The 68,345-nt window shown below is 59.3% G+C and overlaps 3 protein-coding genes across 8 annotated transcripts in view; 1 reads left to right on the forward strand and 2 right to left on the reverse strand.

The window, feature by feature from the left end:
• Nucleotides 1-2,589, reverse strand: part of TRMT44 (tRNA methyltransferase 44 homolog) — a 21,174-nt gene extending 18,585 nt beyond the window's left edge. The window contains exon 1 of the mRNA XM_081118635.1: nt 1,994-2,589. Coding sequence (XP_080974761.1) covers nt 1,994-2,582 — 589 coding nt within the window. The 5' untranslated portion in view covers nt 2,583-2,589. The remainder of the gene's footprint in view (nt 1-1,993) is intronic.
• A 2,408-nt stretch (nt 2,590-4,997) lies between these two features.
• Nucleotides 4,998-36,059, forward strand: ACOX3 (acyl-CoA oxidase 3, pristanoyl). 5 transcript variants are annotated; one of them, XM_081157746.1, is made up of 18 exons: nt 4,998-5,556; nt 6,613-6,770; nt 7,186-7,419; nt 8,475-8,549; nt 9,170-9,259; nt 10,109-10,252; nt 12,287-12,375; nt 16,073-16,169; nt 17,495-17,680; nt 19,220-19,342; nt 20,940-21,060; nt 23,156-23,278; nt 24,131-24,244; nt 27,339-27,454; nt 30,006-30,180; nt 30,771-30,838; nt 32,443-32,529; nt 35,418-36,059. In XM_081157746.1, exons 2-18 carry the CDS (start codon nt 6,627-6,629, stop codon nt 35,535-35,537), a joined length of 2,106 nt encoding a protein of 701 aa, XP_081013872.1. In that variant the 5' UTR covers nt 4,998-5,556; nt 6,613-6,626; the 3' UTR covers nt 35,538-36,059. The 5 variants fall into 5 exon arrangements, with proteins under 5 accessions (XP_081013872.1, XP_081013873.1, XP_081013871.1 ...); XM_081157747.1 differs by having other exon boundaries at nt 5,025-5,206; XM_081157745.1 differs by having other exon boundaries at nt 5,031-5,623.
• Nucleotides 36,060-51,084: 15,025 nt separating this feature from the next.
• The window catches only part of HTRA3 (HtrA serine peptidase 3), a gene marked incomplete at its 5' end in the record, with an annotated part of 28,411 nt that continues 11,150 nt past the window's right edge, over nt 51,085-68,345 (reverse strand). The window contains 8 exons of one of the 2 annotated variants that reach the window (XM_081115528.1): nt 51,085-52,127; nt 54,519-54,614; nt 55,985-56,033; nt 59,672-59,786; nt 61,469-61,501; nt 62,142-62,336; nt 63,768-63,990; nt 67,057-67,156. In XM_081115528.1, coding sequence (XP_080971654.1) covers nt 51,962-52,127; nt 54,519-54,614; nt 55,985-56,033; nt 59,672-59,786; nt 61,469-61,501; nt 62,142-62,336; nt 63,768-63,990; nt 67,057-67,156 — 977 coding nt within the window. In that variant the 3' untranslated portion in view covers nt 51,085-51,961. Of the gene's footprint in view, nt 52,128-54,518; nt 54,615-55,984; nt 56,034-58,374; nt 58,596-59,671; nt 59,787-61,468; nt 61,502-62,141; nt 62,337-63,767; nt 63,991-67,056; nt 67,157-68,345 lie in introns of those variants that run through there. The other variant, XM_081115529.1, reaches the window with a different exon arrangement.

A 68,345-nucleotide genomic window follows, 5' to 3' on the forward strand; every position in this document is an offset into this window, starting at 1 on the left:
CACAGTTGCCCTTTCTGCCCAGGCAGGAGCACACAGCCTCTGGGAAAAACGGAAAGTGCTTCCAAGGCTGAGGGCAGCTGGTTTATATGGACACCTCAGGTCCCTGATTGGCCTTTCCTCATGCAAATAAGGGCTCCAAAGCATCACAGTTTGACTGGTTGAAAAGGCACTATCCTGATTGGTCAGAACACAGTCCCTCTAATTAATTGGTCGGAGCAGCACAGCTCCCACTGGATAGGGAAACCCTCAGTCCTGCTGGTTGAAATGATTCCAGGAACTCCTTTACAAGGGCCGGCTCAGGTGGCAGGAACACACCGCTGGTAGTTCCATGCCAGTGTCTCCCTGAAGTGCAGTTTGCATGAGAGGCACCTGTGTATAAATGGCTGTTTGTTGTTCACAGGGTCCACACTCACCAAGAGAAGGAAGTGTAGCCCTGCTTCTCCTCAGGAAGCCAATCTAGGAACACAGAGGTCTCATGTGACGGCCTCACGGGCACTGATTCACTAACCCTCTCAGTTTAGCAGAGATGACATGTAAAAGGTGATCACACACAGCTGACAACTACTACCTCCTATACCGCCTGGGCACGGCGGGGTCAGGTTTGAGAGGGCTTCCTGGAGGAGGGGACACCTGGAAGTGTCCTACAGGGGCACAGAGGCAGACAGTATTGAGGGGGAGGGGAGGGATTTAGCATTGCTGCTTGTGTACACAGAACCACCTCCTGAAGGTGTCAACACTCTAATGCCCAGAACCTGTGCCTATGTTGTTACATGCAAAAAGGGACTTCGCAGATGTGGTTCAGGTTACAGACCTTGGGCGAGGGAGAGTACAGGTGGGCTCCATCTAGTCATATGAGCCGTGAAAGCTGTTAAACTTCTCCAGCTGGAGGCAGAAGCAGTGCAGCAGAAGAGGAAGTCAGAGAGATTCGAAGCATGAGAAGGGCCAACACTGCCAACTCTGAGATGCAGAGAGCTATGTTCAAGAGCCAGAGGACGGCCTCTGCGAGCACCCCCAGGAGCAGCCTTTTCGTGCATCTCTTTACCTAGCTAAACTCCCATCTGTCATTCCATGTCCACTGCGCCTTGCCCTTCTCCCCCAAGCCTTCCAGACGCCACCCAATCAATGACCCCATCCTCTGTACTGAAGAAGCACATTTCTACGAGTCCCCTCCAAGAACAACAAAAATCTACAAACCACCTCCCTAGGACACCGCAAGGAATTGGCACAGTAGGTACCTTTTGTGCCTTTTCAATGACCGGAGGTTCAACTGATGCTTTTTAATCTAACTGCGTCCTCTGACAAAGATTCTCTTCTTGACCAAACTCAAGCCAGGCTCCTCTGATGAGCCCTTTCTCCATTAGGCCTCAAGGCTGGCCCACAGGCACTTGAACCAACACTAACATGGTTTCCAACAGCTCAAGGCTGCATCCCTAGGACGACCCTAGGTCCCCTTAAAGTGCCTGCCTGAGAAAATTCAAGACGCCCGGCCAGGCGTGGCTCAGCGGTTGAGCGTCTACCTGGGATCCAGGTGATCGGGGTTGGATCCCGGGTCAGGGCACATGCCCAGGTTGCGGGCTCAATCAATCACTCTCTCATCATTGATGTTTCTCTCTCTCTCTCCTTTCCTCTCTCTGAAATCAATAAAGATATATTTAAAAAAAAGAAAAAGAAAATTCAAGACTGACATAAAGAACCGACTCTTCCAGCCCACACCTGAAGAAGGGACCCATCTCCTGCCTGTGGGTGGGTAGGAGCTGAACTTCCACGTGCACCAGGTAACAAACCCAGATGAGTTTCACGTGCGTCAACGCCCCCCTCGCCCCCGCATCAATTCTCCCTTTAAAACGCTCAGTCACAAATCAAGAGTTCGGGGCAATCTGGACTCGTCTCCCTAACGCAGGTAATATTACTAATTACAAACCTATCCTCGCCCCCTGAACTAGCGTCCGGCTTTGTTTATCTGGCCCCCTCCCACCACCCCAACTACTCTTACCTTGCACGACTATCTCCCTCCTCGGAGCAGCGAGCGGGCAATGCGGGCTCCTTTTCGGGATGATGGTTCTGAGAACCACGTCGAGCTCGTGCTGAGCCTCTGGCTGCAACCCTGCCCCTGAGCCTGTGAGGAAAGCCAGCATCTCCCGATGGTCGCCGACGAGGCTTCGCGAGAAATCGTCCCAGAGAGAGTCCAGGTCCAAGGCCGGCAAGTCGTCCTCGCCGGGCTGGCCCGGGGCCCCTGAGAGCAGAGGTGCTGCGGCTGCTTCCCTCTCGCTCTCCCCTTGCCGCCGTGGGCCCTGCGGCTCCTCGGGGCCTGCGCCCTCCGGGGAACGCTGACCTGGTCCCGGTCCCTCCTCGGACCCGCATCCCGCCGCGGCCGGCTCCTCCCGCTCGGGGCCCGAGCTCGGCCTGGGGCCGCGGGCCTCGGTGCCGGGCAGGGCAGCGGTCCGCCGGGCCTCCAGGCGGACGCCACACAGCCGCTTGTTGACCACCTGCGGCCGCTCCAGCCACACGGCCACCGCCGCCCAGAAGCCGCCCGGGAGCAGCGCCCCAGGGTCGCGCACGACGACCCGGCCCACCTCCGCCATGTTCTCCCGCGCCCGGAGACCGGCAGCAGCGCGCGGCGATGACGCAGGGCGGCGCCGACTGATGGCGTCAGCCCGGGACCGGAAGTAGCGGGGCGGGGACTGACCCCCCGGCCGTTTCCGGCTGGGCCGCCCGGGCCGGGTTCCCCGGCGGAGTGACGGGTTGCGGCGTCGAACCCCTGCCTGGCTCTGCGGCACCGCCCCAGGCGGGCCGGCCAGGCCTGAGCCCGGGGAGTCCTGGGCGGTGCATTTATGAAATAAGGCTCGGCCCCGCTTCCGGCCTGTCTCCAGCGCGGCTGACTCGATCGCGGTCCGGGAGTCGGAGCCTGTGCGTGTCAAGATCACGCCCCCGGTGGCGGCGCGCTCCCCTCCATTTTCGTTCCGGGGCGCTGTCTTGCGTGGGAGAGCCCCGGGGGCGCGCCCCTGCGCCCCAGCACAGCCCTGGGGGCGCCTCACGTCCGCCGTCGCCTGCGAGTCCCCCGGAGGAGCCGGGAAGGGCGCGCGCGGCCCGCCGAGGCCGACGTCGCCGGGAGGGTGCGGACCCCGGCGACGAAGCAGCAGCAGCCGAGACTCCCCCCATTCCCTCCGCGCGGCAGCCCCGCGGCGGGGTCTGGCTGTTCCCCGGAGGGTCTGCGCCGGAATCGAAGAGAAGCAGAAACTGTCTGAAGTCATGTGACTTATCACAGCGCAGAGCAGACCCAATGCCTGGAATTAAGTATAAGATAAGTGAGGTACAGACCCGGGGAGACCACCTGCTGCCTTTGGTCACGTGGTGGACTTTTACTCTGTCTGTGAATTCTCCAGAGCTGCCGTAAATGACCGCAGACTGGGGCCTTCAAACAACAAAGTGATTCTCTTGCGTCTATTCCTTGCCTCTGAGCTTCTGGTTGCCATCAGTCATTTTAACTTCCCTTGTGGCCACCACAGTCACAGGGCCTTTTCCTTGTTTTCTTTGTCTCGTCTCCTGCCAAGACCCTACCTGCAAAGGAGGTCCTAGGTACAGTGGGTAAGAGCTTTGACATGGCTCGTTGGGAGGGGGCAGAGGCATAATTCAACCCCCAGGACTGTCCAAATAGGTTTAGCCTGGTTGGGGCAGCCCAAAGGTTAATAATTACAAATTTTACTGGGATCGGCGCTGAGGATGCAGAGCCAAATTAGCTCCTGCCCTCGGGAAACCTTCAGGCCAATAGTGGAGCCAGACAGGGAAACCAGACAGCGATTATGGAACATGAAGAGTCAACAGTGAAGACAGGTCCAGAGTTCAAAAACGGGGAAATTTTTCACTCTTCTATCTCAAAAGAAAGGTGTTGTGAGAGGAGGGCTCAGTGACAACTGAGTTCAACAGAACTGAAAATGTAAAAAACACAACCCTGCTGGTCCTGAAAGCTCAGTAGGGCGCATTCAGAGCCCAAGTTTGTCCATCAGTCTGTCCCTTCTGCTTTTGCAACAGGAAGGCTGCACCGATAGCCCTAACGATACGTCTGCTTGGAGTGAGAGTCACAACTGTGAAGGAAAATGTTGTCATGGAATGAAAGAGAAGGCATTTCAGAGTGGAATAGGAGTGGAGCAAGAATTTCCAAATACCTGCTGAACGTCTCCATTCAGATATCCTACCAGCATCTTAAACTTGAAGTGTCTCACCCTAGCCAGTTCGCTCAGTGGTTAGAGCGTCAGCCCTCGGACTGAAGGGTCCCAGTTTTGATTCTGGCCAAGAGCACGTACCTCGGTTGCAGGCTCGATCCATGCGCAGCAACCAATCCATGTGTCTCACATGGATGTTTCTTCCCCCCCCCCCCTTCCACTCTCTGAAAAAGCAATGGAAAAAAAATATGCTCAGGTTCAATTACCTTTCGCCCCCTACCCCTTCCCCACTGCACTGCCCCTCTTCCAGGCCCTGTAAATGTAAACCTTTTGACCTCTCCGTCTTTATATGACCAATTGCCAAGTCCGGCTGATTCTCTGGGCGCACTTAACATGGTGCGCCTGCCTTAATTTGGATTCCCCCAGAGAGAGACTGAGACAAGGCATCGGGCGCATGTGTTTGGACATGGAGCTGACCCCAAACTCAGGAAGAAGTGGGAAGTGTGAGACAGAAACGCTAACAAAGGATGGGTTATCGAATTGTTGGCTGCTCCGGGCCGCCGGGGCTCGGTTCCACTGGAGACCCTCTCAGGAGCAGGGGAGCACCGCCCAGGGTTCTCTAACTCCAGGGAGCACCCGGGCGTGCTTATTAACTTGAAGGTGCCCCAGCCTAAGGGTGCTGATCCCGTTCCCTGGAACCCGCCTATTACACAAACATCCCCGGGATTCCTGCGCAGGGGGCGCCCGGGAGCGTCCAGGGAAGGTTCCCCTTGCAGCCGCTGGGGCCAGGCGCTCGGAGGCGTCCTGCGTTTCCCGGACGACCGGGGAGGGCGGGGCGGCGCGGTGACGTCAGGGTCGGACGTCGGCCGCGGGGCGGGGCGGGGCGGCTCCGAGGCCTGCGCGCCACAAGGACACTTGTTGGGACCCGCTGTGGGTGCTGCGCGCTCCCAGGGCCTGCGCGCCGCCAGGACACCTGCTGGGACCCTGCTGTGGGTGCCGAGCGGCGCGAGGGCCCGGCGACCAGGAGGGACCCCCGAGATCCGAAGGTCGAGCCCGCGTCTGCGTCGCGGTGAGGGGCCGAGGGTAGCGCAGGTGCAAAGGTCCGGGGGCACCGGGCGGCGCGCACCCGGCCATCGCGGAATTGCGGGGCGCACCGGAGGCAAGGCCCGGCGGCCGGGAGGGTGAACCTGCGAGACGTTTCGGACAATAGTCCCCTGAGGTCGCGGGACAGCTGTCACCTAGAGGAAGAATGGTCAGATCCGCAGTGTAGAGTTACCTCTCCCACTGCAGAGAGGAAAGGTGGCTGCAGGAGACTGTTGGCACAGTGAGGGTACAGCAGCCCCAGCAACACCCTGGGAGCTGTTCCAAGTGCCCCCTGCCCGTTGCAACAGCCCAGGTACTAGACACAGTGAGTCCTCACTTAAGGTCGCTGATGGTCGCTCGTTTGATAGGCTCTGCCCCAGGTAGGTGGATGTATAAGGAAACCGGTTTTGCCACAGGCTAATTGATTAAACCAGAGTTTCCTTTCTCCGCATCTCCTCAACCTTATAACGAAACAGCCTTGAAGGAAGCGAGTTACTCGGGGACTTGGTGTGCTAGACGCTAGGCCGTGGTTGCTGTGTTGTCGTCAGGCCCGAGGGACGGGGAGGCGAGGTGACTTACTGACTGAACAAGCAACGTCACCCAGCTCGGAAGTTACCACCGTGGGGTCTGACGCCAGGCAGTCTGGATTCGGTGATGTCGGTGACCTCGGGTGGCGTGGGGCCATAGGGGACTTACTGATTGCTCAGGATTACGGGACCTGGGGTCGGATGTGCCCGACAGCAGCTGGATGGCCTTGGGCAACAGATTTAACTCTAACGGGCTCCAGTTTCGTCAGCTGAAACGGGTTGCCACACCACTGGTGCAGGGATTGCTCAATCATCGGAGGTTATTATGCTGGATTTAACAGGATCGGAGAGAAATGAAAGGCTCAGCAGGCATTAAAGAGGGGAGTGGTGGCTTTGGGGCTCCAGGGAGAGGGGAATTCCAGGGTGGCACCTGGGTTTATAGAACAGGTCCTGCAGGATAGGCTGGTCAGGGGGCCCAGGCGAGTTCAGTGTTGACATTCAGAGTTCAAGGACCTGCAGGACGGGAGGGTGGTGGGGCCAGGAACCTGCCAAGTGAGCGCATGGATTCAGGAGCCCTCCAGGGCCTGTTGACCTCGGTGCTGCCCAGCCCCAGGGCTGCCCTTTGCTCCCTCTGCCTTCTCACCACCTTTGTTCAAGGAAATCTCCCACCCCTTCTGTTTGGGGGGAAATGAACGTTAGCTCTAAATGTGGCCCTTCTCTTTTGCTGTCCCCCCCTTGGAGTTTTTCTCTCATTTGTAACACGTTACACTTATACAGCTGTTCAAGGATGGTGTGAACAGATAGACTGAAGCATGTTGCCTCGTGCCATATATTTTCTGCAGGTTGACATCAAGCCATGGCACCCAATTTGGAAGGAAGTGAAGATGCTCTGCTCCCCGATTTCCCCAGAGGGCCCCTGCATGCATACCGCTCACGCGCCTCCTTCAGCTGGAAGGAGCTGGCGCTGTTCCTGGAGGGCGAGGACATGCTGCGCTTTAAGGTGAGGTGGCGGCTCTGCAGCGTTGGCCGTGCTGACCCATGGGGACGCTGGTGGGCGTCTCAGTTCATTGGCGAAGGTAGGGCTTTGTGCCCTTACAGCCACGCGGCCCCCCTGGGCCTCACGTCCGCTTCCATAGGGTGCGGCTGTTCCTGGGCACAGCACAGGCCTCACTCCTCTTTGCACCCAGGATGGCGGAGCCTCTGGGAATTGCCAAGGGGGTCCAGAAATGAACACAGACTTTTTAAGCTTCCTAAGCCTCCCCTGGGAAGGACTTCCCTCCCTGCCCCGACGTTTCTGGATCAGACTATGTGTTCCACGTAGCCGGCGGCCTCGAGAAAACCTGTATGAGTAAGAGCATAGTGAGATTGCACCCTTTGCCTCCAAATCGCCGGCGTCCTGTCTCCTGCATTTCCAGAAAACCATCTTCTCAGCTTTGGAGAACGACCCCCTCTTCGCCCGTCCTGGTGGACACGACCTCTCCATGGAGACGTACCGTGAGCTGAACTTCCTGCGCTGCAAGCGGCTCTTGGAGTACGACATCTTCCGCATGGATGACCTGCTCCAGAGCCCTCTCAAATGCCTGGCGCTGGTCAACTGTCTGGGCATGTACGACTGGTCCCTGGCCACCAAGGTCTTCCTGCACACTTTTGTGAGTAGGCGGCAGGGGAGAGGAACGTCAGGGTCCACTTTCAGCCTCCGTGTGAGGCCGTGAGGCTGCCTGGTGCCAGGGCCAAGCTGGGGTCAGGGACGCTCACACCGCAGGAGCTCCTTACAGAAAACACACGCAGCCTGTGGGGTTTAGAGTCTAAATTTTAGACACTCACCTCGGTGGCTTGGGGGTTGTTAGTGTTTACTTGCTTTTAAAGTTTTCTGGGGATTTATGCATTTGGGGAAATGCTTGTTTCAAGAGATTTCTAAAAATGTAGGAAACAAGCAGAGATTAGAATGTGTGGGCCGATCTTGTGTTTTTTAGTGAGAAGTCCAATTTAAAAAAAATATATGTTTTTTATTGATTTCAAAGAAAAGAAGGGAGAAGGAGAGAGAGAAACATTGATCAGCTGCCTCCTGCATGCCCCCTGCTGGGGATCAAGCCTGCAACCCTGGCATGCGCCCTCACTGGGATTCAAACTGTGACCTCCTGGTTTATGGGTCAAGGCTCAACCACTGAGCCACACCAGCCAGGCAGAAGTCCAATTTTTTTTTTTACCTTTATACACAAATTTGCACACGTGATTCCTGGAGAAAGTACAGTGCCGTGGAAGTCAAAACCCACAAATGGAGCTTTGGGACTTTTTTGCTTTATGCTGAAAAAACAAAAACAAAACCTTGGCACAACATGTGGTCCGCCGGCTGTTGTCTGACAGAAAGTGGTCCCACTTTGCCCTCACGCATCCTTCCTCCCTCCTGCCCTGTCCCTTGTTCTCACAGACCCTCAGGATGGCTTTCAGGCATCTGAAGTCCTAGGTGATTATATTGAACTTACATAAACTGCCTGGGGCGGGGACCCAGGTCTCCCCACCCAGGAGCCTGGCACGCTCATGCATAGTAAGCCTCTCATGGCTGGGCGTTGCTGTCGGGACCACCCAGTGGTGCGCAGCCGGGTGAGGGTGGGATGGGGGTGTTAACGGCCTGTCACTGGTGAGATCCCAGGATAGCAGTACTCATTCACTTCCGCCGGTTCATGGGATGATATTATATTTTCAGGTTTTTGGATCAGCGATTTACAACTCTGGTTCTGAAAGACATTTAAAATACATTCCAAAGATCTTGAATATGGAGGTAAGTTGAGGTTGGTGGTGGGTCTTGATCCCACAATCTCTCACCTGTTCTGAGAGTTGTGGGGTCTCACCTTGTTGAATGGTGTTCTTAGGCTTCTCAACAAGTAGTTGATGTTTTTGTTGACTTTTTAGAGAGAGAGAGGAAGGGAGAGGGAGAGAGATAGAAACACTGATGAGAGAGAAACATCGATTGGCTGCCTCCTGCACTCCCCCCACTTGGGATTGAGCCCACAACCTGGGCATGTGCCCCAACTGGAAATTGAACCGATGAGCTCTAGGTGCAGGGAATGACGCTCAGCCACTGAGCCACACCGGCCAGGCTGAATTTAGCTTTTTCTTATCGAAGTGAAGGCCTCCCGTTTTCCTGTGCTGTCCGGGAGCAGTTCTGGCCACCAGGCTGACTTAGTGGGGCTGCTGGCAGCATGTCTGGGCGGTGTGGCATCTGGCACAGCAGAGGGACGCAGACGCAGTGAGATCACTCGTCGGTCAGATAGGAGGAGATTTGGGGCTTTAATTGTGGTTAAAGGGATCTTAGTCCTTACGGGAAGGGTGGGGCAGGGTCCCTTAGGGAACGTGAGAAAGAGCCGTTCCCACCTGACCTCGTGCTTGCTTCTGTGTTAGATCTTTGGATGCTTTGCTCTGACCGAAGTGAGTCACGGGAGTAACACCAAGGCCGTGCGAACGACCGCGCACTACGACCCCACCACCCAGGTAGGTGCGCCCGTCCCCTTGCCCTCTGGGCTTCGGGCACATGGGACATGGCGCGGTCAGGAGTGAGACAGTAATGAGACCCCGAGAGCCGTCTTCGCACACGGGAGCTTGCAGAGTGCGGGGTGGGGGGTGGGGGGTGGGGGTGTCCGTCGCTGACAGGTGGAGGCTCAGGAGGCAGAGGCTGAGGACCTGTCCCACCTGGAGATCTCGCTGCCTGGAGGTCAGTGAGGGACAAAGCAGGAGAAACGGGGTTGGTGGGAATAACACCTGCCGGGGGGTCAGGGGAGGCCTGGCCGACAGATCGCACGGCCCGGGCGTGGCCAGCTGCCGAGGGTTTGCAGTTATATCGTTTGACAGGTTAGATTCCATTTCCTTTTCCTAAAACTTATCTTTATTGCTGAAAGCATTACAGATGTCCCCCTCTCCCCCGCATTGATCCCCCCCGCCCGGCGTCCTATTCTTGTTTTAATTCTCAACTGAAGATGTTTTTACTGATTTTTTTAGAGAGAAAGAGGTGGGGGGGAACATCGATGTGAGAGAGACACATCGATTGGTTGCCTCCTGTATGAACCCCGACTGGGGATCAAACCCGCTACCCAGGTATGTGCCTTGACCAGGAGACGACCCTCCAGCCACCTGGGCCACCTGGCCGGGGCTCGGGCGTCGTTTTCCACAGGAAGGTTCTTTAAGTTATAGGCCCAGGAACATGCTCTGTGTAAAAACAGGGCTGCGGTGGTGTCCAGGAGCTAAAACCTTCCGTCTCGCCTCCAAGATATGAAGAGAAGGCCTCAGAGGAAAAGGAATCCTAGGTCCTTTGAGTTGCTGACCCTGACTTTTTTCCTCGTGCAGGAATTCATCATACATTCCCCCGATTTTGAAGCCGCCAAATTTTGGGTCGGCAACATGGGCAAGACAGCGACACACGCGGTGGTGTTTGCTCAGCTGTACATGCCGGGGGGCCAGTGCCACGGCCTCCACCCCTTCATCGTGCAGGTGGGCCGCTGCCCTGGGGACAGCGTCGGGGACACGGTCATCCACTGGGGACAGGGGTGCGTCCGGCTTCTAGAGTTGACAAGGATGCAGCTGAACATCCCGCAGCACCCAGGACATCCCCACCTGTCAAGAAGGGATTGTGCCCCCAACGCCCCCCTGAGTGTTGGTGTCGCTGCTGAGGGGCCCCGAGCCTTGGGCCCCGGGGTCGTCTGGTGGGGGATCCCTCCGTCCTAGCAGCCATGTGGGTATTGCCTCAGACACTTGACACAGGTCTGGACGGCCCTGCCAGGTCTGGGGGTGCCCCTGGAGTTCTGGGTCACAAACAGGAAGGCTTCTGCCCAAGGGGGTGGTGCTTGGGACTGGTGGCCAGGCAGGGGTTCCTGCCTCCCTGGGGGGCCCGTTTCCCAGCGCCCAGGGCTGCTGCGGTGTCTTCCTGTCTGGGCCGACTGATTCCCAGTGAAGCCCCATTTTCCCCACCCCAGCCCTGTTCTGGCAATTTTTAGACATTGAATTGAAATTCATATAACATACAATTCAGAGAAAGTGAGTGATCCCGTGGTGTTTAGTGCCTCAGGGTCCTGCAGCCCCCCTGTCTAGTTCAGACACGTCCTCTCCAGAGCACCCCTTCCCGTTGGCACTCACACCCCCCCCCCCCAGGTTTTCTAGAAGGAAACTCCGTATCCTGAGCGTAGAGCTCACAGAGCTATACAGGAAACCCTTGATTTAACGGACTCATTCAGGCGAGGGGGTGTCCGCTAGGTTTTCCCAGTGCGTATGTTAAAAAATTCACCAATTAGTTTTTACTCGTGTAGACACGTCTGTGTAATTAGAATTAAGTATGTATGAAAAGTTTAATTTCACAGGAAAGTTTTCTACATGTATTACTGTGATTTTAAATTTACACTGAATAGGTTTAGTAAACGCATTTACCGGTCACTGAGAGTAAACAAATGCACACGGCGGGGGCGTGGCTTAGCTCGCGTGGGAACATCCACCGGCCCCTGTTAAAACGGCCGCAGAAAGTCACACCGCTGGACGACAGAACAGTGACTGCCCGAGGTGCGGTGTGATCGTGTGCTAATCATTCGCCCAACATGGTGCGCAGCAGCGGCTCCTGGATTTAAATACACAGACTGCAGCTGTAGACATGTAATATTTACTTACGTCGGCAAAATTACTAGTGCTTTTTCCAACACGCGACCTAGTCGCTAAAATTTGTTAAAAACAACAGTGAATTAATAGCAGGAGACCACCTGTTAATTTAATTATAAGCAAATCTTGGCTAAAAGCGTTTTAAAATGAACAGGGCATTAACTTTCACGGTGACATACAGACGGGAAATTGTCTGTTAAATCGAGGTCCGCAGAGTCGAGGGCTTCCTGTACCTGCCCTTTGCTCCGTAAGCCTGTTGGACGCTCACGTCGGGGAGCAGAGGTTCACAGAGACAACGCCAGGCTGTCTGTCCCCCAGCAATGTGTGCCCAGCCTCTCACCTTATTAAAACTGGACGTCCTGGACCCGGGCAGGAGTGCGGGATCCCTGCAGCCCTGCAGGCAGCCTGTACTGACCAGCTCCTGGCTTAGTTTTCCTGCGGCTGCTGTAGCAAAACAAACACTACAGTGGGAAGCGGGGCCGGGCGCAGAGAGCAGGAGGGCATCACCCCAGTGTGGAGGCCGGGAACCCAGGCCCAGGTGCGGGCAGGGCCGTGCCCCGCTGGGGGCTCTCGGGGAGCCTCCCTCCCACCCGGTCCAGCCGCCGGCTCCTGCTGGAGTTCCTGGGCTGCGGCCACATAGCTCCAGTCCCTGCTCCCGTCTTCTCTCCACGTCCTGTCCCCTCTGGCTCTCCTAGGACACTCGTCATGGGATCCGGGGCCTGCCTAGGTGATCCAGGGTGGTCTCATCTCCAAACAGGCCTGTTTGGAGGGTGCGGTTTGCCCCCTGCAGCCGCACTGGAGGGAGCCCGCGCTTGGCCACTGGGGTTTGAACAAGTTCACTCTGAGTTCCGTGCGCTCAGTTGTGTTCTGTGGTTTGTACAGATTCGGGACCTGAAGACCCTTCTCCCCATGCCTGGGGTGATGGTGGGCGACATAGGGAGGAAGCTCGGGCAGAATGGTCTGGACAACGGGTAAGTGTGCCCCGAGCTTGCTGTCCTGGCGCGCTCCTCCGTGGGCCGTCCTCGAGGCTGCTTGCTCGGGGCTTAGACTCCTAACGGGTCGGAGGCTGCATGGCTGCCCGCCTGTGATCCCGCGGGTACCCTCAGCACTGTCCCCGCGCCCTCCTGCACTCCCCCGGAGCTGGGGGAGACGTGGTGGGGACACACGTGTACACCTCCACACTCGGGAGCCACGTCACAGAGGGCCGTCTCCTGCGTCAGCGCCAAAGCCAGGAGGGATAAAGGACCCGAGTTCTAAACAGTGAACTTGTCCTCAGGCCCAGCCAGGCGGCTGCAGTCCGGTGGGGCCTCAGCCTGGGCAGGGCTGAGCTGTGACCTGGGCCTGCCCCCCCCAGACGAGGTCCCCGCCAGCGACCTGGAGCTGCAGCACCCGGCATGTGTCCTCTGATCTCGGGGGTGGGGCAGCGTAGTGTAGACGCCAGGGTCGGAGAGGGTGAGGAGCCCAGCAGTGGGCAGGGTGGGCGGCAGAGCCTGTCACAGGGGCCATGATAGCCTCCCGAGCTGGTGTTAGAGCCCAGGATCGTCAACAGCACGAGCTTAGGAACCAGACGGCTCCAGATTCAGATCCTGCGCCTCCCTCAAACTCCTCCTTGGCCTGTTTCCTCATCAGTGACATGGGCATGATGACAGTCCCCGTGCCGGGCCTGTGACAGTCCCACCTGCACGTGGTGGTGCTCCGGGCGGGCTACTGTGTGTCTGCTTCCCCGCGAGCATGTGGGTGCCACACACTGTACCCGAAAGCCTGGCTGAGGGGTTTGCACCTCTCTCCCCAGGAGCGAGTCTAACTGGGGAGGGGGCAAGGCCGGGAGGGCCCCTTCGCCTGTGTCTTCATCAGTGTGGAGAATATTTATACACCTGCTGCTTCGTAGCAAAGAGCATAGAGGAAGCCGCAGGGACAGTTTGAACTCACTGGGTGACCTACCCCAGTCATTAAAGCAGGAGGCAGGTCGTCTCCGGAGAGAAAAGCTGCACCAGGTGGTCTCCAGGGCCCCTGAGCATGGAGAAACCTCCTTTCAGCTGTCCTCACGAAGTAGGGGTGCTGGGGCAGTGTCTCAGGTCTCCGCCCGGACCCTCAGAACAGGTGGGACCCCAGGCTGCGCCACATGGGGAGCCGTTGGTTTTATAGTTAGTTTGAGGAGAAAACGGGAAGCTGTTAAAAACCAAGAGCAAACACGCAGGACCCGTCGAACTCCACACTCGGCATCCGCGCGCCTCCCACGGGCCTGTGCGGAGAGCCTGGTGCCGTGGGAGCCGGATCGGCACCGTCGGTCCCCTTAGATCTCCGGCTGGTGCAGGTGCGTGGGGGCCTGGCGTGGACAAGCCGCATGCTTTTGTCGTCAGCACTGGGCCGGGCAGCGATGCCACTCGGTCTGACTGAGAGGTCGCCCCGGCCGTGGGCAGCAGGCGCCAGGGCGACTGCACAGGAAGCGGGGCGGCGGGTACTGCCTTGTCCTGGACTTCGAAAAGCGCGTCCCCTCATTAGGCGTGTGCGTCCCGGTGTGGGACTCGGAAAGTACGCACCCTCGCAGGGTCTGCGGGCACAGCGAGGCCTGGCCGGGTTCAGCCTCGGCGTCTGGTGGTGGCGACGGACCCTCCAGCTGTGCACGCGTGGGGCCAGCTCACACCCAGCGGGCAGTGTCTCTGGTCGCTGTTCACTTGGTTTTACAACCAGAATGTTTACCGTTGTCCTGGAGCATCACCGAGACCCTCCCGTAGATGCATGTTTCTGAGACTGATCCGGGGGCCGTCACCGAGCACACTCATGCCGCTGTGGCCCAGGCTCGTCCGAGGCCCCGGTGTCACCATGAGCACCCCGAGGACTTTGAGAGCAGGTCGAGGAGCTGCATCAGGCCAGTGGGACGCTGGGAGCGGCCGTACTTGGTCCCTGAGCCTTCCAAGGTGCAGTGGTCTGTCCAGGGTCCCGGGCCCCCTCCCCCGAGAACACCCTCCCGGCCGGGTGCGCATGCCCAGCAGAGGGCGCCGGGTTTCCAGGATGGGAAGTCCCCGCCGGGGTCTCCTCTTGCCTGCCCTTTGCATCCAACTCTACTCTCAGTGTTAGAATTGATTTTTTTTTTCAGTCTGAGGTTATTTATCTTGAAAGTCAAGGTTAGAGTTTGTCATTTCACAAGAATTTCGGAGGATGTGGGACTACTGTAGAAATCAGAGGCAAACAAGTTTTATGGGTCGATTTAGGCAGATAACTCTAAAAGCAAAATAAAGACCCTCTCGAGTGAGGTTTTGGCCCCTCACCCTGTCCTGGGCTGCAGGATGTTCTCGTGCACTGGCTCTGAGGTGAGGCGGGACCCACGGCCTCGGGGATCCTATCAGAATTGGCCGGGTTCCTCGAGGAGCCGGGTGCGCTTGGTCCCAGGAGGGAGGGAGGGTGTGTGCAGCACCCTCCCCGTACCACCCCATGTCACACACACACACCCCTGTGCCCTTTGGGGACACTGGGAGTTCTGGCTGCAGGCTGGTCCCCCGGTCTGGCCACCAGCTGACTGTTCCTGCCACAGCTTTTGTACTCAAAAGAGTGTGTGCAAAATTGTGCTTTCAGTAACCTCATGTGAGGGCTTTTTTTCCCTTCGATATGTCTTTATTGATTTCAGAGAGAGGAAGGGAGAGGGAGAGAGATAGAAACATCAATGATGAGAGTCATTGATCGACTGCCTCCTGCACCCCCGTCCCCCCCCCGGGGATCAAGCCCACAACCTGGGCATGTACCCTGACCGGGGATGGAACCGTGATCTGGATCATCAACATTGATGCTCAACTGCTGAGCCGTGCTGGCCGGGTGAGAATTTTTAAAAAAAAAAAATGTTTTCATTGACTTTTGGTGAGAGAGGAACGTTGATGTGAGAGAAGCATTGATCGGCTGCCTGCTGCACAACCCCTGCTGGGGATCGAGCCCCAAACCCCGGCATGGCCCCTGAACCGGGAATTGAACTGGCAACCCCTTGGCGCTTGGGATGACACTCAGCCAACTGAGCCACACGGCCGGGCCTCGCGAGAGGACTTCTGCAGGCATGAGGATATTCAGACTGTGCCATCCCTGTGTGGCCACAAAGTGACTTCCACTCCTGACAGCGGGCACTTGAGTTTACAGAATCCTCCTTGAAAACACACCCCTCGGCTTCTAGTGAGCGTCGAGGGGGAGGCCACGGGGAGGTTGGCGCCGAGTCTGCTCTTTTCAACCGAGGTATCAGATCAGATGCCCCGATAGGCCTGCTGGGGCCTCTGGCCTTCCATCGGCCGATCAGAGCGCCCCATAAGGCCCTGATGCTGCGGCTCGCCCCCAGATAGGGCCCCAAGGCACTGGGCTGAGCTTTGTCCCCGTGGAGTGGCCTTTGTCCCTGGGGTGCCACCTTTGTCGTAGGAGCTCACGAAGCCCCAAGACCTAGTTTCATGAATACCAGTGTACGGCCGTTTTGTTTTTACACGGAACCTGCCACACATGCCCGCTTTTTAAAAAAAACTTTTTTGTATAGAAATATGTTGAAATTTCCTGTCTGCTGGTGTCTTCTCTCCCTTTTTCTGGCTTTGGGGACTCTGTCACCTTCTAAGCTGTCCTTCCTTTCACTTGACTGGGTGTCGGGAGGAGAGGAGAGGAGCCGGGCCAGCCCTGCCTGACCCGAGGTCCACGCCCCCATAGGTTTGCCATGTTCCACAAGGTCAGGATTCCTCGCCAGGACCTCCTGAATCGGACTGGAGACGTCACCCCTGAGGGCACCTATGTCACCCGCTTCAAGGTACAGGTTTCGGCCCTAGGAGCCAGGTTGGGGTGGCAGACCTTGCTGGGTTTGGGTTCTGGTGCCACCAACAGGGAAGGGGGTGCTTGGGTCAGCCACACCTCCAGGGGTCCAGGCAGGATGTCAGACGCTGGCCGCCAGCTGCCCACTAGCCTCCACTCCCCCGCGCCACCCCTGCCAGCCCTCAGGGTTCGTTAGGGAGCCCCCCGTCACTGCTGTTCCCCGCAGAGGGTTCAAAGATGGAAGGTTGCTTGGCCCACAAATGGGGGTGACAGCGTCCTCTGGTGTCCAGGGCTCAGCGCCCCCTAAATCCACTGGGTGGCACACACAGTGGTGTGGCCTGGGGCCCGCTGCAGTCACAGCCCCCATCGGAGGAGCCGACCACTCTCCCGTGGGGGTCACAGCTCACGGCCTAGACGGCTGTGTCCCCAGAGCACAGGCCCGGACAGCGGGCCTCACCCCCGGCGCTGAGACAGTGTCACGTGCGCTCGGCGATCAGGAGAGAAACAGCATGAGGCAGGTGCCTTAACGGGAGACGGTCATGGAGAAATAACCGAGTTATACGTGAATAGGAGAGTCAGCCATCGTTGGCGTCCATGGAGGACGAGATCAAGCCAGTGGCAGGGAAACCCCGGGGGCGGGGAATGGAAAAGAGAGGGTTTGGGGAAATAGTGACGATAACGGTGTAAGTTAGAGAAGGAGGGAGAGCGGGCGGGAGAGCGCACACCCAGCACTCGGGGGGCTTCACAGCGTCAGAGAGGACCCCGAGGTCCCGGGGGGGGGCTCAGGTCTGCCGCTGAGCAGTAACCCGCAGGGTGCAGGAGCTCAGGCGAGGGCTTAGACTGTGGCGGGCAGTGAGTTTAAATGTGCATTTTTAAATTTTTTTTTCTTTATTAATATATCTTTATTGATTTCAGAGAGAGGAAAGGAGAGGGAGTGAGAGAGAAACATCAGTGATGAGAGTCATTGATGGAGCCCGCAACCTGGGCATGCGCCCTGACCGGGAATCGAACCCCGATCGCCTGGATCCCAGGTGGACGCTCAGCCGCTGAGTCACACCTGGCCCGGCTGGGCTAAATGTGCATTTTTTTAAAAACATTTTTTTATTGATTTCAGAGAGGGAGAGAGAGAGAAACAGTGAGAGAGAGTCACTGATCGGCTGCCTCCTGCAGGCCCCCTGCTGGGGGTCGACCCGTGACCGCCTGGTCCGTGGTCAGTGCACAACCACTGGGCCACGCGCCCGGCCCATCTCTGCGTCTCTCTCCCTGACCGGCCACGGCAGCTGTGGCCGCCCTGCTGACGCTTCTGGTCACCCTTCCCCGCAGGACAGCCGGCAGCGCTTGGGAGCGTCCCTGGGCGGCCTGTCCGCGGGCCGGGTCTGCATCGTGAGCATGTCCGTCGTGAACCTGAAGCTGGCCGTGTGCATCGCCCTGCGTTTCTCAGCCACACGGCGACAATTTGGGCCCACTGACGACGGGGAGGAGATACCGGTCCTCGAGTACCAGCTGCAGGTCGGCCTCCCGAGTGTAATTCCGTTTTCTTTCCGGTGCACATGCACATACACCCTATTTCCAGGTAGCTGCTGTTTGGTTACAAGGAGTTGAGCAAACCTGTTTGGACAAATTCCAGAGCAGTGGACAGCAGTCACCAGGGAGGCAGCAGCCTCTGGGCAGGGAGGCTTTTAGTTAATGGTCTTTAACTAAAAGCAGTCTGTGGGACGCCCCAAATAAGGAAGCCGGAGACGCCCTTTGGGGAAACAGGTGTGTGCTTCTTACCTGAGGGCCCCGCAGGCTTTGGCAGGTGGCCTTGCGCACCCAGGGCACTGACTCATCCATCCCATCCTAGGAAACAACCCGAGTGTGCAGGACTGTCCGCTGGGATGTCACTCAGAGTAGGAGGGACAGGCCCTCGTCCTGCAGGTCCCCAGAGCTGGGACAGCCGATAGTCCCCTGGGGAGGGGGCTGTGCATGTTATCACGGCCAACAGCCATCCACACACACCACGGTTCCCAGCTTGCAGGTGGGGGACTGATCCGGTAGGTGACTCCTGTCAGAGATCGCTGGCTAGGTCTGGCCCAGGCCTTGGGCCAAGCTACACGTAGGCAGAGGTGCATTTGAGTTTAAGCTTCAAGAAGTTGTGACCTTCACAGTTGGTTGTTTTAATGCTTCTTGTACTACAGCAGTGAACCTGCTTTAGCAACCGGTCAGGAGATGCAGAGTGCCCTGCCTCATGCCCGTGGCATGCATTTCCCACCACCGCTAGTCCCGGGGCTTCCCGAGGTCACCATGCATCTGGCCACCTGGGCATCGGGGTGGCTCAACAGTTCCGAGAGCCCACTTGAGCCACAGTGCTGGGGCTCTAACCCCAAATCGCCCCGTCTGCCGTGTGCCCCTGGGCCAGGCACTGACCTCTCTGTGCACTAGTTTCCTCTAGCTTCTCTTCTTGGGTGGTTACGATTAAATACGTTACTATGGGAGAAGCAGCGGCCCAACGTCAGGCACTTAACATTCGGTAAGGACCCGTGATGGTGGTGACTGTTTCCCGGGTCTTTTCAGGCTCCTCCCCCTCTCGCCCCCCTCCATCCACTCGACCTTGGCTGAGACACGCTCCTGCCTCTGAGGAACTTCTGGTTCTCCGTGATCCTCAGTTTCCCCATTTCCCCCCTAGGCTCACAAAACACCAGGTGTCACCGGTTAGTCCCACTGTCTGGCATAACAGGCCAGTTTTGCTAGTTCCCAGGGGGACTGACATGCACTGTGCCATTCGTCACTTTGGGGGAGACTGCGGCGAGAGCCGGGCACGCAGGGCTGCATGTGGCTCGGTTGTGCCTTGGAGTAAGGTGGTCGGGGGTGGGAGATGGAACTGGCTGAATTTCGTGGAAGTGCCCGAGATGAGTAGGGCCTTGCGTGTTTGGTGGGATAGTGGCTGGTGACTTCCCATCACTCCTGACCTGTGGCCTCGCTCCCAGGTTCCGATCTCAGGGCCACCGCGAGGCACCGTCTCCCTGAGCACGGGGGTGTGCTCATGCCCGGTTGTCCTGTTTCCTTTAGCAGTGGCGCCTGCTCCCGTACCTGGCGGCTGCCTACGCCTTAGACCACTTTTCCAAGACGCTCTTCCTGGACCTGGTGGCGCTTCAACGAGGCCTTCAGAGGGACGACCGGAGCCCCAGACAGGTGAGTGGCCCTTAAACCAGCCTTTCTTTCAAAACAGTGATAGCCCCTGGCCTTGGGGGCGAAGGCTCCCAGGCGTTCCCTGGCTGTGTCACCTCCTCGGAGCCCGGATCTGAAGGCTGGGCCTGTGCCCCATCCCTGTTCCCTGAGGGCGTGCTGACGCAGCCCCTGACCCGGCTGTGAGTTCAGCTGTCGTCCCGAGAACATGCTTTACACTATCCCCGTGAGCACCCTCAGCAGATTTCAGGGCTCTGATCCTTCCATAAACAACCCACAGAGGTCTGGATCCCACTGATGGGATGGGAATTGACAGCCAAGGACTTGAGCCAGAAACGGGCCTGCAAATCCGCCGAGGTCAGCCTTCTGAATGTCTGCACGGATGGGGTACGAATTGCCCCTCCGTCGCCACCTCACCGCCTGTGGGGCAGGCGGAACCTGTGAGCCACAAGCAGTGTGTTTGCAAACAGATTAGAGGTGCCGTGGGTGGGGTGTGTACAGCCCCCCGAAAGGCCTGTATCCCGTTGGTGCATCCTGGGGCGCTGCCGGAGGCCAGGCCTGGAGGCGCAGGGTGGCCAGCAGGGGGTGCCCGGAGCAGGGCCCGGCTCTGCAGGCCTTCTCCCCAGGAAGGCGGGGGTTAAGCCTGGTTCTCTCCCAGCGTGAGTCACCCAAACCCTTTGCCAGCAGACACGGGAATCGCCTCCTGTTAATAACGTTATAAAGTGTAATCACGGTTTATTCTTCCTGAAACTGGTTTAACCCGGCTCCGCAGGACCTCGGCGTCAGAAACACTTGCTTAGCAGGCCTGCATGCCTCTCTCCCCCAGTTGTTTCTATTAAACACCAAGTAGAAGCAAAGGGTGTTTATAGGACGCGGGAGGCCCAGGCGTGCTGGCCAGGGCACCCTGCAGAGTCAGCGGGATGGCCATCGCCACATGGGGGCCCGGTCCCCCCGGCCCCCTCGCCTCAGAGGAACACCCTCTAACATTGTGTGCGATCCCTGCTTTCAGCAGAGGTGGTTGGGACCTTCCACAGCTGCTGCTGTGTCACGTGCATGTCATAGAAATGAGTCGTCAGGCGTAGTCCCCGCAGTTGGCCTCTGCCCTCAGTTCTCCCCTGGGACCCGTTTGCTGAGCAGAGCGGTGGTTCCTGTGTCTCACCACAGTGTACCCATTCTTAAGTGAATCCCCCCTTTTTAAGTACTCACCCGAGGATATTTTATTCATTGATTTTTTAGAGAGAGTGGAAGGGAAGGAGGGAGGGGGAGAGAGCGAGAAACATCGATGTGAGGCATACACATCCACTGGTTGCCTCCCGCACGCGCCCTGACTGGGGCTGGGGATTGAGCCTGCAACCGAGGCACATGCCATTGGCCAGACTTGAACCCAGGACCCTTCAGTCCGCAGGCCGTCACTCTAACCACGGAGCACACCGGCCAGGGCTGAATCCCGTTTTTTAAGCTAAAAGTGGGTTTCCTCCTTCTGTTGTTGGGTGTGTTGGATTGGACAGGAAGGGGCTTGTGCCTTTGACGCCACGGTTGACCCAGCCCCTCCCTCTGGTGTGGGAGCCTCCTTTCACCTGTTTTTGGGTTTATCTCTCCCAAGGCAGAGCTCGGATGTGAGATCCACGCCCTGGCGTCGGCCAGCAAGCCCCTGGCCTCATGGACTGCCCAGCAGGGAATCCAGGAATGCCGGGAGGCATGCGGAGGACACGGCTACCTGGCCAGTAGGTTTTGGAGACGCATGTGGCGATTTCCTGTCCTTACCCCTATCACCTGACTCCAGACCAGGGGTCAGCAAACTATAGCCTGGGGGCCAAACCAGCGGCCGCCCGTTTTTATGGGCAAAGTTTAATTGGGGCACAGCCACGCCCATTCATTCACGCGCTTTCTGTGGTCAGGTTCACACTACAACCTTGGGGGTTTAGTGGTCTCAACAGAGCCTGAAGGTGCTCACTGTGAGCCCCTCTTCAGAACAAGTTTGCCATCCCCCGGCCTGGACAGGCCCCCAGGTTCCGATGCCCAATGTTCCGGGAAACATGGAACCCGGAGTAATGAGCGTGGAGGACCCCGGAGAGCGCCTGAAAACCAGAGCGGGAGGGAGGTTCTCTCTTCACCTGGATCCTAACTTTCTGGTTAACGACTTGGCAGTAAACTGGCACCTGCTTTTGTTCTGATGAAAAATTCTTGAACTTAGGAGAGTGCGTTTTTAGGGGCCTTGGCCCTTGTTGGGGAAGCTGGCGTGTGGATAGGAGAGGGGGTAACTGATAGCCTGGGACCCAGTCCTGGCTCTGCCGCCCACTAGCGATGTAACTGGGCAAGCTGTCTGACCCCACTGGGCCTCAGCGTTTTTATCTGTGAAATGGGGCCGGGGATTGAGCCTGCAACCGAGGTACGTGCCATTGGCCAGACTTGAACCCAGGACCCATACTCTCCCACAGCCGAGGTCCTTGCAACGATTGAGTTAATACGATAAAAGTGTTTAGCGCAGTGCCGGGCAGCTAGGACGTGCTCAGTGACTTTTATCGGCTGTTGCTACTTGAGTTGTCAGTATTACAGCCATCATTGTTTGCAGCTTACCTGCCAAACTTCCTGTGTCCCGATCTTAAGTAACTGATCGGTAAGATCTCGCCCACTCTGAGGAGGCCACATGCACACTCCAGACCACGGACTGGGCGGAGCCCGTCCTGACAGTTCATGCCTTTCACGCCGCCCAGCGCATCTCAGCTTCCTGCCCAGCTGAGCGTCCCGGTGGCGGCCTGTGGATATTTGCCCCCTTCCGGTGAGGGTGCGTCCCAGTTACCTCTCGAGTGGGGTTGCCTGCGGGGTGGCCCTGAGCACCCCACGCTCCTCCGCTCCTCCCCGTTACTCACTGACATGCTGGCAATCGCCGGCTCCGCGCCAGCTACTCACTTACGTGCTTTGTTCTCCGAGAAATGCGCTTTGTAGTTCTTGTTTGTTGTTGTAGCTCCTGGAGACGCTATAAATAGCTTAGAGTGAGGAAACTGGACCCCGCAGCCCTGCAGACAGCAGGAACGCCCGACTCGTGTCCTTACGTAGACAAACGCCGGGCTCGGGCCGGAGGGGCCCACGGCAGCAAGCAGGCACGACCAGCCTTCATCCTGGCTTAGGTGTCAGTTGCAAATTCTCTCTCTAAGGTCGCTCCCCGCTCTCCACCTTCAGTGGTCCAACCCTGGGAACATCAGGGTGTGACAGGTGACCACAGCCCAGCAGTGTGGGCCTGAGGAGTGAGGGTCCCACCTCTCCCCGCCCCTCCCAGCCCAGCCTCACATTCCAGCAACATTCTCGCCAGGGAAAGGCGACCCGACAACAGTGAGGGTCCAGAAAGCACAGCTTGTAAAATACGCGAGAGAATCGGGTTACTTCCCTAGCGGGGGAGACAACAGAAGCGAGAGTGCTCTCAGGTACTTGGACTTGCTTGTGTGAAGGGTTCACTCAGCTGTGGGCGGTGGCCCAGCTCCCCGAGCGCCCGTCACTGACCCCCACGCTGCAGGCAGCTCCGCCAGGCGACCCCGCGCGTGGGGGTGCTGATAACGTCACGCTCCTGAGCACTTACTGCCGCCCAGCTCGGCTGGGAGCACCCGGTTCCCCACCGATCCCCCACTGGGCGTCCCTGTGCGTCCCCACAGAGGCGCTGCTGCGGACAGCGGTGGGGGCCCTGCCGGTCGGGGAGGGCGGGTGGGGTGTGGAGCAAGGTGGGAAGTCCTGTCCCGGCCGCGGGGCCCAGGACCCGTGTTCCCAGGCAGTGACGGGCGTGCCTCCCGCGGGCACCTGACGCGGAGGCCTGTGCGCTCGTTGCAGTGAACCGCCTGGGCAGCCTCAGGGACGACAACGACCCCAACTGCACCTACGAGGGCGACAACAACGTGCTGCTGCAGCAGACCAGCGGCTACCTGCTCGGGCTGCTCGGGCGCTCGGGCCCAGGTGAGCACCGCCCGCCGGGACCTGGGCCAGGCAACCCTGACGCGCTGGGCCTGCCGGCTCGTGGGGCCCAGGCGAGCACTATCTGCCGGGCACATGGGTTCCCAGGCAAGCACTCTGCCCAGCACGTGGGGGCCAGGTGAGCGCTCTCTGCCGGGCACGTGGGGGCCCAGGCAAGCACTCTCTGCCCGGCACGTGGGGGCCCAGGCGAGCACTATCTGCCGGGCACGTGGGGCCCAGGTGAGCACTATCTGCCGGGCACGTGGGGGCCAGGCGAGCACTATCTGCCGGGCACGTGGGGCCCAGGCGAGCACTATCTGCCGGGCACGTGGGGCCCAGGCGAGCACTATCTGCCGGGCACGTGGGGGCCCAGGCGAGCACTATCTGCCGGGCACGTGGGGCCCAGGTGAGCACTATCTGCCGGGCACGTGGGGCCCAGGTGAGCACTATCTGCCGGGCACGTGGGGACCCAGGTGAGCACTATCTGCTCAGCACATGGGGGCCCAGGTGAGCACTATCTGCTCAGCACATGGGGGCCCAGGTGAGCACTATCTGCTCAGCACATGGGGGCCCAGGTGAGCACTATCTGCCCAGCCTGCTGGCACGTGGGGGCCCAGGTGAGGCTCCTCTGAGCTCTCGAGCAGCCTCTGAACTCACACAGCTGGGTTCTCAGGCCCCAGAGTTAGCTCTTCTCTCAAGATAGACCCCGTGTTTGCAGGAAGGGAGGTGTCATTACACTTTGATTGACCAACTTCCCAAGTCATTGCTGAGGCGGGTGGGGGAGGACCCCTCCCCTAGGCATGCCCTGTGCCTGGATTCCCCCGGCCTTCCCCAGCGAGACTTGTGTACTCCTAGGTGGTACTCGTTTCGAGAGCCCGCTGAAGAGTGTGGACTTTCTGGAAGCCTACCCCGCCATCCTTGGCCAGAGGTTCGAGGTGGCCAGCCTCCAGGACTGCTTGGACTCCTCAGGTAAACACCCTTCCTGCCTGCTCCGTCCTGACCGGCGCAGGTGCCGTGTGTGGGGTGACAGTGGCCGTGGAGAGCCCTGGACGTTAGTTCGCCCTCACTCTTCCATCCAGCACCTCCTGTGCTGACGCTGAGCAGGCGCTGACTCTACAGGCGGCCTGGAGGCAGGCCCTCAGCCTGGGAGCTGGGCCCGCGCCCTTGACCTCCCTCTAGGGAGGGCTCATGGTTCACTGTGCAGATGTGTTTTGAGCACCTGTCTGCGCAGCCTACTGGGTGCATGAGTGGCTGAGACCCCGGTCCCTGCTCTCACGGGCTTCAGTCTAGCGTGGGGATGGCCACACAGGCACATCAGAGGCCTGGTCACAGAAGCGGGAGGCCTGCCAGGCAGTGTCCCGCATAGGCTGGGCCGGCCAGCCAGTCTCCTGAGGCAGTCGCCCTGCAGCTGAGGTCTCAGTGGAAAGAACAGGCCGGCTGTGGGGGCCTGAGGGACAGACGTCCTTCCAGGGCCGTGGGAACCACTAGGTGATTCTGAGCCAGAGTGCAGCTGACCGGTCAGGGTTTGTGTCGTCTGCTTTGAAATGCTGTTGTGGGGAAAAAGGCAACCAGTGGAGGGGAGAGAAGGTGGTGGCCTGGGCAGGATGGTGGTGGGGTCAGACGGTGGTGGTGATGGAGAGGGGCACAGACCGGAGCCGCCGGGACTTGCACGGAGTGGCCGGGGCCCGGGGGGGGCGAGGTGCTGTTTGTGCCCCACGTGCCCCCTTAGCTCAGGGGCGCCCAGCGGCTTGTCCGAGGAGGGACAAGAGCCAGGTCAGAACAGAGCCCATACGCTCCAAAGCTCCGGATCACCCATCCCAGCTTCCAGAGGCTCTGACGGGCCATCCGGCTGAGATGTCACAGACAGGCCAGGTCGGAGCTTCTGCCCTCTTCCCTGCAGTCTCAGCCCCGGCAGGGGCTTTGAGGGAAGTGCCGTCCCCACACCCACTCTGTTGTCGAATCCCGTGTGAAAAATAGCAGCTTTCAGCTGGAGTGGAGACGTCACCCGTCGGTATCTGTCCGTTGGAGCTCGGCGAGCCTGCTCCGGTCACTGCCCACACCTGTTCCCAGGCGCTCGCTCAGAGACGTGCTCTGTGGGCTGGGGCTGGGTCATGGAGCCGGTGTCCCAGCCACTGGGCAGCGCTAACCTTTCCCGTGAGACCCCAAGAAACTGGACCAGCAGCCTTCCTGCCACGAGGGGGTCGTGGGGCTCCCCCAGGCCGCCCGGCTCTGCTCCTGGCCCCTCCACCCCCTGCCTCGCTTTCCTCGCCTGCGCCCAGGGTCACAGCCCTTCCTATTGAGTCGGCTTCCGTGGGGATGGAGGAGCCAATGCATGGAAAGCGCTCAGCACGGCGCTGGGCACCCTGCGGTCAATCACTACCCAGGACTACAGACACCCAACCTTGTTACAGCTGTTCAATCACAGAATTGCCCTCCAGATGACATTTATTCCACTGGATACCGTACGCAGAGCGCCTTCGGCGTGGGAGGAGGGCCCCTGCCTGGCGGTCAGGAGACCCCAGTGTGAGTGTCCCCCGGGGGCCTTGCTGGGTCCGCTGGGTGAAGGAGCGGCCACCCTCCCTCACCAAAGGACAGAGAGCGCTTGACATCATAGCACCAGTAGCTGCAAGCTCTTCCGAAGAGGTGACAACGACAGAGAGCGGGACACTGTCATCGTCACCATTGTCGTCATGGTCACAGTCATCGGCGTCATCATCAGGAAACTTCTCGAGAGTTTCTCCCTGGGGGCCAGCTTTTGGGACAGCTTCTCTGACCCTCGCTAACCTGACCGCTCGCCTGCCTGGGGCGCAGCGGACACTCCGGAAGGCGTTTCTGATGGTTGCTGACCCCGCCCACCCCACTGTCACCAGGGCCCTGGAGCACGACCTCACCCTTCCAGCGACGTCACCCCGCTCAGGACATTCTCTTCCCTGAAACCGCCACCGGCCGTGAAACAGAAAGCAAACCCGGCCGCCAGCCTCTCAGCGCGCCCGCCGGTCCCTCCCGACACCCGACCAGAGGCAGTGTCTGCCCCAGCCTCGGGTCAGGCTCCAGGGCAGCGTCATCTGTTTTTCCTCCGAGTGCCCTAATTTTTGCAGGATCCAACCAAGTGAAAACATTTTCTGGAGGGAAAAAAAAAACAACTAAAAGTTATTTGGCGAGAGTGGCTTGGCACCGCACCCTGGCACTCTCCTCGGAGCACAGAAAAGGGAGCGCAGCCACGGCCGGCCCCGTCTCCAGGGCATTCGGTCATCCAGCCCCACAGCTTGGGGCTGGCCTCGTTTTTAAAAACTGCATAAGAGATTTATGACCCTGGAGCTCAGTGGGACTGGAGGCCCTAGGCCTTTGCAGCATCGAGCGAGGCCCGTTCGGAAGGGCAGGAGGTTTTCCTGCAGGGAGTAAGACGGTTGTTTGGAGAGGGAGGGGCAAGCGCGGCTCCGTCCGGGCCCGATGTAGGCAGATGCTCGCGCGGGAGCCGGGAGGATGGGCTTCACCCGCCGACCTGCGCCGTCGCTTAGTGATGTGAGCCCATCTCTTCTGTAGTTGGCTGTTTGCAAAAACACTAAGTAATCACAGCTCCGTGTGTTTGTTGCTGTGACAACTGTGTGTATGTGTGTGCAGGGGGGCGGGGTCCACGCTGCCCCGGGGTGCGGCTCGGGCTGGGTCCCTAACCCCACGGTGCCTCAGTGTCCCTTGTCATGGGCGGGGAGGAGATGAAGTCAGCCCCACGCTGCTCCTGGCAGGGGCCTGGCCACGTGGCGGGGCCACTGTCCCGAGCCCTCCCTGGGGCACGAGAGATGCCGGGTGAGCTCTGCCGTGCGCTTGCGGTTTCCCAGGAAGCCGGCTCCAAGCTGGGTCTCGGAGGTCGGGAGGAGCACGTCTGGGTAGCAGGCGGCCATACAGGAGCGCCTGTGGGGCCCTCTGTTGGGACCCGAGTCCTGGGCACCGGTCAGATGCTCTGTTACTCAAGCACTCCGCACCCGTGGGGCGCTCCGTCGTTACCCGCGTACTGGACGCCCGCTGGCTGCTCCTTCCTCAGTTTCTCCTGTCTCCGGTCTTGCAGTGCCCCTGGCGGCCTATGAGTGGTTGGTCTGTTACCTGCTCCGAGAGAGTCACCAGAAACTCAGTCAAGAGAAGGGATCGGGAAGCAGTGACTTTGAAGCAAAGAACAACTCTCAGGTACGTGCTTGCTTGAAAAATTGCTCCGTTTATTATTTTCCCCTAATTTTTGTGCTGCGGGGTCCTGACGAAAGTGACCCCAGTCCTTCAGCTCCCGTGACCTTGGGCCCTGGCCTGACACCTGCACCTGGGTTTGCTGTGGGGATGGGGGTGCCCCCCCAAGCCGTGCTGGGTTGTGGAAAAGATTGTGAGCGTCATATTTGAAGTGCCCGATGGTGCCCGGCCCATCCGCCCAAGCTGGGGTTACGGGAGGGGGGCCCTCGGGCTGCAGGAACCTCAGACACGCCCAGGGGCTGGGACACCAGCCAGGCCCTGACCTACCGACCCAGCGATGGCTCAGCGGCTCACATGAGGTTGCACCAGTGCTCTGCCTGTGGTTTTTCTTTGTTTTTTGTTCTTTCTTACCGGAGGATATTTTTTCCATTGCTTTTTAGAGTGGAAGGGACGGAGGGAGGGGGGAGAGAGAAAAACATCGATGTGAGAGACATGGATTGATTGCCGCCTGCACGTACCCCGACCAGAGCCAGGGATTGAACCTGCAGCCGAGGTTACATGCCCTTGACTGGGATTTGAACCTGTGGCCCTTCAGTGTGCAGGCGGACACTCTAACCACTGGGCAACGCCACCAGGGCTGCCTTTGGTTTTTCAAAGTCATTATCACCCTTCCCCTGGAGCCTCGGTGGGCGTGGTCCCGGGTCCTCACACTGGGCAGGGCTGTCTGGTGTCCTTGTGTCCTGGGAACCTGGGTGCAGGAGCAGGGCCCTGGGACACAGGGTCTGGGCTGCTGTGACCTGCATCCCACGAACCTGCAGTGATGGTATCGTGGGGAGGCTGTGGGCGTCATCCCTTCCCCTTGGTATTGCTCAGCGAGGCTCCGTATCCCCCCGAGAACCCTGCCTTCCTGACCCCACCTCCACATCAAGGGGCAGCTTCACCCTCGGGCCCACACAGCAGGGGTGTCTCTAGGAACCTGCGGAGCCCCCCTGCCTTTCGGGTGGGGGGAGGTGGGAATTGGGATGGGGTCTCGATTGGAAAGTCCGGCCAAGGGTGACTGCACCAAGGTCGAACCTGTGGCTTAAAAGCAGTGAACTCAGCAATGCCAGGGTCGGGGAGCTGCGGTTCAGCCACTGCGGCTGGGACAGGAGTCGTGAGACGGTCCCCCTGGGATGGGTTGGGACCACCGCGGGCTTAGTCGCTCGGAAAGAGAAATGAAGACCCTTCCCTGAGTCCTGCCAGGGCATCGGGGTTGTCCTGGATCTGACCCCGGAGCATTTTAAGAGTGCACACCGGGCCATTGCTAATGGCCAAGGGCGCTCGGAGCCCTGGGCTGGGCTTTCAGGATCTTGAGAGGAGTAGTCCCCTCCCGCGTGGGACTCGGGCGGCGACGGCCACGGAGGAACACTGCAGGCGATGTCAGTGTGCGCTGCCCTGTGTGAGAGGAAACACAAGCTGTGGAGAAGAGAGGACTCGGTTCACGGTTCCTGAACAGCAGTGAGGCGATAAACGCAGTCACGGCAGGCCGAGGACCGGGCGGCGGGCATCCCCAGCGGGCTGGAGGGGCAGCCGTGAGGCCTGACCGAGAACCCGTGCCAGGGACGCGCAGGCTGACGGACAGTCCCCGGTGGATGGACGGCAGGAACTGCCATCTTTGGAGAACTTACTGTTTAGTTAAAATGTGAAACGTGCCTCCTCTTTGACCCCAGGGGCACGGTTATTTTTTTCATCTACTTGCTCCCACCAGTAGCGACTGCCACTTACTGTTGACCCAAGCGAGCCGGACGTGCCCAGGAGATTCTTTAAATAAAACAAAGATGTGTTTGTCACATCTCTTGGCTGGTGACCCTGTCATGTGTTCAGAGTGAGAAATATAACAAGGTCGGCATGGGGTGTCCCCGCCTTGAATTCCAGCCTCACCACTCCTGCCTGGCACCCGCCTGACCCGAGCTCCTGGGGACACTGTCCAGGGTCACCTGTGCCTCCGAAGACGGCCTAGAATGTTTTCCCCACACGGGACACTTCACACCGTTGTCTCGGATGGATGAGATCAGAGCCAATGCCCCAGGTTCCCCGCGTACCTGCACCGGGGCCGGCCTTGACCCCGAGCCCCGTGAGCCTGGGGCCCAGCTCTTCTCCCTGGACTGCACAGCTCACCTCTGGACTTGGACAAATTGGAGTTTATTGCTTTGAGTCTCCCTTGTTAAAATACCCTCTGAGTAGAGTAGGGCAGAACCGATACCTGGATCCCGGCTGGCTCATCGCTCCACTCGCGAGGCTGCAGGCTTACTGGGGGGGAGGGGGGTTCATGAGGAGGGGGCTGGCGCTGGGACCCGCAGGGACCGGGCTGGGAGGGCCGCCCCTGACTTGAGACTGCGACGGCCTCACTGGGTGGTCTCCCCAGACATCAGCTCCAAGGTGGCAGCTGCTCTGCTCCAGCTCTGGCTGGCGGTCTGGGAGGTCCCCCTGCGGCTCACCGATGGCCCGGGGGCCCCCTGCGGCTCACCGATGGGCCCGGGAGGCCCCCCGCGGCTCACCAGTGCGTGGCCGTTTGCAGGTGTATTGCTGCCGCTCCCTGGCCTTGGCGTTCCTGGAGCTCACTGTGGTGCGCAGGTTCCACGAGCACACGCACCGGCCCGGCGTCCCGCCCCAGCTGCGGGCCGTGCTCCGTCGGCTCAGTGCCCTCTACGGCCTGTGGTCCCTGAACCAGCACAGCGCCCTGCTCTACCGAGGTGAGGCCTCTGGCTGCAGCGCCCCGCCCTGCCCCGCCCCGGTGTGACACTGCAGGTGCTGAGCGAGCCTGGGACCGAAAAGGAGCCCAGGTGCCACAGCGAGGAAGCGGGAGGGCAAAGCAGCCTCAGGCTGGCGCCAGCCCATGGACAGAGATAGGAGCTGGGCGGCTGGGGGCACCCCCAGGAATACCCGGGCTGGGGACCCAGAGGGCTTCCTGGAGGAGGTGTTGCTGGGAAGACTGGTGGGGATGGAGCTAAGCCTGGGTTTCTCAGCTGTTTTCCATCATCGCCTCCCTTGAGCCCCTTCCCCCAGGCGCCTGCAGACCACCCCTCCTCAGGCCCTGGGCTTTGCCTGCCTCGTGCCGGCCTTTGCTCCACAGCCCCAGCTCCTGGCCATGACCTCCTGGCGTGAGCTCAGTGAGGCAGCGGGTCCCCGCCCGGGGCTGCAGCTCGGCTGGCTGGGGCAGCAGTGACGCATCTTCACGCAAAGTGGGCCGATCGGAGGAGCTGCTTGAGGACGGTGGGGCTGCTTGTGGGTGATTCTGGACTTCGGGTCACAGACCCCGGGGTTACCAGCACTGTGCTTACAGGTGGCTACTTTTCTGGCGAGCAGGCAGGAAAAATGGTAGAGCGCGCCATCCTGGAGCTGTGTTCGCAGGTGAGTCGCGGGCCCCTCTGCGCGTTCGCAGTGCACCTGTGCTGCCTGTGACCGCGGTCACCCCGCTCCCACGCGCTCGTGTGCTCTCAGCCGAGAGCGGAGCAGGGAGGTCACCGGAAAACGCGCTCGTGCCTGAAACTTCAGGAAAAGGGCAACTTTGGGGGAATAGCTCAGAATCTATACACACACGGCCCTAATGCCCTTTTTACAGCCAGTTGGTGACACTCCCGAGCACATCAGGTTCCTCAGCCTCCAGTCTAAGTTCATTTCACGGTATCTCACGTTTCACGTTTTTCTTTCACCTTTTTCCACCCGGAAAACTCAGGCGGCCCTGATCCCCACGGTGGCCTCGTGACGCTCTGTCCAGTAGAAGGTTCCACCAGGACAGGCGTGTTTGGGAGCCGCACTGTCCCACCAGCCGCCACTGGCTGGGGTGCCCGCAGTGGCAGTGCGGCCAGGGTGGCTAGGAGTTTAATTTTCTTTCACTTTAATTAGTTTAAAGCGAGAGCGCCACACGTGCTGTGGCCGCCACACTGGGCCGCGCAGCTGCACCCAGGGAGCTGAGTCCTGGCTCCGTCGGGGCAGGAAGTGAGTCACCCCCATGTAGTCAGACGCCCCCGTGGTGGCGCTGGGCCATCGCAGTCACCCCGGCAGCGTGTGCAGGGCTGACGAGCCCCAGCCGACATCTCTGCCGGGTTTAGGCCTCTCCAGGTTGATGCCACAGCACCCAGCACCCTCTCCCTGCACTAGGAAGGGTGTCGCTCCAACACCCATGCTGGCCTTTCCCACAGCGAGACCAGTGACCTGGAGGCACTGTCCTCTGGTTGATGTTTAAGCAGCTGTCTCCCGGGTGCTCCAGTGCGCTCTCCCCTGTGGCCTCAGCGGCGTGGGATCGCAGCTATAATCAGCCCACCCCGCCTCTCGACCCACCACCTGGTGGCTCCAGGTTCCTCTGCGACCCCCCGGCAGGGGTGTGCGGGCCCTGGGACCGTGAGCACATCAGAGACCAGTGTCCCAGCTGTGGAGACGTCCCCTTTGCCCTGTTTGCTGTGGGTCTTGTTGCTCTGCGCTGACCCCTGTCCCAGAACTCTGCTCAGCACAGCTGTGGGGTTTCACAAGGATTAGAAAAAAGTTTTTGCATTTCAAAAAAATTCTTGGGAGTCTTTTATAAATTCCATCCTGAAGATGAGTTTGTGCAACAGACGGAAGGGTAATAAACCGCCGTGGACCTGAGAGCTGCACAAGGACCTTTGCAGGGGCTCGGAAATGCCTGCTCCAGGGCACTTTCTGGGCACGTTTTCCTGCATTGGAACAGCCGCTGGTCAGGGGTCTGAGACAAACCAGGCAATGGGCTGCAGGCCTCACTTTTACCAGCAACCCCTACCTGTTGACAAAAAGTAAAACGTCGGGAGTCTTGAGTGGATAGCAACATGGTGAAATATCCAAGGACCCAGGGGGCTGGTGAGAAGATGCCCTGGGCACCGAGCCCCGCGCTAGGATTACCGTTGCTAGTGGTCGAGCAACAAACTCCAGGGCTCTGTTCCTCCGTGGTCGCCATGGAGATGCGGGGCCTCGCCAAGTGTGTGGCCTTTGTTTTCCAACAGCTGAAAGACGATGCGGTGGCCCTGGTGGACGTGATCGCCCCTCCCGACTTTGTCCTGGACTCCCCGATTGGCAGAGCTGACGGCCAGGTAAAGGCCTCCTGTGCTCGGTGGGCCCATGTGTGTCAGGGGACCACTCTACTGCACAGCCTGAGGTGACGACCTGCCCAGGCGTCTCCTGGCACCTGCTGGAAATTGTCACACTTGGGCCACAGTGGAAGGAGTGGCAGGAGAAGTCGGGGTGGTCTCTTCCCCCAGAGCCTTCCTCTGAGAAATGGGGGTAACGTGGCCCGAGTAGGGCTGTGATGTGGATCCCCGGCCCTGCAACATCTCCCTCCCTCCCTCCCTCCCGTGGTTCCAGGCCTGGTCTATCCCAGGGCTGGCTCCTGCCCTGTCAGCTGGGCCCCTCACCTCTGGAGTCTCTACTCCCTGGTGGCCCCGTGCTGGCCCCTTATCTCTCCCCCCACCCCTGAATGACTTCTTAAAAAGCTGGTGTCATCAGGCCACTCCTGACTGAGCCCTCCATCAGCATCCCCTGTCCCTGAAATTGCCCCCAGCTCTCTCCCTGCGCCCCAGCCCAGGCCCAGCCTGGCTGGTTCTCCAAGGTCACCGTGTGCTGTGCCCTCTTCCCTGCACCTCCAGCTCACAGTCCCCTCTGCTCGTCTATTGTGCTGGGCTCATCCCACCCCAGGACCTTTGCACCTGCTGTCCCTGTTGCTTGGAGCTCTTCCTTTCACTTGGTTTTAAGCAAAATGCTGCCTCTCAGAGAGGTCTTCTCAGGCCTCCAGGGAAGTGCCTCCAGATGCACACCCCCAGATGTGCACCCCTACTCTATCCTGCTCTGTGACCTTCAAAGTGCTCATTACTGAACCTATGTGTCCTTACATGACTTTCTCTGCCACATGGAGATGCCAGGCTGGGTGACACTCGAGGTCTGCTCCGTGCCTCCCAGCACTGCTATCCACAGGCATCGTACCTGTGTTGCCCTGGAGATGTGCCTGAGGTCTCAGCTGTCGTCAGTGGAGCAGGATCTACCCCCACCCCCACCCCCACCGCCATGTCCTCTCTGTGAGACGCCTGCCGCCAGCTCAGGCTCTGCCTGGAGCGTGATTGGGAGGGGACAGGAGCCTGCACCTGTCCTCAGAGCACACTGAGATTGGTGCTTTACATGATCACCTTCTACAATCATCAGCCTGTCCCAGGAGAGTAGGGCCCTGACCTCTGCCCAGCCTAGGCCATGCCTGGGGCTGGGACGTGAGTACCGGGTGCTGGGTATGGAGCGTGGAAGAGTCCCCATCCAATTCGTGCATGTTTCATGCCCACAGTGCTGGGGGCGAGCCCCACGCCCAGCCAGGCCAGGGGTCATCCAGCCAGGAAGTGACAGAACCAGGATCTGGGTGGAGGTCTGTCTGGAGAGGAGACAGGAGAGCCGCCCTCGGCCCCCTGCTGTGGTCAGGGCTGTAGAGGAGACCGTGCTCAGCCCACGGGAGAGGGGCTGGCCTTGGGCGGAGGGGGCTTAGCAGGCGATCAGGCAGGTGGCATTTGAGGAAGAGGTAGCAGTGGCCTGTCAGAGGGCCTGGCAAATGGCATCCTCCGGGGACCCCTGAGCACACAGGAGCGTCTGCCCGGAGAGAAGGGGCCAGAGTGGCCGAGCACTGGGGCCTGCGGCCGCTGTGCAAGGGGCAGCCCGTGTTAGGGCAGGTGGGTGGTTGAAGGCCATCCCCATGGTGGGCCCCTGACACCACAACTAGCAGAGGCCTCGCTCGACAGGATGGTTTATACCACGTGCATTTCTCCCAGTTTTAGGGGCTAATGTTTTAACCAGGTGCTGCTAGTAAACTCATTTTAAGTGAGCAAACGCAGCTGTGGGAGATGACCCGAGACGATCATTTAATGAAGCCCATGCTCCCTACTGTAAGCTGTAACCTCGGATCCATGACCCAGGGAGGAAAAGCCTGAATCTGCGTCTCTGGAGCCAAGAATAGCAGCCTGTGGGAGCAGAATTGCTAAGTGCATTTAGCAGGTGCAAGGAGAGTGGTTTCTGAAAAGTAAAACGGGTCGATGTCAGCCAGATACAGAACAGGCCCCTTTCCTGTCCCCGCCAGTGGTGGAGGCTTGTCTGGCGCTGGCTCAGGACCTGGGCGCTCGCTGTGCTGGGAGCCGGCAAGACTCGGCCCTCGGCACCGTGCTCCGCGCGGCCACCCTCAGCTGCCGACTGCATCTCTCCAGTGAGACTTGACTGGAAGCTGTTTGTTTTGAAAGTCCTGGAGGAGACGGCTGGGACATTGTGTGCCAGGCTGCCGGCCCAGGGGACCCAGGGGCCACCCAGCAGGGTCAGCCCGACGGCCGTCATTCTGCCACTCGGCTGCACCTCCACCGTGCCAGCCGGCAGCCTGTGGGTGCCAGGGGATCATCTTGAGCACAAACAAGAAACAGACCCGCCCAACTCTGTCATGGCCACACTTGACCCAGGACGCAGCATTTGTCCTCAGAGAAAAGGCCAAGCAGGGTGTTTACCTCCCAAATGTACTCTATGATATAACTGCATGTTCCCAATAGTTTTCTACTGGGGAGAAAAGCTTTATAGAAATCAAATGTAAATCATCTTAAAGATTTTTATGAAAAGTGACAGGAGGGCCCTAGCTGGCTTTGCTCAGTGGTTAGAGCGTCCGCCCACGGACCGAAGGGTCTCAGGTTCGATTCCGGGTCCAGGGCATGTACCTGGGCTGCAGGTTTGATCCCTGTCCCTGGTCGGGGCTCATGCGGGACAGCCGATCAATGTCTCTCACGTCTGTGTTTCTCCCCTCCCCCCACTCTCTGAAAAGCAATGGAAAAAATAACCTCAGGTGTGGATTAAAAAAAAAAAAAGTGACGGAGAGAATTTCCCATGTTTGAACAAAAGCTTATAAGCAGAGTTGCTTCTGCACACCGGCCATCGGAGAAATCCTTATTACTGATGCGTGTGTGGTTTTTTGCAGCTCTATAAAAACCTCTGGAGCGCCGTCCTTCAGGAGAGCAAGGTGCTGGAGAGGGCGCCGTGGTGGCCAGAGTTTTCGGCCAACAAGCCTGTCGTCGGGAGTCTGAGCGCAAAGCTGTAGCTGCCCGGCACACGGGCAGCCAGGCCCGATGAAGCCAGTGGAGGATGGATCTCGCGTCCCAGCCCTGCTCTCTGATAACTTGCCTCTGCTCCTGACTGGCTGGTGGCCTTGCACCACCAGGGCCTGGCCCAGCCCAGCCGGACCCTCCTCCTGAGTCCCACCAGGAGGGGCAGCCCCAGAATTCAGGGGTCATCTGCTGTGTGAACAGAAACCCCCTGTGATCGCATCTTCCTAACCGACCGTCAACTTGTGATAAGAGTTTGCACCTGTTTCTCATCCACGGAGCGCAAAGCCGACGGCCCAGGCCCAGGCCTCCTGGTCAGCAGCTGCTGCTCTGCAATCATCGGAGGGTTCACTGGGCTCGCTCACCCGGGGCTGGGGGCTGCCCATCTGATTCTCTGCCCACTCGATTTCACTATGTGATCAAATGGTAACTTTCCTGATTCGCCCTGTAGACCATCTGAACGGCATTGGTTCAGATTTTTAAGAAAAAGAATAAATCGGGTTTATTCCTTGTGTGGAGCTGGACGTTTCCATCCAGGAAATGTTTCCAATGAAAAAAATTTCTAATAGTGTGAAAGTCTGGTCAGTTTAATGTCCTGGCCTCCAAGTCATGCGCATGGTGCTCAAATCGGTTTGTTCCTACAGTCAGGAAACCGGCTGCTCGGCCCAGAGGAGCAGTCGCTCAGCAAACCCTTTCACGTGCCCGCGCCCTCAGCATGGCCCAGGCCTGTGCGTGCCCATTCCCGTCACTGAGACCAGGCTGAGGAGGTCAGGGAGCATCTCCCCCATCACTCGTGTCCTCGGGCAGGCTCGCAGGCTGGCGGCTGGTCCTCACTCTTGGCCCGTCCGTGTTCTCTGGCCACCGGGTGATGCTCTCTGGCCTCTGATGGGTCCAGGAGGCAGGGGGTATTGTCAGCAGCAGCCCCAGTGCCCTCCCGACCTCGGTCACCTTGGAGCCCAGCAGGCAGACATGACCCAGGTGCCCACGGGGTACAGAACAAAGTAGACCAGAGAACCTCTGAGCACGGGAAGGGTGTGGACAAGAATCTTTTAAAAAATGTATCTTTATTGTTTTCATAGGAAAGGAAAGGGAGAGAGAGAGAAACATCAATGATGAGAGAGTCATCGATCGGCTGCCCCCTGCACGCCCCCGACTGGGGATCGAGCCCACAACCCGGGCATGTGCCCTGACCGGGAATCGAACCCCGATCGCCTAGATCCTGGGTCGACGCTCAACCGCTGAGCCACGCCCGGCCGGGCAAGAATCTTTTTTAAAGACCAAATTTCTAGCTCTGGAAATTACATGGATGGTTACTTCTGAAGCCTCAGTTTTCATGCCTAGAAAAGGGGCGTGAGACACACCTGTTGATCTGAGAGAGCGATTTGTTCCACCTACTTAGGCATCAGTGGTTGCTGCTGGTATGTGCCCTGACCGGGGATCGAACCCACCACCTGGTGTATTGAGGTGACGCTCTCACCAGCTGAGCCCCCCAGCCAGGGCTGAGTGAGCCCTTTGTCTTGCTGGAACTTTCTGTGCCCCTCCCTGGACCCCTAGACGGCCGGGGGGAGCTTTGCTGTCATTGCCGGCTTTATACATGAGAAACCTGACCCTGAGAGGCGCGTGGCTGCCGTGGGCCAGGCGGCCAGGGAGCAGCGAGCTGGACCACGCTCTTGGGCTGACCGGAGCCCCACTCGGGCCCCCGATGTTCTCGGGGTCCGTGATGTTCTTGGCCCCGGCCCATCCTGGGGGCCGGCAGCTAGCGCACTGTCGCCGGTATCAGGGTTGGTTTTAACCGGGGAGCGACTGCCGGAGTTTAATGCGTCCCCGGCCGGGTGGTTTCCTTGGTTTTAAACAAACCTTCGTGGTGTTGGGGATGTTTTGTGCATTAGCGGCCCCTGCGCCCGCCTTCAGGAAGATGGGAACCACAGACGCTTCAGACCTGAGGTGGTTTAGATGCCTCGCTTCTGAGCGCAGATCCAAATGGAGGAGCCAGGGGGAGGGGTGCTCATTCCCCAGGGGCCCCCGGGCCCAGCCACCAGCCACCCGCCACCCTGCCTGGGCCCCAGCCCTAGAGAGCGGGTGGGCCTGCCAGCTGGGGCCACGCCGATCTGGGGGGTCCCCTTGTAGGATGGGTGTTGATTCGAAGTCACGGGTCTCCTTTTGCGGCCACAGTGCTACAGCAGCTGGGCTTTTATGTCCTCCCCCCAGGTAATGGCCACACAAGGAGTTACGGCCAAACTGGGTCCCCCCAGGTCCGTAGGCTGAAGCCTGAACCCCAGCCCCTCAGAATGTGGCTGTATTTGGAGATCAGGTCTTTAAGGAGGGGGTTTAGCTAAAATGAGGCCACTAGGGTGGGACACAGACACACCTGGAGGGGCGACCACGGGAGGGAGGACACAGGGAGAGGGGCGCCATCTACACAGTGGTACAGAGGCCTCAGGAGAAGCAGCCCTTCCAGGCCCGCACCCGGGGCCCCTGCCTCGCGGCCCCGAGCCGACGTGCTCCAGCCACGTCCTGGTCTCGGCTGCGCCGGGGGACGTGCCCTGCGCCTCCGCTGCCTGGGCGCGAGGTGTAAGCAGGCATCTGGGGGACGTGGTCTCGGGAGGGTTTTAAGAAAGGGATTGACCCCGCCTGAGAGCCCCTTCGCCTCCCCACCCGCCCGCCTGGGCGGACGACATCTGTTCTGAGACGGCGGCGATTCCTGGGAGAAAGTCCATGAAAACAGCGGGGCCTGGAACGGCCCCGAGCTCCGGGCTGCTGGAGCCCGGACAGCGGCGGCGGGGACCCAAGAACCTAGGTTCATTCACGTCCCTCCTTCCCGGGAAGGGCCGCTGGGTCCCCAACCAGAACCTAGGAGCCACCTCGGCCCCTGGACCTGGTCCTGCCGAGCTCGCCCCTCCCTCCCCCAGCCAGCATCCACCACACCTGCCCAGAGCGTAAGCCCCGCTGTGCTCCCCTCCTCCTCAGCCGGCATTCGGGCCCCTCATGTGCCCTCCCTGTGGACTCCCCCATGCCCCCTCCCCTGCCTGGCACCAGCCACCCCACCCGCGCCCTTGGCCGCCTCGGGCTGGACCCTCTCTGGACCCCCTGCTGCCCCCACCCCCAAGGCCCCACGTGGTCCCTTCTCAGTCTGCTGGACGGACCACACCCCCCGTTGTCCTGCACGGGGTGGGGGCGGGGAAGGCGAGGGCCTGTCCGAGCCCGGCCTGCGGCCCCACCCTCTGGCTTCCAGCCCGGCACCCTTCCCTCAGCAGCACTGCCTCTCCCCCTTTCCAGCCGGGCCCAGACCCCCCGGAGGGGAAAGCGCTTGACGCTGACGTCAGAGCTCCGGCCCCCTCCAGGGCTCGGGCAAGGGTGCAGCGTGTGGTGGTCGGTCTCCCCATCTGTAGGATGGGAGAGCATCTCCCACACAGCAGGGCTCCCGGGAGGGCTCCAGGAGGCAGCGGCCCGGCTCACGTCAGATGGTCAGTAGGGGGTGACCTGCCGCCGCTGGGGATGTGGCCGCTGCCAGGGGTCCCAGCGAGGAGGATGGTGCAGTCTGAGCACCTGGGAGCACCGGGGACGGGCCCTATGCCGGGGGGACGCTCTGGCCGGCCAGGCAAGTGGAGACACTGAGAGAGCCGGTCTGAGGCCCTCGACCTGCAGGGAGTGGTCTTGTCCTGGACACACAGGGAAGGTACAGGTCGTGCTGGCCTGAGTCTCAGGCCTGAGGGGCAGAACTGTGGCCCTGCTGCCGACCCCGGGGGCAGCTCAGCCGAGCCTGCATGTGGGATCGCTGCGGCCAGCCCCCGGGAGGGGCTGCTTGGGGGCCGGGCCCCGTGTTTGAAAGCCCGGCTGCAGCGTCGGGAGCTTCTTGGAAACATGTCTTCTCTCTTGGCTTTGCAGCCTTTTTTCCTTAAAAAGAAAAACACAAACCAAAACCAAAACACAGAGCGGATCTCGGCGGCACGCTCGCCAGGCCGCTGTCGGGCCTGAGAACAACACGAGCAGCTGCTCTGGAAAATTTCAGCTGAGAAGGGCCCCGGCCCTCCCTGGCCTGACGAAGCCGACCTCCCAGAATCCCGTCCGGCTCCTCCGAGGGGCGGCTGGGGCTCCTGCTCAGGGCCTTTGCACAGGCTGTGGCCTCACCTCCCGCACTGCTCCCCTCGCTGTCCTCCCAGCGGCCCGCTTCCGGGGGCAGCTCCCAGACCAACCCTCCGCCCCCCGGCTGCCCGTCTCTGTGACTCAGGCGGCCTCATTCTGTTCCCGGGACTTGCTCCTTTGCGGTTGTGGCTGGGCCACGGCTCTGTGGCTCTCCTCTGGGTCTCTAGAGCCTCACACGTATGTGACAAGTGTCCAGTTAGTGCCTGTTGGATGAAGGCCTTCATGGACTGAGTACCTAGGACACAGCGATCAGCATCCGGGGCCCGGGCCTCCGCTGATGCTACTTGAAGGCTGTGTCCCCATCAGCCGGGAGGTGAGGCACACTTATCGAGCCCCTGACGGGAGTCACTGTTCTCCACCGTCCCTGAGTGTGCTTGACCAAGCCACGCCTCCGCCAGGGAGCCCTCCTGAGCCCTGAGGTCGGCACCCCTTGGGCTGCCCCCCGGCCTGTGTCTGCCCTCTCTGACCCTTTCCCTTCAAGAGATGGATCAGACCGTACGCTCCCTCCATCAGCCTTTGCTCACTGAGCTCCAGCCCTGCTCTGGGTGCCATCCCGGGGCGGGGATGCTCCCGTGGCACCGACATCCCGATGTGGGGAGATTAACATGTGAGAAGCAGGGAATGAGAACAGAGGCATGTGCTACGGGGCAGGTAAGGCTGAGCAGGGCTGGGCCGGGGCGGCCGGGGCAGAGGCGGGGAGTCAGGCGAGGCCTCCACAGGGACCTGGACGCTGACAGCGGTTCCCGGCATCCCAGGTGGTAAGAAGGTTCTGGACCTGCTGGGGGTGGCACCTGCAGGACTTGCTGGTGGATCACAGGTGGAACCCGGGAGCAAGGAGAGACAGCTGGCGAAGAGCTGCTCGTGGGGAGCAGGTGGGACGGCGGTGACAGTGTCGAGGGTGGAGACCCCCGGGCAGTGGTCGGTTTGACTCTGAGGGTGACGGGAGGTGATGCGCAGAGCCGGTTCCAGACAGGCCTGAGCCTGAGCCTGAGCCTGAGCCTGAGCCCGAGCCCAGCGCAGGACCCAGGACCTGGAGCCCCAGTGTGGCCCCTCGGCACCCACATCACTGCCTGGGACACTCAGCACAGGGTGCTTGGGCAGATCCGGGGTTTAGCAAACAGTCGTCTGCGCTGGGCGTGGGGCTCCTGGGAGAAAGCGGAGCGTCCGCAGCTGCTGTCAGAAGTGCAAGAGCTGCCAGCAGTTGGAAGGAAATGAGCCCGAAGCCCGGAGGACGGGGGGGCGGCCTGTGAGCACAGTGCCGCCCCACCCCGGCCCCCCACATCGAGGGGTGTTTGTTCCCACAGCGGGGCAGAGGGACCAAAGCCTTGTATTTTTCTCAGAATACAAATGAGTCTTGGCTCTCGCTCCCGTGTATGTCAAATGGGAAGAATCAGCGTTGGTGGAGGCTGGGGGAGGAGGGCCCAGCACAATGTGGGGGGCGTGGGCATGGGCCGGGCAGGGGCGGCTGGCCCAGGGGGCTCACAGCCCTGAGCACCAGGGCTCACCCAGGAGTGTGCACAGCCCCTGACCTCTGTGTCCCTCTTAGGATCTAGGGTAGGTGAGGCCAAGGGGCAGAAGGTGTCCCTGTCCTGGGCCCGCCCTGCACAGCCTCTGCTGCTGTGACCCCCCCACCTCAGGGCACCCAGCCAAGTTTCTCCTCCCAGCTGTGGACCGGAAGGTGGACACCCCATGGAGCAGGGAGCCCCACACTCACCCACCTGGTCTCTAAGGTCCCTTCTCTCCCCCCCCCCCCCCCCCCCCCAGGCCAGGCAGGGCCATGCCCCTCTTGGGCAAACCCCTGAGCTCCTCCGGACCCACGGCTCACAGGAAACTGGCTTTAGTCTCTGTTTGAATCAGGCGGCCTTATTAATCGGAGGGTTAATAACCCGCTAGTTACACAAGCCAGGCGCCCGCCCCCTCCAGCTATGTTTCCCCAGAGGACGCCGCTTCCTTTCTCTTTTTTCCTTAACTAAGTCTTTTGGTATTTATGTCTGTGTTCCGAAATAACATTTTTGTACCGCTGCTTCTTGCTTTTCCACTTGGTCGGCGCCCCCTGACTCCCTCCTGGAGGAGAGGCCTTCGCTTTCTCCCGTCCCCCGCCCCTCAGCCCCCCCCCCCCCCCCCCCCCCGAACAGCTCCACGTGCAGAGAGAGGGGTTTCCGTTAGAGCCCCGCGATCCCAGAAATGCGACCCAGGGCGGAGCCAAGGCGTACGCTGTGACTGCTTTTCCTGCCTTATCTTTTTCCCTCTACAGTTATCAATCGCTATGTGATTTTATCTGTGTTTTTTTTTTTAAATGTACTTATTTCTAATTCGATGCCAAACTCTCTGCCTCTGGTCTGAACCCGCGGGCCTTCGGCACAGCAGGCAGCCTGCGACTTCCCGGGGCGGGACCTGCTCCTTCGCTCGCTCCTTGGGGCCCGAACTCGGCCGACCTCCTAACCAGGGTGCAGGGGAACTGAAACGCTGTGACCTCGACGGTCTGAGAATGGCCCATTCTGTCCGCGCATCAGAGGCACAGTCTGGCTGGCGGTCTCCGTCCGCCGGCTGCTGCACCAGATGCCAGGCTGGGGGCTTTGGGACAACAGGAGCTTATTTCTCATGGTTCTGGAGGCTGGGAACCCAGGGTCAGGGTGCCAGCTGTGTAAACCAAGGTTAGGGGCTGGTCCCTGGGTCTGTTTCCTCATCTTAAAATGAAGAGGAAAGAGCTATTTTGAAAATTAAATCAATAACGAGGTGTGGTTGGATGAGCATGTGGCAGCACACAGTAGGCTCCCCTAGTCACTGCTGAACTGTCTGCCACCGAGCCGGGGCCCTGGGTGGGCAGATGCTCCCAGAGGCCTTGGCCAGGCCCGGCACTGCGGCGTTCTGGGACGCAGGGGACCCACCAGGAAGGGCTGGGCGGCCAGCTCCCTCTGGTTCTCATTAGGACTTGTCACCTCCCCTACTCCTGCCCCCTTCCAGTTGGCAGCGTCACCCCTCACAGCCCTCCTGGGACCATCACGGCCCAATAAATCCCGTCAGCTCCTCAGGGTCCAGCCAGGGCAGCTGCGCCTTTCAAAGGGGGTAGGAGAGGGCTGGGCTGGGCACGGTGGAGTCAGAGGCAGGGACGGGCAGAGACCGGAATGCCTGCTGGGATGCGAAGCTGGTCCATACCCAAGGCCCTGGGGCCACCAAGGGGATGGCGGGAGCTGGCGTGTCCAGAGTGCTTTCTTGGGGAATGCGATGAGGCAGGCGGGCTGCTGGACAGAGGTGTCTAGGAGGCCACTGGGTACCTGGCCAAGTGCTGGGAGAGGACTTTCTAAAGGCTCTGCTGGCCCTGCCTGGGCCACCTTTAGGTCTCTGTCCTTGGGGACTTCCCTTCCTCGGGGGTCTGTGGGTCTGGCTCCACCAGGGCCTCCTGTAGAGGAGCCCCTGTGGGAGCTTTGAGCAGGTTTCCCGCCCCTCTGCCTCCTTCGAGAACAGTGTCCAGGAGCGCATTTCCTCTGGGAAGGCTTTGCCCTGCGTTTGAGGGCCTGTTGGAGGGCACAGCATGTGACTTCGCAGTCTCCTTGGAGCCACGTGGCTCAGCCCGGAGCAGCATCCAGCTGCTCATTTGCGACCATGTGTCACATTCCTGTTGTCCAGAGCCTTTTGCCAACGGAGGCCTCCCTGCACCAGCCTCCCCTCCGGGTCTCCTAGGGCTCTCCTCCCTGCCCAGGGCTATCTGTCCATGGCCCTGCACGTGACCCTCCGCGCAACTCTGAGTGTTTTACTGTGAACAAGTGACAGCTTCCATCCCCACGGCCTCATCATTCCACGGGTCCCCCAAACCATCTGGCTGGCAGGACCCCTGGAGTGCTTCCTTCAGTCCTTTGGGCGGGAGGTCAGCAGGGTTTTGCCTCCCCCTGCACAGGTGGGGGCTGTGGCCCTCAGTGGGGAAGGGGTGGGGCAGGGCCACCTGGTGGCCCCTACCTGGTTCCTGCAGGCTGCTCTGCGCTGCTTGCTTCAGCTCTGCCCTATTTGCAAGGGCACCGGACCTGGGCCGGGCCCAGAAACTACCTTACTCACCATGGCCAGCTGGCCCATCTGGGAGAGGGGGCAGGAGGCCCTAAGTCCTCCAAGCAGGCTGCTGGATCCAGCTCAGATTCATCCTAGGATGGTGACCTGCCCCTCGCGCTACCAGGGACGGCAAGAGTGGAAGGGGCTCCTACTGGGAGCCCTCTGAGCAGCACTTGACCATGGATGGTCCTGGAGACTCTTCATATGGCCCCTTCGAGGTAAAGGCTGTGTATCCATTTGACAGATGAGAAAACTGAGGCCTGAGTGGTACACCGATTAACAAGGTCTCACAGCCATGGGTGGGGGAGTCAGGATGCCAGGCCACACCTGTGTGGCTCCAAAGCACTTCCCCCAGGTGAAACTGCCTTTCCAAGGACAGGAAGGCAGGGTAACATACTGAAACCCAGCTGACGCGCCTCCGGTGAATGCAAAGGCCGGTGGAGCCCTTATGGGGTGAGGGGGCTGAGGGGTGATCTCAGAGCCTGTTCTCTTCTGGGGTCCAGAGTCCAAAGCCGAGTCCTGAGCCACGGACAGGGGCTGGGTAAGGACAGAGAAGCACCAGGGTGTGACATTTAGGGAGGCTGTGCGCTCTTTCTCGTGGGTGTCAGCCCTGCCCTTGCAAGGCCCTGCACACAGACAGCAGGCGCCTGCTGAATGCTGCACCCTGGTGCCTGGCTCCCCTCACCCATCCCCACCCGTCAGCCACCTGAGTTTTCTGTAGGCTGGGAGGTGAGGGGGAGGGTGTGGGAGGGATTTGGGAAATTGGGCTTTACAGGGAGTGTGCACAGGGCTCACAGCTCGGCTGGAATCTGATAGGCCCAGCTCACATTTCAGCTTTGCCCCTTTTTCTAAGTGGCCTGGACACAACTTTGACCTCTCTGAGCACATCTCCTCATTTTCATGAGTGGGAGACAAACCCTGTTCAGGGTCATCAGAGGATAGCAACAGCCTGGACATCACGCGCTCAGAGCGATGCCTCACAGCTGGGGAGCTGTCAACACGGCGTCACTGTGATCAAGCGACTAGGAAGTTTAGGAGGGAGCTGCCTTTATCCCCAGGGGAGGAGAGGAGCGTATAGCCCACTCAGTCGGGTGAGGGGCTTGGAGAGAACCGCTCGCCCACAGAAAGATGGGCCCATGGAGACTGCTGGGCGTGGCAGTGTTGATAGTGATGATAATATCATGGTGATGATGATGGTGATGGTGGTGATGAAGGTGATGGTGGTGATGGTGGTGACAGTGGTGATGGTGATGATGGTGATGGTGGTGATGGTGGTGGTGATGGTGATGGTGGCGGTGGGGGGGGATGGTGGTGATGGTGGTGGTGGTGATGGTGGTGGTGATGGTGGTGATGATGATGATGATGAAGGTGATGATGGTGATGAAGATGATGGTGATGAAGGTGAGGGTGGTGATAAGGGTGATGATGGTGATGATGAAGGTGATGATGATGATGAAGATGATGATGGTGATGAAGGTGATAGTGGTGATGGTGATGGTGATGATGATAGTGATGAAGGTGATGGTGCTGATGAAGTTGATGGTGGTGATAGTGATGATAATGATAGTGGTGGTGATGGTGACAATGTTAATAGTGATGACGATGTTACTGCTACTGCTGCTGCTGCTGGTATGGTGCTGATAATGACGATGGTGATGATGATGATGATGGCTGCTAATATATTGGGGACACTCATTCATTTACCTGAATTGTCCCATTTAATCCTAATGAAACCCCTCTGATGTATGCATCATTATTTTTCCCAATGTGAGTCCCACACCTAGGTTGCTTCAGGTGAAGGAGCTGCTCATGTGGGTACAAGAGTCCAAGGGCAGCAAGAAAGGGGGGCACCTGGAAATTCTGAGCCTCACGACGACGCCTGTGAGGAGGGATTGCTGTTCGCTTCCCAGGTGCAGATAACGAGGCCCAGAGAAGGAAAGCGACTTGCTTGAGGTCACAGAACTGGAGATGGTGGGGACAAGGTGAGATTTCAGGCAGGCTCGAACCCATCATTTGCACTAAGCGTGTAGGCCAACTGCTAGGAAGGCGAAGATGCCTCTAACCAACCCAGCCAGTCCCGTGGGGGAGATAGGCAGGTGATCTGACAGCAGGAGGAGCAAGGAGGCCCTCCAGCCGAGAGGTCCGGAAGACTCCCCGGAGCAGGCAGCACTTGGCCCTGGGGAGACAGGGGAGCGTGGTCAGCTGGTGGGCCACGGAGTCCAGCCGGCCAGGTCTAGCACGTGCTCCCTCACATTCTCAGCTGGCCTGTCCTGAGTCCCCAGACCTGCCGCTGGCCATGCAGAACACCGGCCTCAGCAGCCACCTCTCCCAGAGCTATTCTTAGACCCAATTCAGCTCTAAACACAAACATATTGTCAAGATAATGGCCAACTTGGATCCCATCCAAGAGCAGGCCCACTCTGAGACACCAAAATAGAAATTGCCTCTAGCTGTGGGCAACATGGACCGCTGGTGGAGGCGGCAACATCCTGCGGAGGGAGGCCAGATCACGGCCCAGCAGCCCTTGGATGACCCAGCGTATGGATGCTTCCTACCCAAATACAGTAAAAACGCCTGCAGGAGCATGTGCGCATAATCTCATCAAAAGGCGGCTTCCTGCTGGGCAGACCAGGCGACTTCCCCACCACCTTTTACGAGAGAAATAATGCCAGTCTTGCACAAACTCTCTCAGAGGACAGAAAAAAGGAAACACTGCCCAAGTCATAAAATGAGGTCAGGATAATCTTGTAGCAAACTCCAACACAAACATGAGGAAAAGGGTAAATTATAGACCTGTAGCATTTACGAACACCAAAATCTCAAGCAAAAAAGTAACAAAAATATTTCAAAAGGATTATATGTCAGAGTAAAATTAGGTTTTGTCCAGTAACGCAAGGTTGATAAAATATTTCAATACCAATGTATTTTACCATATTAACAGGACAAAGGAAGAAATCATTTAATTATTTTAGTAGAAGCAGAAAAAGGCTTCTGTTAAAATTCAATATTCAGCCTTGGCCCGTGTGGCTCATTTGGTTGGGGCCTTGTCCTGTGCACCGAAAGATCTCTGGCTCAATTCTGGGTCAGGGCAAATACCTAGGTTGTGGGTTTGATCTTTGGTCAGGGTGCATATGGGAGGCAACCAATCAATGATTTCCTCTCTCTCTCTTCTACTCTCTCTCTAAAAATCAATAAAAACGTATTTTTAAAAAATTCAATAGTCATGCATAATAAAAATGTTTAGCAAACTAGGAATAAAAGGGGATTTTCTTAAGCCAATAAAGGGCAAAAAACCTACAGCAAATGTTTTACTTAACAGTGAGATGTTGAAAGTTTTCCTTCTGAGGTCAAGGCCAAGGTTGTCTGTTGTTGTTAATTCTACACTCCATTGAACTAGAGGTGTTAGCCAGTGCAATAAGATAAGAAAAAATAAAAGATATTAGGATTGGGAAGGAAGAAATAAAACTCATTACTTATAGATGATGTGATTGATTATGTAGAAAATCCAAAACAATACATTGTTAGAATTAATAAGTGACTTTGGAATGTTGCCAGATATGAGGCCAGTATTTTAAAAATTATTAAAAATTAAGAAAAAATAGTATCAACAATAGTTAGAAAATAAAAAATATTTAAGGGATACTATTTACAATATCTAATATAAGCTGTCTACACAAAAAGCTATATAACATTATTGGAGAAATGAATGAAAACTGAGATAAGTGGGGGGATACCCATGTTCATGTATCGGTAGTCTGAGTATCAAAAACATGTGACCTCTCTCAAAACGGACCTATAGATTCAATGCCGTTTTGACCAGATTCACAAGAGGTGGAGCTTGATAAACTTATTCTAAAATATATGCAGAAAAGCAGAGTCAAGAATAGCTAAGACCCCTCTCAGGAAAAGTGTGATATGGATGGATTTACTGTACGAAACAACAAAAGATATCCTAAAGCTATGTCATGAAGACTGGGTAGTACTGGGGCAAAGACAGAGAGAAAGAGAATAGGACATAGGGGTCTGGACCCAGACATACGCATGTATGGGAGCTTGGTCTATAACAAAGGAGGAAAGGATTGCCTTTGAAATAAATGGTCTAGGGGACTGCTAGATATCCCCATGCCCAGAAGAAAGAACAAAACGACCTCTCCTTTGTGCCGTATGCAAAGTCCCTTCCAGTTGGATTGCGTATCTGAGTGTAAATAGATAATAAGCTTCAGGAAAGTGAGAGCGTCTCAGCTTCTAGAAGTCCCTGCATTCTTCGGCCCGTTCCTCATATCACCCAACCCACTACTTCCATCATCACATCTCCTCCTCCTGCCCCCTGCTGGCAAGGACCCTGTGGTTCCAGGGGCCATGTCGAGAACCCAGGGTCACCTCCCACCTCAGCTGCAGGGTCCCTCTGGATGTGGGAGGTGACAATCCTAGGTTCCGGGGGCTACGATGTGGACACCTTTGGGGCTGTTTTTCAGTCCAGCCACAGAAGACATACATGGTCAGTGGTAATGAAGCAGGCACAGGGGAGCTGGGAGAGGGTGCAGGTGGAGGGAGCGGCTAGCTCAAAGGTAGGGGCTAGAGAGGGGAGTGGAGAAGAGAGAAATGAGAGCAAAAGTGGGTCCCCAAAGGCCTGGTGACAGGGGCCAAGAGTGGGCCACCGTTGGGGCCGTGAGTGGGGAAGATGACTGTCCTGCTGCCTACAGGGGATGGGGCGGGAGTCGCTGTGGGCAGGACACCGTGTACGGACACAGAGCTGAGGCAGATGTTGGCAGATGGGCCCCCAGGCACCGCTCAAGGCCAGGGTAACGGCGCCAGGCACCCTGCTGCTTCCCTGGCGTCTGACCCATTCCCGAACTTCCATGTTTGGTCATCCTGTTCTGGATGCACTCACCCCGGTGGGGCGGGAGGGACTCCAGAAGGATGCTGCTGTGACCCGAGGGCCTGCTGCTCACAGGACAGGACGGTCCGGGGTTCCTGGCCACCCCCCCCCCCCCCGGCAGCGGATGTTTGTGCTGCACAGCTGTGCTCACAGCTGCCTACTCCAGCCCCGCCCTGCACCCCTGGGGGCCAGCCACCAGCTCACACGTGACCCCGTCCTTGTCTCTGGACTCAGTCTCCGCCTCTGTCCAATGGGGCTTTTGGACACGGGGCTAGGAATGCTCTTTCCTGGCCTTGTCCTTGTAGGATCCCAGTTGCCTAGGGAGGGACCTTGAGGCCCAAACGGGTGCTTCTTCATGCAGGTGCTGCCTGGTCGGCACCCCATTTATAGCTTCGGGGACAGGCAGGGGGGTGGCTGTGAGCCCAGCCACGGCAAGGGGCGGGGGGCGGGTGTTAAAAGCCTGGAGGGTTGCACAATGGTGGCAGCTGCGGGCTCTGAAAAAGTTGTTTTTCACGGAGCACAGCTGGAGGAGCAGCTGGGAGGCAAGCTCCATGGGCCTGGGGGTGGGGTGGGGAGGGGCAGGGCTGGTGGCTGGTGGAGGACAGGCCTTGAATGCCACAGAGCGCACATCCACCACGGCAGCCCCAATCATTGGGAGCCGGGTGGCCCGTCTGGAAGCTGGAAGTGCATGAGCCAACTGGCATTTATTGGGCAGATGCCAGGGCTTCCCAATACCTCTGCTCTGAGTCTCTCAAGATCTGGGCAGCAGGGGCCATTGCTGCCCTGCCCAGGTCCCGCACTACACCTGAGGTCACCCGCAGCTGCAAGGGACAGTTCTGGGCTCACTGTCAGTACCGCCTCCGGTGCCTGTGTCCCTCTTTCTCTCCAGCCCAGGGGACACCAGGAAGCCCCGAGAGCAGGAGGGCAGGTCTGCACGAACACGCCAGTTTCCCACGCCTCGGGCACCTGTCTCAGCTCAGATGGCACAGCTCCTAGAGGGTCTCTGGGCTTTGCCCCCAGTTGCCCCAGAGGCCACCAGCTCTGTGCCACGTCGCCAGTTAGCTTCTCTCTACTCCTGCCTCAGTGCTATGGACTGAATTATCCACCCCACCCCACCCCAAATCCATATGCCAAAGCTCTAACCCCCAGTGTGCTGGTTGGTGGGCCTGGGGCCTTTGGAAGGTGAGGGGAGTTAGGTGAGGGTGGGGTCTTCATCACGAGACTGCTGCCCCAAGAGGACGCTGCGCAAGCTTGTTCTCGCCCCTGCAGTGTGGACCGTGGGCACACAGCGACGGGCAGCCCTCCGCACGCCAGGAACGGGATGGGCCCCACCTCGGTCTTGGACTTCCAGATCCCTCTCAGAGGCTGGGCAAGTTCAGGGCTGGGCTCTAAATGCCCTGCCCCCAGCTTGCCCTCTTCCCGATTCTGGGCCCACACCGGCCTTGCCTGGACCCCGGCCCCGACGCTCCCAGGCTCCTTCCTTTCAGGAGGAGCTGGGTGGCCTCTGGGCCCCTGGCTGAGGTGGCCAGGGATGGACAAGAACCGCGCTCTGTGAGCTGCTGCCGGGTGGGGGTGAGAGCGGGGGCAAGGTGGGAGGGGGTCAGGATGGCACAGGGCCTGTTGAGTCTGGCCCAGGCTGGATGGCAGCAGAGGGACGAGAGTGGCTGGAAGATAGGCGGCCCCAGCACGTGGGCTGGACCAGGCTCCTGGCCAGGCTCCGACTCTTCCAGAAGATGATGCCGGTGGGGGGTGGGCGGCAGGCCGGCCAGTGAGAGGCAGGCACCGTGGCCTGGTGGGGGTTGGGTGTCCTGCAGGGCCACCTTTGGGCCCAGCCCCTCCCTCCGCAGTGGGGCCGGTGTGTGTGTGGGGAGGGGTGCTTGGTTCACGTGACAATCTGAGCCCCAGGATTTTGAAACCGGGTAGAGAACCAGGTCACAACAGTTTCTGGCCCTTCTAAGGGTAGTCTCGGTCAAGTTCCCTGCATGGCTGGCTGAGTGCACAGAGCCGCCACACCCAGCGTCCCCAGGGACCAACGGGATTCTGGCTGCTGCCAGAGCCATCTGAGTCCCTCTCCGACAGTCAGCCCATGGGGGGTCATTTAAATCTGGACCTGCCAAACCCCAGCCTCAAAATTCTGTAGTTCACCCCCACTCCCACCCCCATACCTTGCTCTCTCTTTTTCTGCCTCACATCCCCACCGCTGGGTGGTTTAGGGTGAGGGGGACACAGACGTAGGGAAAGCTCTGTTACCCGCCGGGCGCACGCAGCACAGCGGGGACTGGCCATCACCCACTCACCTTTCCAAGCGCTCTGCCCACCTGCCGGGAGGCCAGCGGTCGCCGTCCCTCCCGCACAGTGGAGACCCCAAGGCAGGGGCGTCTTGCCCAAGACCACAGGGCCCTGAGTGGCTGGGTGATCTTGTGCCTGCTGTCTGTGGCCGGCAGGGATGGGTGCCCCGAATGCCCCCACTGACTAAGGACCATGTGCTTGTAAACTTTAATTTCGTACAGTAGAGAAACACAATGCAAGCAACGTGGGGGTGGGGCGACTGTACAGCGAAGCTCACAGGTGCACCGGGGACCACACGGCTCCAGTGGACAGGAGGGGCCGGGGTCGGTGGCTCGGCAGAGGACAGCTCAGCACCCAGTCCTTGCGGCCCCTTCCCCCGGAGGTCCCAGCTTCCTCTGCCCCTGCTTCTGCCTCCATGGTCCCCTCCAGGAGGACAAGGAGCCTTCTAGAGCGCTGACACACGAGGCTCCCCGCTGGCCTCTCACCCACCGGGGAGGAGACTTCACTGCCAGCCACAGGGCTCCGCTGGGCAGCCAGAAGACGTCCCTGGGTGCCTGCTCCGGGCCAGGCCTGCCACACCTGACTTCTGCAGGGCCGCCGGGCCGGCGGGTGGACAGCCCCGGTCGTTCGCCGTGGGGGCTGAGCCCTGAGGTGCGTCGTTGAGGAGGGCGGGCAGAGGCAGGTGGGCAGGTCGGACAGAGGTATGGGGGCAAAGGCAGGACGGGGGCAGGGTGGCTTCCGGGGACTACAGAGGAGTCTGCCCAGTATCGGAATCATATGCTACCCCAAGGGCCTGAAAGGTGGCCCTCAGGAGGGTTTGTGCAGGGGGACACTGGGCTGCCCCCACGGGCACCGGGACGCGGGAGTAACACTCCCTGAGGCTGAGGCTCGGACCCTGGCCAAGCCCAGCCTGTGGCTCTGTCCGGGTGGCCGGGCGGAGGCGCTGGCTCTGTTGAGGACCGAGCTCGGTCCTTCGTCCTGAGCCCGCCGGAGGCAGTGGCTCCTGGTGGACAGCTCAGCTGGCACCTGTGTGGCTGCAGGCCCTGGCGCTGGCGCGGGGGCGGCCCCTCACAGGACCACCTCGGGCGCGATGTTGAACAGGAGGTCATCGTTCCCACGCCGCACCTCCAGCAGCAGCGGGGACTCGGTCAGCACGGCCTCCTGCAGCTCGCTCGAGTCCGCCAGGGGCCGCCCGTTCACCTTGACGATGATGTCGCCATCCTGGATGCCCCCTCTGCCAACGGGAGAGTCATGTGGTCACCTCACAGCCCGTTAGGCTGGGCCCCCATTGGGCGCCATCAGGTTTAACACCAGTTTAAGAGAAATCTGTTCAGCAGGTAAGATCCGCGCCCGGCTGCTGGGCTCACACCAGGCGAGAGGCGGGAATGTCTGCGTCACCCCGGCCGGCGTGCTCCGCGGTTAGCGCGTCGGCCTGCTCACCGGAGGGTTGTGGGTTCGATTCCACTCAAGGGCAGGTGCCTGAGTTGCAGGTTCATCCCCAGCCCCTGGCCTGGGCACTTGCAGAAGGCAACCAATCGCTGTGTCTCTCACATCGATCTTTCTTTCTATCTATCTATCTATCTATCTATCTATCTATCTATCTATCTATCTATCTATCATCTATCTATCATCTATCTATCTATCTATCATCTATCTATCATCTATCTGTCTGTCTATCTATCTATCTATCTATCTATCATCTATCTATCTATCATCTATCTGTCTGTCTGTCTATCTATCTATCTATCTATCTATCTACCTATCTATCTATCATCTATCTACCTATCTATCTATCATCTATCTATCTGTCTGTCTATCTATCTATCTATCTATCTATCTATCTATCTATCTATCATCTATCTATCTATCTATCTATCTGTCTATCTATCTGTCTATCATCTATCTGTCTATCTATCTATCATCTATCTATCTATATCTATCATCTATCTATCTATCATTTATCTATCTACCTATCATCTGTCATCTATCATCTACCTATCTATATCTATCATCTGTCTATCATCTGTCTATCTATCATCTATCTACCATCTATCTATCTACTATCTATCTATCTATCATCTATCTATCTATCTATCTATCTATATCTATCTATCTATCTATCTATCTATCTATCTATCTATCTATCTATTTATCTATCTATCATCTCCCTTCCACTCTCTCTGAAAATCAATGGAAAAAACTTCCTCAGGTGAGGATATTGAAAAAAAAGCCTACTTCTTCCCCGCATCAGAAGGCAGGTTAAGTTCTGCCTTCCCATGGGACCGCCTCGGGCCAGGCACTGTGCCCCTTGAGCCTCGGTGTCCACACCTGCAGTCCTGTGTGGAAACAGGCTCAGCAACGACAAGGTCTAGGGGTTGATCCCCATGTGTCATAGTTTCTAAGGCTTTGGCACAGAGGCAGAGCTTGCTGGGCTGGCCTCCCTTCTGCGCTCCACTAGCTGTGACCTTCCCTGCCACCCAGAGGGAGGGCACGCAGGGTGGTGCAGTTATCAGATGTCTGGTCGATTGTGCCAAGATCCACATGTGCTGGCCGTGTGACCTTGGAGGGGTAACTTCTGTAAGCCGCAGTCTCCCTATCTAAGGAATGGGGTGAGAGCAGCACCCTGCACCTCCTGGGCTGCTGTGCATGTGGAACGCCCAGCTCAGGATGCAGCCTCGGTCACCGGCAGTCACTATCACCACCGATCTTACCTCTGCAGCTCTTGGAGTACCTGGCACATGGCCGATCTCGGTAACTGCTCTGCTGAATTTAGGGGAGCAGAGCAACCCTGATAAAGAGCTGGGTGGTCACCCTTGGGCTTCGTGGATCTACACTTCAACAACTTTCCTGCAGGCATGCTGGGGCCTGGCATGCGCGCTCCCAGTGTTTATCACAGAAGGATGTGGGGCTGGGTCCCCCAGCGCGGGCCCCTGAAGCAGCACAGTGCGTAAAACAAGGCCGGGGCCCCGCCCAGTTGAGGGGCTCATGGGGGTGGGAGCCCTGCTTGCCTGGCTCCTCTCCACTCTATGCCCCATCCTCAGCCCTCAGAGCAGCCCAAACCCCAGTGTGGACGGCCTCCAGCTCCCGGAATGACAGCTGAGGGCCACCGATCTGACGCAGCCCACCAACGGTACCATGGGGACCTCGGCCAAGGACGGGAGGGACTGTGCAGAGCCCTCCTGGGGGCCTGGGTCACCCACGTCAGTGTGCACACTGTCTGGGCTCGTGGTGTTGAAACATTCAGCCTTTCTCTAGAGCTTGATGTGACACCGTCTCCTGGGTAGAGTAGGCTGGAGTGTGCCCATTTCCCAGATGAGAAAAGAGAAGGACCTAGGCCAGCCACTAGTCTCGTCAGGCTGGTTCCCAGCTCGGGGGGTGGGAGGTGGGGCTCCACTGCTCTGTTGCCCCTGAGGACAGGGGTCATGCAGGCCAATGCTCTAAGGGATCCATCACCTCTCCAGCCTGCCCCTGGCTCACAGGACAGGCCAGCATCCCACTGGCCACTCGCACGTCACATCTTTCGAGGAAGCCCAAGGCTAGAGAGGCAGGCCCAGCCCAGGCCCACTCCCACCAGGATGCCTGCCTGCCCCCATCCAGCCTCCCTGCCTCCCCTGGTGGAGCCTACCTCTGAGAAGGGGAATTTGGAACAACCTCTTGCACGTAAATCCCACTGCTGACCTCCGGGAAGTCCGGGTTGTTGGCCTTCAGCTCTTCCACCAAACTGAAAAGACAGTTTGCTGTTTAAGGCTCTTCCTCTGAGCCTCCCCTCACCACCGGGCCAGACGAGGAGCCTCCCCTGGGCTCCTACGCTGCGCGGTCCTGCCACCGACCGCTCTGGATTGTCACTGGCTCTTGTCTGGGCCCCCCACTCCACATGGGCTCCTCAAGAGAAAACTTAGTGAATGTGCATGACTAGGAGGCTGGCAGGGTGGGCGAGAGGCGGGGGGAGGCAGGGAGGGAGGGACAAAGGGGCAGATGGAAGCAGGGATGAACAATGGTGAATGGTGGAACGGACAGACAGAAGGCTGGATGGATGGACGGATGGATGGATGGATGGAGAGAAAGAGAGAAAGAACACACCTAAAAGATAAACTGGTATATTGGTCTTGATTACGAGTTGCCTTCAGAATTAATCCCTAGACGAGCAGCTGCTGAAACAGGAAGACTCATCCCTGCAGGTCCCGTGTGGGTTTGCGGGTGTGGGCAGCAGGGCGCCCCTTAGCTCTCCCCACAGCACCCCACCACGGCGGCTTCTTCCTTCAAATCCTCCCTCCCTGGCTCCCCTGCCCCTTCCTTCTCTCACTCATCCAGGATCCCCAGGCACCCCCCGCTGCCGACCTGCTACTTGGGTGGAGCAGAGGGGTGAGCGGGACACAGTCCTCGCTCCCAGGGAGCCTGCGGTCAAGGCGGGTTGGGTACACACGGGCTACTCCTACATCCGGGGACCGACGCCGTGGGGGGGCGGGGGGAAGCAGGGCGGTGCACGCTAAGAGGAGGCACCTCCCCCCACTTGAGCAGCCTGTGGAGGAAGAATGTGTCCCCCTAAAGTTCCTGCCCACCCAGGACCTCTGAACGTGACCTCGTTTGGAAACAGGGTCTTTGCGGATGCAGCTGGTTGGGGATCTCAAGATGAGGTCATCCCGACCGAGGGTGGCCCCTGAGCCTAATGCTGGCGTTTTCATAAGAGAAAGAAAGGGGGTATTTGGAAAGGGACACACAGGGGCTGAAGTGATGTAGCTACAACCCAAGGGACACCTGGAGCCACCAGACACAGGGAGAGGCTGGGAAGGGTTCTCCCCAGAGCCTTCAGGGGGAGCAGGGACCTGCCAATACCTTGATTTTGGACTTCTGACTTTCAGAACTGAGAGGGAATAATTTTCTGTTGCTTTCAGCCAAGTTGATAGGGATTTGCTATGGCAGCCACAGGAAACTAAATCTAGGAGGCTTCCTAGAGGAGGGGGCACCTGAGCGAAGTCCTGAGGGAGTCTGAGTGCAGCAGGCCCCGGGGAGCACCTGCAGGCGGCCAGGCGTGACCAGGCCAGGGCTGGGGCCACACGGGCGCAGCTGGGAGGAACGTCGCCAGACACTCACCTAGGTGTGATGGTTCTCATCCGGATGCCGATGAAGCGTTTCTTCCAGTCTGGAAACAGAACATGACAGCACCCAGTCAGAACCCACCCGGCTAGTGGGCGCAGGGCGGGTCAGGAATCACCCACAGGAGCTGGGGCCGGCCCACCGCTGTGCTCCCAGAGTCACCTCTGTCCTCTTGGACACTCTTTTTTTAAAGGTAAGAGTTCCTTCTTTTTTAAATACATATTTTTTAATTGATTTCAGAGAGAGAGGGAGAGGGAGAGTTAGAAACATCAATGATGAGAATCATTGATCGGCTGCCTCCTGCACGCTCCCGACTGGGGATCCAGCCCACGACCCGGGCATGTGCCCTGATCGGGAATCGAACCCTGACCCTCTGGTTCATAGGTCAATGCTCAACCGCTGAGCTGCACCGGCCAGACCTCTTGGCTACTCTTGGCTGGGAGATGTCCTGGCTCAGTCTGGTGACTTCACACCACCCGCACCCTTAGGCGCCATCCAACCACATCAGCAAATTATCAAGGTTGCAGGATCTCTTATGAGCCGCATACAAAATCAGGTTTACTTGTGGATTCTAGTAACAGACAATCAGAAATTGAAATTTGAAAGAATATGTTATTTATGATAGCCTCAAAAATGTGAAATATCCAGGAATAACGCTGATGAAGACGCGTGAGACCCGCACACAGGAACTAGAAAACATCGCCGAGGGAAACCACAGAAGACGGACGAGATGGGGAGCTAGTCTGCGTCCCGGGTCAGGAGGTGCGGCACTGTCACCGCGATGGGGAGCTAGTCTGCGCTGCGGGTCAGGAGGTGCGGCATTGTCACCGTGATGGGGAGCTAGTCTGCGTCCCGGGTCAGGAGGTGCGGCATTGTCACCGTGATGGGGAGCTAGTCTGGGGTCAGGACGTGTGGCACTGTCACCGTGATGGGGAGCTAGTCTGGGGTCAGGAGGTGCGGCATTGTCACCGTGATGGGGAGCTAGTCTGGGGTCAGGAGGTGCAGCATTGTCACCGTGATGGGGAGCTAGTCTGGGGTCAGGAGGTGCAGCATTGTCGCCGTGATGGGGAGCCAGTCTGCGTTCCGGGTCAGGAGGTGCGGCACTGTCACCGTGATGGGGAGCTAGTCTGCGTTGTGGGTCAGGAGGTGCGGCATTGTCACCGCGATGGGGAGCTAGTCTGCGTTCCGGGTCAGGAGGTGCGGCATTGTCACCGTGATGGGGAGCTAGTCTGCGTTCCGGGTCAGGACGTGTGGCACTGTCACATGCCAGCTCTCCCAGGCTGACTAGAGATTCAACGCAGCCCCAGTCAAACTATCAGCAGGGCTTTGGGGATGGACAAGCTGATGCTAATCCATGTGGAAATCAAAGGGTGAGAAAAGCCAGAGCCTTGAAAAAAAGGACCGGTGGGGCTGCGCTGCTGGACCTCGGGGCTTACCGGGCAGCGACAGCCACCAGGACGGTGTGGGACCGGGCTAACGGAGACAGACAGACGAGGGGGACGGGATGAGTGTATTTTATTGTCGACAAACTTGCAAAGGCTGTTCGGTGGAGAAAGGACAATCTCTTCAACAGATGGTGCTGGAACAACCGAATATCCAAAGTACAAAAAAGAGCGTGGATCCCTACTTTGCACTATTTAAAAAAAATTAATTCAAAATGCATCCTAGTCCAACATTTAAAACCTCAGAGAGTAAAATGTCTAGGAGAAAACCTTTCTGACCGGCAGTGAGCGAAGGTCTCCTAGATGGAACACCACGTACACGGTCCATTAAAAAACGTGGTAAATCAGACTTGATCCAAGTTTACAAAACGTCTGCTCTTTTTAAAGGCGGCGGAGGGGGTGAGCAGACGAGCCGCTGGTGGAGAAAACATCTGCACTCATGTATTCGATAAAGGGCTCCTGTCCGGAATGCGCAGACACCTCTCAAAGCCCCGTAAACGGACAAATATTTAAGCCGACATTTCACCAGGGGCAATTACGGATGGCCCCTGCGGGAGATGAGGCCAGGGAGGCCCCGGCCTGTGGGTCTGGGGGTCAGGGGGGCTTTGGTTTTCCCCCCAGAGAGGTGGGGCCAGAGGGTTTCCAGCAGAGACAGGACAGTTCTCCTTGAACTGGAAGGAGCGCTGGGGCTGGGGCTGGGGCTGGGTGGGGGAGGGCCCACGGGGCGGTGCAGGCACCCAAGTGAGCTTGGCGGGGCTGGAGATGGCAGCAGGGCCGGGGCAGGAGGGAGCCATCATTGAGAAGGGGGACCGCGAGGGGTGCACAGGGAAGTTATTAGAGAAAGAGCCAAGCCTAGGATGGCTACAGAGGTGCCGCCCTGGGTCATGTTCCGAGGTTCTGAGCAGCCAAGGGGAAAGGGCTCAAGAGGTTAGATGGTCCCTCTGACCAACAGAGGCCTTCGGCTTCTGGCTCTGCCCTGGCTCCAGGCCATCTTCACACAGGGACACTGATGAACCAAACGGGGGCCTTGACAGCAGTTCTTCACATGACCAGTCCTCGTGGCACCGGTCGGGGCTGTACCGGGCTCTGTGTGTGTGGCTGGCCGAGGGGAGGAGGGTGGCCACGCATAGGAAGCTCCCCTGCTCTCTGAACTGCTGGTGAGAGGGCTGGGAGGAGACAGGCAGGCAATTTGAAGGCGTGAGTATCGGGGCGGAGTCAGGTGCAGGCCAGGTTGGCAGGGAGGTGGGCATGGAGACACAGCGGCGGAGGGAGAAGTTCACTGGGCTGAAAGGAAAGGTGGGAGGCGGAGGCCACCAGGAAAGATCCTGAGATCAGCAGTGTGACCCTCCTCTGGACAGGGGCTGTGACCACTGACTTTAGGAAAGCGATTAGCATGTCCTCACTAAGGAGAGTCACCTGTGCCTGTTGAGGCCTCTCCCAGATGGATGCTCAGGACCACCCATGAGTGGGCAGGGTGGGCTGGATATCTCTGTGTGCACAGGGGTGAGGAGATGGAGGCTGAGAGGAGGGTGACTTCCAAGGACCAAGGGCTTGGGCTCCACTCTCTTGGAGTACAGGTTACCCTACCTGGCAGTGTGCACGGCTGGAGGGCAGAAAGGGGAAGTACTTAGGGATGGGCAAATCGATGGCAGGAAGGCTGGATGAATGGGTGGATGGGTGGATGGATGGGTGAGTGGGTGGGTAGATGGATGGACGGATGGGTGGGTGGATGGGTGGGTGGGTGGATGGATGGATGGGTGGATGGATGGATGGGTGGATGGATAGATAGATGGATGAATAGGTGGATGGATGGATGGATGGATGGATGGATGGATGGATGGATGAATAAGTGGATGGATGGGTGGAGGAAGGATAGATAAAAGAAAAAAAGAAAGGAAGGAAGGAAGGAAGGAAGGAAGGAAGGAAGGAAGGAAGGAAGGAAGGAAGGACGGACCAGGTTCTGACAACTACAGAGCAGCTGAGACACAGGGAGCCCAAGCAGCTGGAGGTGGGAAGTGAGGTAGGAGATTCCCAGCCAGTCTGGAGGGGTTGGGGGTGAACATGGCCGTGAAGTGAGGAGGAGGAAGATCTGAGAGAGGCTGAGGCGCAGGATCTCGGGGCTGGTAGGGAGTGAGCAGGGGCACACAGCACTGAAGGACGGGTTGGCCCCTGCTGGAGGCTGGGGCACCCGAGCCCTGGCACAGTGTTCCTGGCCTCAGCCAGCCCCAGGGGTGCTCCCTACCTTTGACCTGCTTGTCCTGGAACTCTGTGAGGAAGCGCGCGATGCGGTCCGAGGGGATGGCGAAGGAGATGCCAGCTGCGACCTTGAGCGTGTTGATGCCAATGACTTCCCCGTCCTGGGTGTGGAGAGATCAGAGGGGCGATCACTCCAGGAACCCAAGCAGCTGCTGCCCTCACTGCAAAGCCCCGTGTCCAGGGCCCCAGAGCTGCCCTGGCTGTCAATCCTGGCTGGAAGGGTTCCTGGGATGGTCCTGAAGCTGTCCTAGAAGGGGGCTCACATCCAGGGCAGGGACCCCCAACTCCCCCCCATTTCCTCCACACCTGACCCCTCCTCCCTCGCTGGGCATGTTGGCTGCCCCTGAAAGCAGTGTCCACCGGCCCCGGACACGCCCAGGCAGTGATCTAAGGGGCTGGAGCCGAGAGGGATGTGGTGAGGACTGTGGGGACTGGCTCCTCCTCTAACCCTTCTTCTGGAAGCAGGGTGGGGGCAAGTGGGGCCAGGGAAGCTCTGTAGCATCCCCCACTCCCTTGTCCCTCCATTTGGAGCTGGTCCCCACTCTGACCCTGCCCTGACCCCCGCCAGGCTGGTGCCATGGGCCAGAGCTGCACTGGCCACCAGGGACCACACATTCCTGGGAAGGCTCCTCCCCACAGCCTGGCACCCCTCCCCCGCGACCAGCGTTTCTGCCCACCACAGGGGTGACATCCTGGACAGCTCTCCAGGGGCCCCCTTGGGGGCACAACTTTGGGTCAAGGCACACTTCCTGTGCCTGGTCCCCTGAGCACACGTCCCCTCCTGGTCCTCAGGAGCTCTCAAGGCGGGAGGATCGGAGGTCTCTCATTTACCCTGTTTGCCCATCCCCACGGCCTCCTGGCCTCCAGCCTAAAGTCTACCCGCATGAGCTCTCTCAGACACCAGTGGGATGGCCTGGGCCCTGCTAAAAGCCTGCAGGGCTTCTTGGGGTGCAGGGTGAACCTCCATCCACGTCAGGACATGGGGACCCCAGCTTCCTCCACTGCCCGATTGTCCGATCCCTCCCACTCTGCTTCTCCAGCAACGGCTCCTGCCTGGGACCCCGCCCCTTGCCCGTGCTGTGCCCACTCCCTGAATATCTTTCTCCTGCATGTCCCCATCTCCCCCAATGCTCCATCTCCACAGCCCAGCTGAGATGCTCCCGCCTCCAGGGAGCCCTCCTTGCTCCTCCATCACTGCAAGGCTTCCCTGTCCAGCGTACTTCCCAAGCTCGCTCTCTGTTCCTCACATTGCACTTGGCTGTGCCCATGTTTGATCCCCTCCACCCCACAGTGGGAGCTCCCCCGGTGGGGACCGCACCTGACAATTCTCGGGACCTCGGAGCTCTGACCTGGGCTTCCTGATTTATCCTGGGAATCTCAGCCAGGATGAGAATGAGCCCGACTTTGGGGCCCAGGACAGACTTGGGGGAGGGGGACTGAGAAGAGTGAGAGAGAATGGGGACACCCCCTCATCTCGCATGTGAACCCTAGGCCGGGGAGGCCGGGGGGCGGGGGAGCCTGGTCCCAACTGTGTCTCCACGGCGCCAGGTCCCCAATGGGCACGTGCTCCTGCCTGGGCTGCTGCTCTTGGGTCATCCTTACTCCTCTGACAGCCACCAGCATTCCTGGGGGGCTGGGGGGCACAGACAGCAGGGACTCGGGATCTGTCCCCTGGCCTGCGGCCCAGCTACGTTCCTAACTGTCATCCCCACCTTGAGGCTGTGCACTTCCCTCATGTGAGCGGGGCCCCAGAAAACTGGAGGCCCGCTCGGGGGACACTTACCAGGTTCACCAGAGGTCCCCCGGAGTTCCCGTACTGCGGGGAGGAAACGCAGCGTTAGCAGCCGAGCCCTGAACCCCTGCCCAAGTGCTCCTAAAGCTCTGTCGTCCGGCTATCATTCTAACTGCAAGAGATGTGGCCGGTTTTATCCCCAGCAGCACTGAAAGGCCTCATTGCTGTTCCCATTTCACAGGTAAGAAAGCTGAGGCCCACAGAGACCAGGTGGACGGCTGCCTGGCGTCAGGTCTGGCCCGGGCATTGCTCTCCGCACAAACCTCCAGGCTCGCTCCAGGCTCGCTTCCGTGTCCCCACCACTCGCTGGCCAGGCAGCAGGAGGTGGCCACAGGAGGAGTCGAGACAGACCGACACTTCCAGCAGAGGGCCTGAACCATGGCAGGCCCAGAGAGGCCGGCGCTGGGACATCAGGCAAAGTGCTTCGTGAGTGCACAAGGTGCCATCCCATGTACTACTGCTACTAAAGAAATGCTGACGGGGTGTGTAACCTGGGCAAAGATAACTCGAGGGTGGGCTCTGTCTCTGCATCTTAAAGAGCTGTCCCCAGTCAGGGCAGCAGCCTCTGACCCCGGGGGCAGGCCTTTCTAGCAAGTGGACGTGTCAAGTGGCGGTGGGCTCTGGGGACAGGGGCCGGGCTCCGCTGAGACGGCCGAGGACTCACGTTGATGATGGCGTCCGTCTGGATGTAGTCCATGTCCGAGTCCCGGAGGCCCAGCTCCTTGCCATCCCTCTGGGCGGTGCTCACGATGCCCGTGGTCACTGTGTTCTGCAGGGCGAAGGGGCTGCCAATGGCCACCACAAACTCGCCGGGCCGCAGGTCTGCTGACTGGCCCAGCAGCAGCGCCGGGAGCTTTTTCTGAGGGGAGGGGATGACACAGGAGGGAGGCTCAGCAGCCCGTCTTTGCTCAGGATGACAGCCAGGCCACACCCAGGACCCTGCATGGAGCCATCAGGGCGAAGGCCAAGGCAGGTCGCCCCCACAGACCAAAGCTGGCCTCCAGCTGACCCACAGTGAATGAGAGACCCAGGCTGGCATCCATGGAGCAGAGGCTCAGCCCCACGCGTGACCCCAGCCCTCCCAGGTATTCATCATGAGGGGGACACACAGAGGGTCCACCAAGTCTCTGAGGCCATCAAGCCCATTGGTTGGTCACAGGTCCCTCTGAGAACCAGTTAGAAGCTATGGACACTCCCTGCCCCCAGCAAGTGCACCACACACACTGCTGCACAGGCCTGGGAGATCTGGGGAGCCTTGGGCCCAGCCAAGGACCCGTGAACCCCAGGTATGGAATCCTGGGCCCAGCTCAACCTGGTCTCCCAGCGTACACACATGGGGAAACCGAGGCCCAGAGAGATAAAGCAACCTAGCCGAGCTCTGCCATCCCCATGGGACACCCACGCATCCTCTCTTTGTCCCCGGGGGCCAGCGGAGCCTTCTCTGTCTCACTCGGCAGCGAGCCCAGGAGCTCTGGAGCTGCAGGGCGCGTGCTCAGCGGGAGCCCTGTGCGCCTGCTGGAAGGTGCCGACGGGCGCTCGCCCAAGCACGTGGAACCCGTGCCGCCTGAAGCCCTGCTGCCTGCACCCAGGTCAACTTCCCAGTTCTGGTGTCTCGCCCCTATGTCAGATGTCACCACTGGGGGAGCTGGGGCACGGGGCTCTATCAGCACCGCTTCTGCAGCGTTTGGGGGTCTGGAATTCTTTCCAGGCGAAACTCTTTATAAGGCGCTGGGGCCAGCCATGCCCAGATCATGGGGGCCTCACTGCAGCTCTGGAGGCCAGCGGGCGGGACCCCTTGCGTGGACCCTCTGGGCTGCCCATTGTACTGACGGCTGTCCTCCCAGCCCGGCACCTCCAGCAGAGGGCCTGAACCAGTCATTTCCTCCCCTTTCCTGTGCGCCACATCAGATAAGCCATTTTTTTCTTTAAGGAGGCTTTTTTCATAGTGGCAGGGGGCCAATGTGGAGGTGGAGGGTCAGGACACATGTCCCGAGTGCTCCCCTCAGCCTGTCACACCCACAGCACAGCTGCATCACTGCAGGCGGCTGGGGAGGGACACAGTGCCCTGGGCCATGGAGGACCCCGTCTGGCAGTGACTGTGAGCAGCACAGTTCTTGGCCAGCAGGAGGCAGACTTGCTCTCATCTGATTTGACCCGTGAAGGGACAAATTGCCGGTCCCTTGGGCTTCAGTCCCTCCAACTGGGCCACAGGAAGATGGGGCTACCGAGTTTCTAAGCTCAGGAGTCTGGAGAGGTCCCCCCAGTCCTGCCGGCCCTGCAGCCCACTCACTTTAGGGTGGATCTTGATGGTGGCGATGTCCGACTTCTTGTCGATGTCTTTGATGGTGGCCTCGTAGGTGTCACCATTCTGCAACTGCACCTTGAGCTGCTGCCGGCCTGAGACGGCGTTGGTGCTTGACACCACGTGGGCGTTGGTGACAATCAGCCCGGCCTCTGACATGATGAAGCCTGAGCCACTGGAGAGGGGCACGTTGCGGCCGAATAGCGGGTGTCTGTGGGGGGAGAGGGGAGTACAGGGTGTTCAGGGACCAGGGACTGGGCACAGGGGTCAGCCACAGTGACGGCCAAGCCAGTGTGGGTGAAAGAACACGCACTGGGGTCCCCCACACCTAAGTCCAAATCCTGGCTCGGCCACTTCCTGGCCATGGCCTTAGCCAGGTCGCTACGTCTGGCCCATCTGACAGCCATAGGGACAGGCAATGATTCCTGGCGTGCAATTTGCCTGCGAGTTATACCTGTGATAACATAGCAGATGCTCTGACAACAGGACACTGGAGCCAGACAGACCAGGATTCTAATCTGGAGCCTGGTCCCTGCTTATCTGCCTGACTGGGCAGGTGGTTTCGCTTCTTTGAGCCTCGGTCTCCCCATCCAGGAGATGGGCTAACGACACCTGTTCTGCTCAGCAGTGGGGTCTGGGGCCTACGCACCTGGAGGCAGGTAGACAGTCACTCAACAGACAGGGCTGTTGCTGACAGAGGGAAAACACACTAAGGTGCGCACAGCCGCTGGGCCGGTCGCAAGCTGGTTCCTGGGGATGAGTTTCCCCAATTCCTGTGCAGAGTGAGGGTGAGCACTGAGGTGGGGGACGGCTCACACCTCCCTCTGGCCCCTGCCTTGAAGCCCCAGATGGTGGTCACACTGCGGTGGCGGCAGGCTCTGCTCAGTGAGCTCCACACCCTCACCATCCTGCCAGGGACACAGGGGAACAGGAGCACGGGCCTGGCAGGGCGGGGCTCAGACACACAAGGCAATGCCCGGCCTCAGCGTGAGCCTCTGCAGTGTGGGAACAAATGGGTGATGCAGCCGCTGGCGTGGCTCAGGGGGTGAGCATCGACCTAGGAGCCAGGAGATCGCGGCTGGATTCCCGGGCAGGGCCCAGGCCCAGGTTTCTAGCTCCATCCCCAGAGGGGGTGTGCAGGAGGCAGCCGATCAGTGACTTTCATCATTGATGTTTCTCTCTCTCTCTCCCTCTCCCTTCCTCTCTCTGAAATCAATAAAGACATTAAAAAAAAAAAAAAAAAAAGGGCAATGCAGCCGGTAGGGGATCCAAGGTCAGTATCCAATGATGGGTGACAATGCCCAGCCTCCCCAGGGCCCTCTGAATGGGAACCACAGCCTAGTCCCTGGGAACGGAGGGAGGCGAATGCTGGACGAAGCTCAGGGCCTCCTCCAGGCGGGCACCCTCTGGGACACCACGGAGAGGCCTGAGGGAGCAGGGTGGCTTTGCAGAAATGAGTGAGGAGAACAGGCCCCTTAAAGCAGGGTGGGGATTTCTCAGGTAGGTGCCCTACAAGGCAGGCAGGTCTCTAGTTCACGGGTGGGGAAACTGAGGCCCAGAGACATGAACCACTTGCCTGGGTCAGGCAGGTAAAGGGCAGAGCAGGGGTTTGAAGCTGGCACCCTGGGTACCTGGGCTCTCTCAGGAGACCCCAGCAGTGTCCACCCAGCTCCGGGTGCACCTTGGGTGGGGCTACACCTGAGCGCCTGCAGAAGCGCCTGCCGTGGGTGCCTGCCTGGCCTGGCATGAATGGATCTGGCGTTTGTCTGCAGAAGGGCCTGAGGCAGCCCAGGGGCCTCGTCGCCCGGGTCAGGGGTCACAGCAGAGGCCTCCCCTGCTTGGCGATCATCTGGTCTGTGTTTGGGATCTCCTCTGCCTGTACCTCGCCTGCTCACCCCTGGACATCAGCCTCCAAGGCTCCCATGGAAACCTACTGCCACCGGCCCGGGCGGGGCTGCAGTCAGCAATTAGCTGGCTCAGGGCCCAGGGCCCAGGGGCTGCTGTAGAGGCACAGTGTCCCCTCCCTCGTATCCCCCATCCCAGCCACCGGCAGGGCGAGGAACTCAGCACAAGTTCCACTTTGCACCTTCAGTGGTAATTTCCTCAATAACATGTCTCAGGGTCCGGGGCCCACGGAAAGGGCAGCGAGGGGCCAGGGTATTGCCGAGGGCCGGGCTCAGCTCTGAGGTCCAGGAAGCCTGAGGTCACAGTGGCCTCGGCACCTGGCAACTCCGTGAGCTTGGGGTGGTATCCAGGCCCTGCTCCCACAGGCAGCCGCTGGGGGTCACAGGGAGATGGCGTGGGCCAGAGCAGAGGGGCCTCGGGGTGCAGGCAGTGAGGGGTGGCCTGGGCCTGGCTCTCAGGAGTGAGTCCCACGGGTGCCTGGCTCTCTCATCTCAGAGGGGGGCCTGCACCGGGGCTGTTTGAGAAATGTCGGCAAAGCAGCCAGCACAGGAGGCATCCAAGGATACTATTTTTTGTTGTTGTTAATCTTCACCTGAGTATATTTTCTCCACTGATTTTTTAGAGAGAGTAGAAAGAAGGAACGGAGTAGCGGGGAGAGAGAGAGAGAAACATCAGTGTGAGAGAGATGCGTCGATTGGTTGCCTCCCGCACGTGCCCTGACCAGGGCCAGGGATCAAACCTGCAATCTGGGTCCGTGCCCTTGACGGGGAATGGAACCGGAGACCCTTTAGTCCCCAGGCCGATGCTCTAATCACTGTAACCACTGACCCATGCCGACCAGGGCAGGATATTGCTGTTCTGACGGTGCTGGGCTCATGCCTTTTGTCTGCTCACCCCTGTGGAGCACTGTCAGTGGAGGCACAGTCCCTGCCCCCCAAGGATGGGGCAGTGGCATCCAGTGACCAGGCTCCCACGGCAGGTGTGGCACCCAGTGAGCAGGGTCCCTGTGCTGGGGCTGGGATCACGATTACTCGTTCTCTAGGCTTTACTACGTGGCCCCTCTGGAATATAAACACATAGTAGCTGCTCAGTAAAACCGGCTCATGAATGAACGAGAAGAACCACAGCGACCCCCACCGTGCGCCGGCCTAGCTCCTGCAGCTCTGCGAGGCGCGAGGGAGCCGCCCGTCTCCCTGGGTGAGGGGACCAGAGTCCGAGAGGGGACGTCCTTCCCGGGAGCACATGGCAGCCAGGGGTCTGGGCGAGGTTCACCAGACCCCAGCCCACTTTGGCTTCTACCACCCCCAGTGCTAGAACCGAATCCCCAGCCGACGGAAGGGACACCCCGGAGAGGAGGGGGTGCTTTACGCACCTGAGGAAGAGCTCGATGTGGACCACGGCGGGCGCGATCTTCTCCACCACGTCGGCGATGAAGTTGAACTTGTACCGCGGGCTGGTCAGCTGGTGGAGACCTACACTGGCAGGAAGAACCCGGTGCATTAGTGAGTCCCAGACACTGCCCAGAACCTGCCCAGGTGAGGGGGGGCTACACGTGAGGCTCGTGGGCTCAGAGCCCTTCGGAGGGACCCCACACTCAGCAGCGAGGCAACACTCGGACACTGGGAACGGGGCTTGCTTACCCCAACCATTGTTAACGCTGAGCTCCTCACACCACTCACTGGAGGCTGCCAGGCCAGCCAGGAGGTTCAGAGAGGTTGGGACACTTGCTCTGCGCTGCACAGCTGTGATATGTCACTCAGACTGGATCTGAGCTTGTCCCCCTGGGACTGGCTTTCTGTCATATACAGCAGGACCCCGGCACAAGGAAACCGTCCCTTCCCTTTGCCAGTGCTGGCCTGTCCAGCCAGGCCTTGGGCTAGTGCAGTGACTGGCTAAAGGTACAGAGAGCCCCGGGGTCCTCCTCTTGAGCTGCCCCCACTGAGCACACTGTGGGCCCCTCCTGGCCACTCCAGAGCCCCCATCTGCATTTAACTTGGCCGCACCCCAGCCTGACTTGCCAGGCGGCTCACAAACTTCTCTGGAACCTTCCCCGGCTCAGATTTCTGCTGCCGTCAGCAGCGAAGCTGCTGCCTGCTGGGACCACGAGCTGGAGGCCGATTGGTGGCACGAGGCCCAGACCCTCAGTCCCCCTGCTCAGGCGTGTGCCGAGGTCTTCAGGTCCCTGCCAGAGACCCATGCTATCTGGAACCCGAGCCACCCAGCGCTGCTCTCGGCGGTCCTGGGCCCAGAATGAACCTGGGTCCAGGGCTCCACACGCCTGGGCCTGGCTGGGCAGCACCACGTTCCAGCTGTGTGGCTTCAGGCAAATCACTCAGCCTCTCTGAGCCTTGACTCCTGGTCTCAAAATGAGACTGAAGACCCCCCTGCCCCCACCCACCTGTGGGAACTGGGTGGGAATGGGACTCACACTGAAGGAAGCTCCCTGCTTCCCTGTCTGGGGGACACCACCACCCACCCCACCACCCTGATGTTGGTGAGCAAAGTGGGCCAGGCCTGCAAAGCCCAGTGTGGCAGCCGCTATTCCCCTTGATGACCTCCGGGAGTGACCGAGCGTCAGGAGCCAGAGAAAACCCAGCTTGTCCGAAGGGAGTGGAGGTAATGTGGGCGCAGCCAGGGGGGCAGGCGCAGGCCCACCGTAGT

This window comes from Miniopterus schreibersii, assembly GCF_964146895.1.
Source record: "Miniopterus schreibersii genome assembly, chromosome: 1".
Lineage (NCBI taxonomy): Eukaryota > Metazoa > Chordata > Mammalia > Chiroptera > Miniopteridae > Miniopterus > Miniopterus schreibersii.

Bases quoted from the DNA above. Each gene is read 5' to 3' on its own strand.
- ACOX3 (XM_081157746.1), top strand. From the start codon at position 6,627: ATGGCACCCAATTTGGAAGGAAGTGAAGATGCTCTGCTCCCCGATTTC. The intron at 7,420-8,474 runs GTGAGTAGGCGG...TTATATTTTCAG, and splicing joins AGGTCTTCCTGCACACTTTT to GTTTTTGGATCAGCGATTTA. The intron at 30,181-30,770 runs GTGAGGCCTCTG...CTGTGCTTACAG, and splicing joins CAGCGCCCTGCTCTACCGAG to GTGGCTACTTTTCTGGCGAG.